The 72,089-nt window shown below is 39.3% G+C and overlaps 2 protein-coding genes across 2 annotated transcripts; one reads left to right on the forward strand and one right to left on the reverse strand.

The window, feature by feature from the left end:
* The first annotated feature begins 11,531 nt into the window (after window positions 1-11,531).
* LOC126249544 (uncharacterized) lies at window positions 11,532-33,818 on the forward strand. Its single transcript, XM_049951208.1, has 2 exons — window positions 11,532-12,106; window positions 33,339-33,818. The coding sequence occupies exons 1-2, from the start codon at window positions 11,563-11,565 to the stop codon at window positions 33,626-33,628; spliced, it is 834 nt and encodes a 277-aa protein (XP_049807165.1). The 5' UTR covers window positions 11,532-11,562; the 3' UTR covers window positions 33,629-33,818.
* Window positions 33,819-50,593: 16,775 nt separating this feature from the next.
* On the reverse strand, window positions 50,594-50,941 carry LOC126249137 (uncharacterized). The gene has a single exon (XM_049950790.1). The coding sequence runs from the start codon at window positions 50,939-50,941 to the stop codon at window positions 50,594-50,596; it is 348 nt and encodes a 115-aa protein (XP_049806747.1).
* Window positions 50,942-72,089: the final 21,148 nt, after the last annotated feature.

The following is a 72,089-nucleotide window of genomic DNA, read 5'->3' on the forward strand; positions in this document are numbered from 1 at the left end:
CCCTACAGCACCTTCCAGAACCTCACTGAGTCTCTTCCTGCACCTCTCGTAGCGGTTCACGTTACAAGAAGTGGTTGTTCAGGTTTCTCATATGTGGTCGCATTAATGTGACTAGACAGTGCAGTTCAGGAGGCAACTCTGAGTTGAGGCGATTGGCACAAATGACTCATCGATGCAGGCTTAGACGACTCATCAGGTTGGGTTAAGGTGAAAGAAGCTACATATTTGCATACTTGTCTTGTGTCAGATTTGAATAAACCGGTAATGAATTTGTAAACTTCGTAGGACATAGGTCGAATCCAAGACTTTGACCTCCACAGGCAACCATCTACCTAGCATGACCCACAATCTGACTGAAAGCTTTAGTCTGTGAGTAAGTCTCTTCTCCTGTTACAAACCCCGCAAAACCTCTCCTGGGTATCTCGTTGGACTACAGCACTTGGGAGAAATGGAATATTGGAGAATGACTAAGTCAAAATAAATGATTTCCAGTCCATTTTACATTACAACGCTCAATCCGATGCATATAAAATGTTTCAATCTGTAACATGCAGTCGACGCTATAGTTGTTCCCACCATATCGTTTCTCAACTCTGCAGAAATTGAATGTAGCAGATGTAAAAATCTGGAGGCCTGAAAGCAGTCAGCATAGGCACTCTCCCACAAAGTATCATTTCGATATGTTTGAGAACTGAAACCCTGCAGTGCGATTCTGAAACGACATAAAGCTGCTTCCTTATGTATCGCAAAGCAGCTCTAAAGTAGACTTGAGAGTCACCATTGAGCTCTGCTACTTAAAAGAAACAACCGAGTTTTCCAGTTCAATCACAAAACTTTCAGTGTTCTCATCTGATGTCAAGTTCCAGCTCATTGTATACGAATATCAGAAAAAGAGCTATTGTATCTAAAGAAGGACCACCGACATGTAAAGAAATGTAATAGAACGGGTCATTGTGGCAATTACTGTTGCTGCTACTTTTGTGTTAGCAGAAGAGCCAACACCGTGTTACGAGTGGAGGCCGAAATGCACTCGTTTTAGCTCACGCAGGCTGGCGTGAGGAGGGAAGAATTATACTGACGTGAGGTCTGGAACATGACAAGCAATGAGAATTCAGAAAGCGGACGTAATTACTTTGATACTTAACTTTACTCCATTAATGATGAACGTCGCTCTTGACGGTACATGATTCACAATATTATCTGTTCAGAATACATTCTTGAAGATAGTAGTTATAGTAACTGAATAGGGAGCCTTGCTAGGTCGTAGCAAATGACGTAGCTGAAGGCAATGCTAAACTGTCGTCTCTGCAAATGAGAGCGTATGTAGACAGTGAACCATCGCTAGCAAAGTCGGCTGTACAACTAGGGCGAGTGCTAGGGAGTCTCTCTAGACTAGACCTGCCGTGTGGCGGTGCTCGGTCTGCAATCACTGATAGTGGCGATACGCGGGTCCGATGTATACTAACGGACCGCGGCCGATTTAAAGGCTACCACCAAGCAAGTGTGGTGTCTGGCGGTGACACCAACCCTAGCATAGTATGCGAAATGCTCTGGTTTCATGGCGTAGAGTCAGGATAACTGCCGACCTATTTCTGGACAAAGAGAAAAGTGCTATAATAAGAAGATGCATAGCAACAATTCAAGTGAACCTACGAGGGTGCTTTGAAAAGTAACTCCTCTAAATTTTGTATTTTCCTCTGGGTATCGGTTGAGGTATTACATGTCACGCTTATTACTCGATCGACTTTCCCGCTTCGCTGACGCAAATTGCAACCCTCTGCTGCTAAAGAGCTCCAAATTGTAGCGTGTAACGTGGCCGTGTGTAACGTAACAACGACGGTACGGAGAGTCCCACAGAAAGCTGATAGCGCGAGTTCTAAGGGTTCGTCCACACATGGAGCAGCCTCTCCTTCAGCATGACAATGCCGGACCACACACGGGTGCTGCGACATCTGCAGCAATCCGGCGCCTATTGTTCCCTGTCATCGATCATCCTTCACACAGTCCCGATTTGGCCCCATCCGATTTTCATCTGTTTCCAAAACTTAAAGAAAACCTTCGAAGTCTTCACTTCGATAGTGATGAAACGATGCTAGCAGAAGTGAGGTTGTGGCTTCGTCTACAAAGTCAAACATTCTACGGTGACTGCATCAATAAACTGGTCTCAAGTTGTGAGAACTGTGTTCATTGGAAAGTGACTGCGTCGAGAAATAAATATGTAGACATGAAGAATAAAAATGTAGATTGTTAATAAAGAATTTTTTATTTAAGAAAGTTTAAGAGATTTCACATAAAAAATTCGAAGGCTTTACTTCTTACAAGGGAAACTTCCCATTGCATGCCGCTCAGATTTAGTGGTAAGATTGCCCAGTGGATAACCTGTCAAAAACTAAACACAGATCAAGCATGAAAACAGGAAGATGTGCAACATGTAGCTAATCCAGCATTGTGGTTATGTGGTCACCATGTTGGACTGCAAAGGGAAAGAGCCACATTCAAACCTCCATTTTTTTTCTTTTTTTTTTTTCAAAACTGTGCACTGCCCGTGGGTCGTTGACGTGTCTGTTCGCTATTTCAAATCTATGTCTGCGTCATGGTGTAACGTTCGGTTGCAACAGCGAGATGTTAGAAAGAGACCTCCAGACGCACAGACCTATTTGTTCTACACAAGTAGCACATGTTATGACTCTTGGATTTCATTTTGGATGTTTTGACTCTTGAATGTTGTAACACAGTTCACAACCGTTTATTTGTTGTTTTCATTTCTGTTCAAAATGGTTCAAATGGCTCTGAGCACTATGCGACTTAACTTCTGAGGTCATCAGTCGCCTAGAACTTAGTACTAATTAAACCTAACTAACCTAAGGACATCACGCACATCCATGCCCGAGGCAGGATTCGAACCTGCGACCGTAGCGGTCGCGCGGTTGCAGACTGTAGTGCCTAGAAAAATTCGGCCACCCCGGCCGGCGGTTGGAATGACAATGATGCGTAAAAACTCGCATAGCGTTTACGAGTGACTGTAGTACAGCTAATAGGACCTGCTGGACTCATATCTAGTTTCCCCTTGTTTTCAGTCGTTCGCAGTACCAGCACAGCAAGGCCGTTTTGGTTAGTGTTAGACTCATATCTGGTAGAATTTTTCACAGAGCATAAATTGATCATAGCTAACAATTGGTTCAAGAATCATTAAAGAAGGTTGTATACATGGAAGAATCCTGGAGATAGTAGAAGGTATCAGATAGATTATATAATGGTTAAGACAGAGATTTAGGAACCAGGTTTTAAATTGTAAGACATTTCCAGGAGCAGATGTGGACTCTGACCACAATCTATTGGTTATGAACTGTAGATTAAAACTGAAGAAACTGCAAAAAGGTGGGAATTTAAGGAGATGGGACCTGGATAAACTGACTAAACCAGAGGTTTTACAGAGTTTCAGGGAGAGCATACGGGAATAATTGACAGGAATGGGGGAAAGAAATACAGTAGAAGAAGAATCGGTAGCTCTGAGGGATGAAGTAGTGAAGGCAGCAGAGGATCAAGTAGGTAAAAAGACGAGGGCTAGTAGAAATCCTTGGGTAACAGAAGAAATATTGAATTTAATTGATGAAAGGAGAAAATATAAAAACGCAGTGAATTAAGCAGGCAAAAAGGAATACAAACGTCTCAAAAATGAGATCGACAGGAAGTGCAAAATGGCTAAGCAGGGATGGCTAGAGGATAAATGTAAGGATGTAGAGGCTTATCTCACTAGGGGTAAGATAGATACTGCCTACAGGAAAATTAAAGAGACATTTGGAGAAAAGAGAGCCACTTGTATGAATGTCAAAAGCTCAGATGGAAACCCAGTTCTAAGCAAAGAAGGGAAAGCAGAAAGGTGGAAGGAGTATATAGAGGGTCTATACAAGGGCGATGTACTTGAGGACAATATTATGGAAATGGAAGAGGATGTAGATGAAGATGAAATGGGAGATACGATACTGCGTGAAGAGTTTGACAGAGCACTGAAAGACCTGAGTCGAAACAAGGCCCCGGGAGTAGACAACATTCCATTAGAACTACTGACGGCCTTGGGAGAACCAGTCATGACAAAACTCTACCATCTGGTGAGCAAGATGTATGAGAGAGGCGAAATACCCTCAGACTTCAGTTCCAATCTCAAAGAAAGCAGGTGTTGACAGATGTGAAAATTACCGAACTATCAGTTTAATAAGTCACAGCTGCAAAATACTAATGAGAATTCTATACAGACGAATGGAAAAACTGGTAGAAGCCGACCTAGGCGAAGATGAGTTTGGATTCCGCAGAAATGTTGGAACACGTGAGGCAATACTGACCCTACGACTTATCTTAGAAGCTAGATTAAGGAAACGCAAACCTACATTTCTGGCATCTGTAGACACAGAGAAAGCTTTTGACAATGTTGAATGGAATACTCTCTTTCAAATTCTAAAGGTAGCAGGGGTAAAATATAGGGAGCGAAAAGCTATTTATAATTTGTACAGAAACCAGATGGCAGTTATAAGAGTCGATGGGCATGAAAGGGAAGCAGCGGTTGGGAAGGGAGTAAGACAGGGTTGTAGCCTGTCCCCGATGTTATTCAATCTGTATATTGAGCAAGCAGTAAAGGAAGCAAAAGAAAAATTCGGAGTAGGTATTAAAGTCCATGGAGAAGAAATAAAAACGTTGAGGTTCGCCGATGACATTGTAATTCTGTCAGAGACAGCAAAGGACTTGGAAGAGCTGTTGAACGAAATGGACAGTGTCTTGAAAGGAGGATATAAGATGAACATCAACAAAAGCAAAACGAGAATAATGGAATGTAGTCGAATTAAGTCGGGTGATTTTGAGGGTATTAGATTAGGAAATGAGACACTTAAAGTAGTAAAGGAGTTTTGCTATTTGGGGAGCAAAGTAACTGATGATGGTCGAAGTAGAGAGGATATAAAATGTAGACTGGCAATGGCAAAGAAAGCGTTTCTGAAGAATAGAAATTTGTTAACATCGGGTATAGATTGAAGTGTGAGGAAGTCGTTTCTGAAAGTATTTGTATGGAGTGTAGCCATGTATGGAAGTGAAACATGGACGATAAATAGTTTGCACAAGAAGAGAATAGAAGCTTTCGAAATGTGGTGCTACAGAAGAATGCTGAAAATTAGATGGGTAGATCACATAACTGATGAGGAGGTATTGAATAGAATTGGGGAGAAGAGGAGTTTGTGGCACAACTTGACAAGAAGAAGGGACCGGTTGGTAGGACATGTTCTGAGGCATCAAGGGATCACAAATTTAGAACTGGAGGGCAGCGTGGAGGGTAAAAATCGTAGAGGGAGACCAAGAGATGAATACACTAAGCAGATTCAGAAGGATGTAGGTTGCAGTAAGTACTGGGAGATGAAGAAGCTTGCACAGGATAGAGTAGCATGGAGAGCTGCATCAAACCAGTCTCAAGACTGAAGACAACAACAACAACGAGGACAAAAACTGTGTAAAAAGCAAAATGACATCGGTTTTTAATTGTTCTGGTGTCAAAAACAGGATAAAAATTAAAATGACATTGGTTTCTAGCTGTCGTGAAACTGGAGAAAGACTTGTTCCAAATGCTGTCCACCGTTTTCTGCCACGAGTTGAAGTCGAAAAACGAAATGTTCACAACAGATCAGTGTGTCTTGGGGGTCATGTGTCATGTTCAGAATGAGTTGCCCAATGCCTGCCTTCAGTTCAACTGCGTTTGTAACTGGAGCACTGAACACAACACGTTTCACAACCAGAAGATACACGGATTATGATCAGGTGATTCTGGACTGCCAGGCTATAGAGAAATGACGGCTGATAATTCTAGCATTTCCAAAATGCCTCTGCGGCAGCCGCTTCACTGGGTGTGTAATATGGAGAGGAGCGCCATCTTGCATAAAAATGATGCTACTTACTTATCCTTGTTGTTGACGGGTTGGAATGACAAAAAATGGTTCAAATGACTCTGAGCACTATGGGACTTAACTTCTGAGGTCATCAGTCCCTTAGAACTTAGAACTACTTAAACCTAACTAACCTAAGGACAGCACACACATCCATGCCCGAGGCAGGATACGAACCTGCGACCATAGCGGTCGCGCGGTTGCAGACTGTAGTGCCTAGAACCATTCGGCCACCCCGGCCGGCGGTTGGAATGACAATGATGCGTAAAAACTCGCATAGCGTTTACCAGTGACGGTACAGCTAATAGGACCTGCTGGACTCATATCCTCGAAAAAAATACGGCCCTACGATAAACGATGCTGTCAACTCACAACATACTGTCGCATTTGCAGAGTGAAGTGATACCGGTTGATGTGAGAGCAGATTTTCCGTTGCTCATATTCTGCAATTCTCCGTATTGACTTATCCTTGGAAATGGAAATGGGCTTCGTCTGTCCACAGAATGTTCCATCAACATGCATTGTTCACTTCCATGCGAACAAGAAATTTCAGACTTGTGGGCAGGTCAGCAGGAAGCAACTCCTGCACGTGGGTGATTTTGTATGGATAGCAACGCAGGATCATTCGTTGGATTTTACGCACCATGCTCGCAGGCTTGTCTAACTTTGAGGCAATGTCCCCTCCAACAATGCCGTGCCCACATCTTCGGCAGCCGTCGGATCAACAACATGACTCCCTCTGCCACATTGCACTTCAAAAGAATCTGTTTTTCCGAATTTCGTAATCATTTCCTCCAGATCCTTAGCAAACACAGATCTTTCTTCATGCCCTTCAGTGTCCAGAATTTATACAGGGCTACTGGTGCACAGTCGCCAATTTTGTAAAACACATTTACTAGCAGTGCACGTTCCTTCATAATGACTGTCATGCTGGGCATCTCAGACGCAAACTGAGAAACAGCCGTGTGCCGGGCGTCTGTTTGCGTGCATATCCCTACGCTTACAGCGACATGTGTACGTCAAATTTTCATTAAATATTTTTTTTCCATGCCGTTTCCCCCTGCGTCATAATATGTTGTTCAGATTTGATGTCATTCTGAGCAGTGGTTCTTTATCACCAGTGTTTTGAAACTGGCATTTTAACTAAGGGCACCCTGTAGTTGTGTGAGTGTGTGTGTGTGTGTGTGTGTGTGTGTGTGGCGTTTATCTTCACCCGCTACTGTAGTCCTGTTTCCTACATATTGTAAATAGAAAAAAAAATGATCAGAACGAAATGATTAAAACGTAAATACTGTATGTACACACTGAAAAAGATACGTAAAATTTGCAGTGAAAAATTTAAAAAAAAAGTGTGAAAAATGTATTGCAGAAATTGTTACTAAACCAGAAGTTAATTTGCTAAGGGGACCAAACAGCGAGGTCTTTGGTCCCATTAGATTAGAGAAGGATGGGGAAGGAAGTCAGCCATGCCCTTTCAAAAGAACCATTCCGGCATTTGCCTGAAGTGATTTAAGGAAATCACGGAAAATCTAAATTAGGATGGCCGGACGCGGGTTTGAACCGTCGTCCTCCGGAAAGCGCGGCCAGTGTGCTATAGGAGGTCATATTGATCAAAACTAGAAGAAAAATCCTTATAATTATATGTCCAGGAATCAATAACTGTTTAGCTATGGGCCATTTTACTTGTGACGAGCAATGTGTAGTATTGGATGATGTTGACTGTCTTTCCATTGGAGTTAATTGGGCATTGGTATAGTAAATTATCACAGTATGCATATGTGGACAGATGGAAAATTCTCAAGCTACCATCAGGATTGCTTCAGTATCAGTATATGGGCAAGAAATGTCAATGACAGACTAATAGAACCATAGAATTTACCGAACAGATTGGTACCTTGAATCACTGATTTCAGCGTGATGAATTACCACCACCATTCGAGAATGTTATCCTTGCACAAATATCACGACTGTGGTTTATGCATGACGGGGCATCACCTCATTTTCTATGGATCATGCAATAGCACCTCACCGCAACGTTTTATGGGCTGTGGATTGATCGAGAAGTCCAGTAGCAGATTCTCCCCGTTCATCGGAAGTGAATCCAATGAATATCTGACTATGGGGGCACTGACGGGCATTGGCGTATTCCCAATCTATCGACAATGTGCCGTTGTTGTTACCGTGTGATCATTGCATGTGTTTCAGTCCAAATTTGAAAGAGCGCGTGGTTCATTGCGAGGAAGGGCTGATACAAGTGTCAGGATTGGTGGTAAGCCGGCAGGAGTGGCCATGCGGTTCTAGGCGCTACAGTCTGGAACCGCGAGGCCGCTACGGTCGCAGGTTCGAATCCTGCCTGGCGCATGGATGTGTGTGATGTCCTTAGGTTAGTTAGGTTTCAGTAGTTCTAAGTTCTAGGGGACTGATGCCCTCATATGTTAAGTCCCACATTGCTCAGAGCCATTTTTTTATGAATAAAAATTACTTGTTTCTTTAAAAAAAAAGATCATGTAAAAACAAAAAATTTTAGCACTGCTCCTATGCGTAATTGAAATTAATGTTTTTGTACCCAGTCTGAAATACACCTGTTATAGCCGAGACCAAACGAATACCGCAATACGAAGTAACGCATAGACGTTTCCTGAAAATTTGTGCCTGTCGTGATTTGCGAAATAACATGCAGTCTGGAAAGGCACCCGGAACTAATTTGCGCGTTAACGCTTCGAGCTGCAGACACAGAGGTGGGTGCCATTTGGCTGTTAACCTGCGTAGCGGCGAGACGTTGCTAATGTCACAAGAACGAATAGTGTAGGTGCAAATTTTTTGAATATCACAGAATTTACACTTCTACTACAAAAATGAAGGTTACAAGGGCTTTCCAAGCCAGTCCCTTGTCCTTGACAATTTAATTAAAAATAGTAACTAGTCAAATAATATGAAATTCACTACAATTTCATGAAAAGGCGCGTGGTTTTTTAATTACATTACTTCTCAAATTTCATATAAAATAAGTAATGTGACCAGTGATGAAAAAAAAATAGATCATAGAGTTAATGTTTGCTGGATCCGGTCTGGTCTACGACCCATCTGCGTAGCTCTGACGCTAACCGCTTTTTCTTCAATCTCATTTTGTTCGTTGCAGTTGTTCGGTGTGGACGTCACGTGACACCCGTTCAAGTTCATCATTGATCCATTCGCTCAGCTTTTTTATTACTGAGGGCAGCTAACCTTCCGACCGAACACGCTAAGCTACCGGTGCCGGCAATTACGTCTTGCAATCAGCAACTTCACACAGATACATCACTTACATAATAGACGCGTAAAACTTCTCTTGCGATTTTCTCGGAATCGCCAGAGTAGTGCACCTTACTACTTGCACATTATGTTGTTTTAATGGGCTACTAAAGGTGTACAAAGTTTGAAGTAAATCCGTGATACCCACGTCGTGACCTCCTCTTCTCAGTTGTTTCCAGCCCAGGCTTCTCTGTCTCATTGATATCCTTCTCCATCATCCCCTAAAATTTGAACAATTAGTACAGAAACATCCTGTATGGTGTATGAGATAATGAAAACCATTTCACAGATTTTTATAATCATTCATCATGAGGTCTACTTAGAATCATTACAATGAGAAAAATGCTACAATCAACCACAATTCCATCGAATGAATTATTTATTTACCCGCAGCTAATTTCGGGTATAAGCTTATTTGCAGGAGGTGGCATACTTTTCTCGGAAATTTACCAGCGTTTTTATAATTGCTATAATATTTTTTATACCGTATACTCGAAATAAACTTAGCACTGCGCAGTTGCTGGGAGCAGACGTAAGCGATCCAGGGTGGGCAAAGCCGACAGGTTAAAAACTATACCGGTATTTTAATTCCGAATAACTGCTATTTTTCGGTATTTATTTGGTCTCGGTTATATGAGTTTTTTAATTTTTTTACTAATAACCGGGTAAAAATTAGCCCTAGCAGCAATGGTAATTTTTTTGCTTTTTAAATAAATTTAAAAAAAAGCAAATAATTTTGATTCGCAATATTTCCATTGATCTAAAATACTGCGTTATTATACAAAATGGGGAAAGGGTTCAGTGATATATCAACAACAATGCCGACGCAAACGAGCAACAAATACGTGGCATAAGAATTGGTACTGTATTGCTGAGACAATAACGTACTTTTTACCGTGTAGCGTGGCGTATTGGAACTATGCTTTTACATGCAGTGTGCGAGACTTTCCCGGTCTGGTCTATATGGTAGTTTCTCGCTGTTGTCAAAAAGTGATTCAAATGGCTCTGAGCACTATGGGACTCAACTGCTGAGGTCATTAGTCCCCTAGAACTTAGAACTAGTTAAACCTAACTAACCTAAGGAAATCACAAACATCCATGCCCGAGGCAGGATTCGAACCTGCGACCGTAGCGGTCTTGCGGTTCCAGACTGCAGCGCCTTTAACCGCACGGCCACTTCGGCCGGCTCGCTGTTGTCGTCGGCCATTAGTTGTATTACAAGAATGGCAATATCCCTAGTCTTGAAGTATTTTAGAGAGTGTGATATCAATGAATTACATTGCCTGATTTGCTTTAAAAGATTAAAACGGGTAAAAGCAACGAATTTGAGACACAATATAGGGACAAAACTTAAAACTTAACAATTCATTCATAATTTACAATAAAAATAGAAAGTAGCCGATCTGTTGCTTACGCCTACATAATATGTCTTTGGCCGGCCGGTGTGGCCGAGCGGTTCTAGGCGCTACAGTATGAAACCGCGCGACAGCTACGGTCGCAGTTTCGAATCCTGCCTCGGGCATGGATGTGTGTGACGTCCTTAGGTTAGTGAGGTTTAAGTAGTTCTAAGTTCTAGGGGACTGATGACCTCATATGTTAAGTCCCACAGTGCTCAGAGCCATTTTTTTATGAATAAAAATTACTTGTTTCTTTAAAAAAAAAGGATCATGTAAAAACAAAAAATTTTAGCACTGCTCCTATGAGTAATTGAAATTAATGTTTTTTTACCCAGTCTGAAAAACACCTGTTATAGCCGAGACCAAACGAATACCGCAAAATACCGGTAATTTTGAGCTAAAATACCGATAACGATTTTACGCGGTCGGTTTTGCCGTCCCTGCTCACAGGCATCTCAGTCTGTCCACTTGCCTTTCCACTGTGGTTGAGCGAAACGTACGAACCGTTACAATGCAGCTCTCATTCGCAAAACGAGCCCAACCTACATCATAATATCCATACCACTTTGCCGCGGAAAGAGTGAACCGGCCTCATTATCTGATAAACGACTCCAGGAATTCTCTCAGTATCATTGTATCAGCTCATAACCATCAGTCGACATACGGGACCTAGTCGATGTACGCGATTAATAGCGTAGTTTCCTCCGTTTAGCTCGCTCCCCACTGTACAGTCGGGGCGTTTTAACCGTTCCGGGAGTTGGTCCGGAAGGACGGCGGCAGTCATCGCCCACGGGCAAGTGAAGTCGGCCGGACGTCGGCGACGGCGACGGGCCGTCGTTTCCCACTTGTTCGGCAGCCCGTGAACCGGTTGCGTGTTCCACATCGCGTCCACAACAGGGTCACGGCAGTCCCCGGAAAAAGAGCCGGGAATCTCGCGCCAGCCTCCGAGCGCGATGGCTGCGCCCGACGTTCGCGCTGCGTCAGCACGCATTGTCCTGCTCGTCGCCGCCTTTGTCCTGGCCGGGGGCGTCTCGGGCGCTCCCCATCCGTCGCACTCCGCTTCGCCGTCGGAGGACGCACCACCCACCGAGGCGGCCCGAGTGTCTGCGACGTCGGCCGGTGACGCCGCAGGCGAGGAAGGAGACGTCGACTGGCGCGAATACGCCGACGCCCTCCGAGGAGTTCTCTGTCCACTGGACGCCAATTTCCTGTCCTGCGTCGAGCGTCGGGTGGTGTGTGAGCTGAAGAGCACCGTTCGAAAACTCAGTAACTTCAGTGACGCTCAGCCGTGGTTGAAATATGTCGAAGAGAACATTTCTGACAAAAGTACCTCGGATGGTGACGGTTGTGATCCCGAGTCACAGGAGCGGGGTGCACTCACGTATGCCAGGGACACGAGCGATTCTGTCGCAAATAAAGACGACCCTGGGATCCCGAGTGATACAGGTGCAAGCTCCCAGGATGTCGCGCACAACTCGTCACAAAGTTATACCACAGGTGAGTTGTAATTTTGAGGTGGTCCTCGTGTACCAGATGTTTCCACGATGGAAACGACGAGAAAGTGATAATGTGTCAATCTCAGATAAGGACGTGTTAAGTTGGAAATTGTTCATATCTGCCATATTGTTCGTGTATAGCAGCTCTGAGCACATTAAACTACAGAGGTTGACAGTCAATACTGACATATCTTGTTTCTTGGCTAGATCCGATTCGATATTTATGTCATTCTCAGTAGCTAGAGGAGAGTAGGAGGTCTGACGAGTTGAATGATCCTCCTACATAGTGATGCCGCCGTCGGATAAGGTGCAATATAGCTAACTGATAATGACGCGAATTTCGAAGCCGGTCTAGCCAACAAGCGATATATGTCTGGGTTTCTAAACTGCGCCTTCTGCAAAACACAATGTATTTCTTTTTCTATTTACCCAAACATTTTTTGACACCTATGGGTCATCTTTTGTGGGTCTTCATTTATTTCTGTAAAATATCATACGTGGTTGGTTTTTCTGCTTTACGCCTAAAATCTATAACATGTGCAATTTACTTCTTTTGTTTTGATTGCTTTCCGGAAACTACTGTACTTGTGAAAGTGGATTTCTGCAGGTCGATGTTTTCTTATCCCTTTTATGGTTTGAAAGCACGCCTTCTGTAAAGCAGTCGTAAAGAGTTTGCTTAATTTTGAAAATACTTTTTCGTGAATGGTGTTTGTCTGTACTTATGTTTTTCGTCCAGTTGTGCACTTTTGGGGTATGTTCTTTTTCAGCAGCAATTATATATGCCATTTTTACACCTTTTTATACGTCAGTCTCGCCTATTTTCGCACGATGTTTACACAAAAACGAGGTTTGAGAAAAAACTTGTGCCGCCTAAACCACTGAGAGACCCAGTATTATTGTGACCGCTTACTTATTCATTGCTTGTTTCTGTTCAGAATGGCGCTAATTTTGAATGTTTGGTATAAACGTTTTGTGGTGGATGTGCTGACATATTTGACTGTGTATGTGTGTGTGTGTGTGTGTGTGTGTGTGTGTGTGTGTGTGCGTGTGTGTGTGTGTGTGTGTGAATCAAGGAGCTTCCAATCCCAGCAAGAGGAATATGTGTGTGCAATGACTGTTAAATTCTACAGTCGAATATGAGTCGGAAGTTACCAAGACAAACGCGTTGTGGTTCAACTCTTCCAGAGGATTGACAGACACAACGGATAAGTGTTTGAATAATGAAGTAGATCAATTTATCACGTACGTACGTTTTGAGTTTGCAGAGTAGGCAAGTGCAACTAACATAAAGATTTACATTGTGGGGAGGTGCGGGGAGATAGGAAATTCCATGGATCCTCTAACGCAATGAAGTTAGCGCGATATCACTTCTGCATAGGTGCTTGGCAACTTCAGTTTGTACAACTGTAGTGAGTGTAGTTCCTTGCGAATATTGTGGAGATGAATAAAAATTGTTAAAGAAAATATATCTACCTGGATATTTATCATCTTCGGCAGATTATAAGTGAAATTGACGTTATCATGTTTCCGCTCCAACTTTCAATTCACAACGGGAGGCCACGACGCTGGTATCATAGATTTGGTTCAAACTTTGTACACCTTTAGCAGGCCATTAAAACAACATAATGTGCAAGTAGAGGTGCACTACTCTGACAATTCGGAGAAAATCGCAAGAAACGTTTAAAGCGTCTATTATTTTGCTAATGAAGTTAGCCGGACGTTAAGGTTCAATGGTGGTTAAGTGATTAGAGTTCGAACTACGTAAGACGAACTTGTTTGAGGCGACGGTTCGACTCTTGCTCAAACTTGATTATTAATCTATTTTTTCATCACTGGTCATATTATTTAATTAATATAACATTTGAGAGGTAATATAATTAAAAAGAACCATTTGTATTTGCATGAAGTTTTAGTGAATTTAATGTTATTAGATTACTTATTGTTTTTAATTAAATCTAATTCCTGGAAAAAACATATTTGTAACTATCGACAATTAAACGAAGTAACGCATAGATGTTTCCTGAAAATTTGTGCCTGTCGTGATTTGCGAAATAACATGCAGTCTGGAAAGGCACCCGGAACTAATTTGCGCGTTAACGCTTCGAGCTGCAGACACAGAGGTGGGTGCCATTTGGCTGTTAACCTGCCTAACGGCGAGACGTTGCTAATGTCGCAAGAACGAATAGTGTAGGTGCAAATTTTTTGAATATCACAGAATTTACACTTCTACTACAAAAATGAAGGTTACAAGGGCTTTCCAAGCCAGTCCCTTGTCCTTGACAATTTAATTAAAAATAGTAAATACTCAAATAATATGAAATTCACTACAATTTCATGAAAAGGCGCGTGGTTTTTTAATTACATTACTTCTCAAATTTCATATAAAATAAGTAATGTGACCAGTGATGAAAAAAAAATAGATCATAGAGTTAATGTTTGCTGGATCCGGTCTGGTCTACGACCCATTTGCGTAGCTCTGACGCTAACCGCTTTTTCTTCAATCTCATTTTGTTCGTTACAGTTGTTCGGTGTGGACGTCACGTGACACCCGTTCAAGTTCATCATTGATCCATTCGCTCAGCTTTTTTATTACTGAGGGCAGCTAACCTTCCGACCGAACACGCTAAGCTACCGGTGCCGGCAATTACGTCTTGCAATCACCAACTTCACACAGATACATCACTTACATAATAGACGCGTAAAACTTCTCTTGCGATTTTCTCGGAATCGCCAGAGTAGTGCACCTTACTACTTGCACATTATGTTGTTTTAATGGGCTACTAAAGGTGTACAAAGTTTGAAGTAAATCCGTGATACCAACGTCTTGACCTCCTCTTGTCAGTTGTTTCCAGCCGAGGCTTCTCTGTCTCATTGATATCCTTCTCCATCATCCCCTAAAATTTGGTGGGTTCAAATGGCTCTGTGCATTGTGGGACTCAACTGCTGTGGTCATCAGTCCCCTAGAACTTAGAACTACTTAAACCTAACTAACCTAAGGACATCACACACACCCATGCCCGAGGCAGGATTCGAACCTGCGACCGTAGCAGCAGCGCGGCTCCGGACTGGAGCGCCTAGAACCGCACGGCCACAGCGACCGGCTCCTAAAATTTGAAAAATTAGTACAGAAACATCCTGTATGGTGTATGAGATAATGAAAACCATTTCACAGATTTTTATAATCATTCATCATGAGGTCTACTTAGAATCATTACAATGAGAAAAATACTACAATCAACCACAATTCCATCGAATGAATTATTTATTTACCCGCAGCTAATTTCGGGTATAAGCTTATTTGCAGGAGGTGGCATACTTTTCTCGGAAATTTACCAGCGTTTTTATAATTGCTATAATATTTTTTATACCGTATACTCGAAATAAACTTAGCACTGCGCAGTTGCTGGGAGCAGACGTAAGCGATCCAGGGTGGGCAAAGCCGACAGGTTAAAAACTATACCGGTATTTTAATTCCGAATAACTGGTATTTTTTTGCCGGCCGCGGTGGTCTCGTGGTTCTAGGCGCGCAGTCCGGAACCGTGCGGCTGCTACGGTCGCAGGTTCGAATCCTGCCTCGGGCATGGATGTGTGTGATGTCCTTAGGTTAGTTAGGTTTAAGTAGTTCTAAGTTCTAGGGGACTGATGACCTTAGCAGTTAAGTCCCATAGTGCTCAGAGCCATTTGAACCATTTTTGAACTGGTATTTTTCGGTATTTATTTGGTCTCGCTTATATGCGTTTTTTTAATTTTTTTTACTAATAACCGGGTAAAAATTAGCCCTAGCAGCAATGGTAATTTTTTTGCTTTTTAAATAAATTAAAAAAAAACAAATAATTTTGATTCGTAATATTTCCATTGATCTAAAATACTGCGTTATTATAGAAAATGGGGAAAGGTTTCAGTGATATATCAACAACAATGCCGACGCAAACGAGCAACAAATACGTGGCATAAGAATTGGTACTGCATTGCTGAGACAATAACGTACTTTTTACCGTGTAGCGTGGCGTATTGGAACTATGCTTTTACATGCAGCGTGCGAGACTTTCCCGGTCTGGTCTATATGGTAGTTTCTCGCTGTTGTCGTCGGCCGTTAGTTGTATTACAAGAATGGCAATATCCCTAGTCTTGAAGTATTTTAGAGAGTGTGATATCAATGAATTACATTGCCTGATTTGCTTTAAAAGATTAAAACGGGTAAAAGCAACGAATTTGAGACACAATATAGAGACAAAACTTAAAACTTAACAATTCATTCAAAATTTACAATAAAAATAGAAAGTAGCCGATCTGTTGCTTACGCCTACATAATATGTCTTTGGCCGGCCGTTGTGGCCGAGCGGTTCTAGGCGCTACAGTATGAAACCGCGCGACAGCTACGGTCGCAGGTTCGAATCCTGCCTCGGGCATGGATGTGTGTGATGTCCTTAGGTTAGTTAGGTTTAAGTAGTTCTAAGTTCTAGGGGACTGATGACCTCAGAAGTTAAGTCCCATAGTGCTCAGAGCCAATATGTCTTTATCTAGTTGTTGCTTTTGAAAACGGACGAATTAACATGAAAAATGGAGTACCTCAGCCTCAATTTTCACCCTTTAGCACTGAATATTCGTAATGCCCAAATAGTGGTATGATATTCGATTACAACACGATTTTGAGTGTAGTTTAAAAAAATAATTAGAGTCAGTCGGAGACAGCCGGTGATTTTTAGTAGTATTCAGCCACTCATCACTTCTCGAGAAAACCAGCGAACGGGGAACGGATTGTTTTCTTTTATTTGGCTATTTAATTTAATATTTTGATTCCATAAATCTTGAAACTGAGGGAGCCAAAATTATTTCAATCTTTTTTCGATTTCTACGTATATTACAAGAAATAATAGGAATAAAAACCCAAAATCGGTTATTTCAAAAGCCGGTCATTCTGAGCGGTTTGAATACTCAGGTTAAACTGGCGTTGAAAAAAGAACCGATATAACCGAAAACCGGCTATTGTAGCGATAACCGCCATCCCTACCGTGTGTACAACAAACGTTATTCTCGCAGGACAATGTATCAGTGTTTCCACGACGTTGTTACCCAGTGGAAAAACTAAATACTACTTCCGGTAACACGGCCACCAGCAGCCTGCCCGAGAAGTACCGAGTTATTTTACACGTATAGTATGGCAACCGTGTACGGTTTGTGACTGCTCATTTGTTGATCTCTAGCATCTACAACCTCATTTCATGTAAGTTTCTTTACAAACTTCTTGGAAGGGGTGAATAATCGTAGCAAGCTTCCAATGGTATGGATTAGTGTAGACCCGAGACTGCACGGATAGCCGATCAACACGGAAAGCCGAAAGACGCGGATAATCCAAAATAAACCAATTCTTTTACCTGTAACTACAATTTACTGTATATCACATATGAAAGGCCACTTCATTACTTACTAATTACTCGGTCTAAACTGAAAATTTAAGAAATTACACTTAAAATATATTTCGTATCACTTTTTTTTCAGTTCACTTTCGGAAAACAGTCGTCTCTTCTTTTATGTTTCTGTTATGCATGACGATGGTTATCATTTTCCGGAGAGGCAAAGCATCACATAGTCAAACGAATTGTGTCCTGCCTATTCTTGCAATCGATAACTCATTACAGTGTCTCGGTGAGCGTCGTTACGTCTTGCCGGCTGTTGTGGCCGAGCGGTTCTAGGCGCTACAGTCTGGAACCGCGCGACCGCTACGGTCGCAGGTTCGAATCCTGCCTCGGGCATGGATGTGTGTGATGTCCTTAGGTTAATTAGGTTTAAGTAGCTCTAAGTTATAGGGGACTGATGGCCTCAGATGTTAAGTCCCATACTGCTCACAGCCATTTGAACCATTACGTCTTCCTCGATCGTCCCGCCGTCGCTTTCTTCCTCTACCGAATTATACTCGCTATGTCCGCGTCTCTTAGCTACTCAATACCCGAGTCATAGAGATCACTGTTTAACCACTCGCGGATGTTTTCATCATCTATATCATCACAAGCAGAAATTTGTATTCTAAACGAAAATATTGGCTATAAATAAAACAGAATACCTCAGACTTCGTTTTTCTACTTTTTCATAAATTGCCGAACTACGCGCTGATAATCCGCAAGCCGCATAATCATCGCCTCACTGTAATTACATACAAGCCAACATCTGGAGTTGGAGAGTTTCTATTCTGTATGAACAAACGCATAAAACAATGTTTCGGAGTCTCGCGTGTGCTGCGTTGAAGAGCGACAGTACTGTTTCTTCTACTCATGTTTCTCATCGCATCCGTTTACTACAACAATAATCAGCATAGCGCATCATTACCACCTTAGGTTTCTCGTTACAGATGTCCAGAGGTACTGTCGCTCGTTCAGTCAGCAGACGCTGAAGAGAAAATACCGGGTGATCAAAAAGTCAGTATAAATTTGAAAACTTAATAAACCACGGAATAATGTAGATAGAGAGCTACAAATTGACACACATGCTTGGAATGACATGGGGTTTTATTAGAACCAAAAAAACAAAGTTCACAAAATGTCCGACAGATGGCGCTGGACAGCAAAACGTCAGTGACTGCGCATGACAATCGTGTATAAAAGGAGCTGTAATGAGAGAGAGAATCAGATGCGCAAGCAATCGCAGCATGTTGACGTTACCTGAAAAGGCGCTTTTAGTGAAGCTGTATTATCAGAATGTGGAATGTGCTAGTTCAGCGTTACGATCCTATCGCCATAGGAAGGGGATTCGAACAGGTAAAGGTCCGTTGACAAATGCAGCTGTGGTGAGAATGATTTCGAAGTTCGAAGCCACGGGTTGTTTAGACGATAGACCCCGTAGTGGCCGACCGAGCACAAGGCGTAATGCTGCTGAGACAGTTCAGGAAGAAATAGAGACTGTAGCGGCTTCGTCTATGCACGGGGAAGTCAGCGCTCGTGCAGTCGCACGTCGCACCGGCATTCCATACACTACTGGTGGTTGGCACTGAGGCGTATCCTCCGATGCTATCCGTACAAAATCCATCCGCATCATGAACTGTTACCTGGCGATTTAGTGAAGCGGAGGGCATTTGCGGTGTGGGCGTCTCAAAAGATGGCGGAAGATGACGATTGGTTGAGTAACGTGTTGTGGACCGACAAAGCTCATTTCACGCTCCGAGGGTCTGTCAATGCCCACAACTGCAGAATTTGGGCTACCGAAAATCCTAGAACTGTCGTGGAAACTCCATTGCACGACGAGAAAGTTACGGTATGGGTTGGATTTACCACATCTACCGTTATCGGGCCTTTTTTCTTCGAGGAAATGCGTGATTCTGGTTTTGTAACTTCTACCGTGACGGGTGAGAGGTACGCCGATATGTTACAGAATCGCATCATCCCCAGCCTGGCTGATAAACACCTGCTGGAACGTACGATGTTTATGCAGGATGGCGCTCCACCCCATATTGCTAGACGCGTGAAAGACCTCTTGCACGCGTCGTTTGGTGATGGTCGTGTGCTCAGCCGCCACTTTCGTCATGCTTGGCCTCCCAGGTCCCCAGACCTCAGTCCGTGCGATTATTGGCTTTGGGATTACCTGAAGTCGCAAGTGTATCGTAATCGACCGTCATCTCTAGGGTTGCTGAAAGACAACATCCAACGCCAATGCCTCACCATAACTCCGGACATGCTTTACAGTGCTGTTCACAACATTATTCCTCGACTACAGCTATTGTTGAGGAATGATGGTGGACCTATTGAGCATTTCCTGTAAAGAACGTCATCTTTGCTTTGTCTTACTTTGTTATGCTAACTATTGCTATTCTGATCAGATGAAGCGCCATCTGTCGGACATTTTTTGAACTTTTGTATTTTTTTGGTTCCCATAAAACCCTATGTCATTCCAAGCATGTGTGTCAATTTGTAGCTCTCTATCTACATTATTCCGTGATTTATTCAGTTTTCAAATTTGTACTGACTTTTTGATCACTCAGTACATTATTTTTGTTTCTGGAGCACAGAAACGCTTCATCTTGGGATATGGGTTCCTGCTCAAACCACATAGCGCCCTCAGTCCTGTCCAATGAGTTTCTATGATAAATGTACTACACCCAGTATATCATAAAATGAGCAAATCATAAGGATTTGCAATTGACGTCATCGTGCGTAATTGCGTGTAACGGAATCCTCATTCTGTGAAATTATGTTCCATTCCTAACTCTTAACATTGCTACTAATATGATTTAGCGTCCTCCAAAAATTTCCTTCGATATCTCCAAAGACAAGTTGCTGTTTCACAGTGTTATGCATAGTTTAGAAAATCCCTTGGTAACAAGATTTGCTGTCTTCATTCATGTTTACCAACGAGGATTATAATATTATTTACGAATCAGTACCTCTGTTTTGGCACCTGTTCCAGTAAGAAAATAATGTTTGTTGTTACTGAATGACTGCTGATAAAAAATTTTCACCAGATTCGCCAGCTGCAAGCAGTACGGTTCAACTAGAGAGCCTGTATAGAGGCTCTCTAGGTTCAACATGCAGTCATCGTTAAAGACACGATCACTGCGGCTGGCCATTAATTTCATTCGCTCAAAGAAAGAGAAGCCGCTTGTGATAGTCAGTAATCACAAACAGATAACGGACAGGAGTTTTTGTTAGCACAGTACTTCTGTTAGTGTCCGTATCAATTACAACAGCTGTTCCTTTCCTAAACGAAATTTACGAGTTATCAATTGTTCAGATGTACAGCACTGAAAATATGGTTCGAGGAACTAATAACGAAATACCTAATCATGAGAGTATTTAGTAATTTCGTAGACTACTCTCTGGTTTATCGACTACCTGTTTCTTACGTGGTAACCTGAATACTGAAAGAAGTAAGGAATAAAATAATTCTTTTTAAATTTAAAAATCGTGACTTACGCTTAACAAAGCATATATTCGAGAGTTGGAGAGACAAGTGCGTGTTTATTGTATTCACGACATGTTCATTTAAGAAACTGAATATTTTGGCAGCAAAAAACGTCGAAATTAAGGCGTGTTAACTGCGTTCAAATCCGCAAGTGTATAAACAAGGTACATAATGTTTAATCTAGCTATGGAAGAGTGACTTACAAGTATTACAATTCACTTTACATTATTGTATATTGCCGGTTTTTCCGTTGCAAAAGACATGAAATGTAACCGATACATCATATTTACATTCTTGTTAATGGATTTCTCCATTGATAGCTTCGTTGTATCAGTGATACAAGCTGGTGTTAAGATATCTTACTTTATATGAAGTTTTCGCTTTCATGGGAAAATAGTCCGTAACACGAAGGCGGTTATGTGCAGTACGGTCAAACTCTTAACCCAACGATCACGTTGGGTATGATGTGTCTAACTTCTTGTAGCACTCCTCCCGTATTGACAAGCGATCTCTTAATGTTACATCTAAGTGTTTCTCATTGCAGCAGTAAGTAGCCTACATTAACGTACTTCTCTTCGATCAGTGGTTGGTTCGTATGCAGATAGTGGTGACTGCGATTGACTTAACAGTGTTGAGCGAGCGAGGTAGCGCAATGGTTAACACACTGGGATCGCGTTCGGGAGCAGAAGTGTTCAAATTCCCGTCTGGCTATCCCGATTAAGCTTTTCTTTAATTCCACTAAATCGCTTAAAGCAAATTCCAGGATGGTGCCTTGGAAGAACCATGGCCGATTTTCTTCCTCATCCTTCCCAAATTCGAGATTCTGTCCCGTTCCTTACAACATCGTGGTCAACGGTACGGTAAACAGTAAATTTCCGTTCTGATTAGTGTCTAATATCTGGCTCTGCAAGCAAACAGAGATATAACAGCAAGTAGTGTATCGACGAATTATTAATATGTGTTACCTACCCGGCCAGTTCTCTAAAAAGAGCTACACGAGACAGAGCTAATCCGTTACGTAAAATGCATAAGTTGTACTCGTGTAACCGCATGGATATTTGCTTCAAAATTGCCTTATTTACGTTCCGTTAGTCCAATATAACTGCTGCGAAACAGTCGTAGCAGAACAAAGCAATTGCTTTCATGTACTTACGTTTTCACAAAGGGGGAAATTCGAGATAATTATTTTACCTCGAATCCTTCCTTACTCGGTTTTCCGCAACTATTTTGCCGTCCTTTTCTCTCAGTTCACGCCTTCTAAGGTTCAAATGGTTCAAATGGCTCTGAGCACTATGGGACTCAACTGCTGAGGTAATTAGTCCCCTAGAACTTAGAACTAGTTAAACCTAACTAACCTAAGGACATCACAAACATCCATGCCCGAGGCAGGATTCGAACCTGCGACCGTAGCGGTCTTGCGGTTCCAGACTGCAGCGCCTTTAACCGCACGGCCACTTCGGCCGGCCGCCTTCTAAGGAACACGGCACCTCACTATCTTGAACTATGTATATAACGTTGATGCCAAAAATCATAATTATAGTAATATAAAAATTAAAACTGCAAAACTATAATAGGAGAATAAGTTTGCCTTAATCTATAAACGAGTTAGTATACCGATGTCGACAATTCAAAGTCTGATTGTTCTGATATTTTTTTCTTGTATTTAACACGACTTAGAACCCCTAAATACCTTTATATATACTGAAGTGTAAGTTCTTACTTCCATCCCGACCTAAACTGTTCACACGAAGGTGGGATAAGTCATAGTCATGCCACGTACTGTAGAACCGGATTTACAAAAGCACTGTTATCTGTAAAACTGCTCACTTTCTTCATATTCATAAGAAACAGCAGTTGCATGTATCTCGTAGAAACCGTCATAAATTACGGAAAAACAAGTGACGTCAATAACAGTTCTAAGAAAACCTGACTTTTTGCGTTTTTAACCTGAAACCCGACATAGTTTATTTAAAAAATGACAAAATGATTGCTGTCGCGCTGTAAAATGAAACAAAATCCCTCCAAACATCAACCAAGACAACACAATGAACTTCGAGATCTATTAATTAGTTTGTGGTTCTACAATACTACTGCAGCCATAGCTCCGTCGAGCAATTTGCAGAGCTTGTAGTGGTCGTGCAGGAAGGAGGAGGGCTGGTCATAGACTGGATTCGTTTAACGGCGCAGCGATGTTGCTCACCATTTGATTTGTTCCTCTATTGACAGTTGTGATGCACCCATTGCTGACCGGAACTGTCACCGTAGAGAATAATTTTTTCTCCATGCTCTCAGCTAAATAACCTGGGGCGACAATCCAAAATGTCATTCCCATGTCTGGGAGCAGCCATCACCCCGTGCGGGCGGAGACCTGTTTGTCGCACAAAGAAGGTAAAAACACCTGCAACCAATAACTGCTCCATTGTAACTATTCCAGATATATGAAAGCATATCCATGGTTATTTCGCTTTGGGAGTGACTCTCTAGCTAAAACTATGGCTCATCATTTCAGAGGTATGACTGCTAGTAAATGTAGGTAACCACTACAGACGCTCTACTTTGTGATTCTGGATAAGAAATGTTTTGGAAATTTGTGGTAAGTTGCTATGGGACCAAACTGCTGAGATCATCAGTCCCTAGGCTTACACACTCCATAATCTAACTTAAACTAACTTACGATAAGGACCACACCCACACCCATGCCCGAGGGGGGACTCGAACCTCTGATGAGGGGGGAGGGGGGGCGGAAACGAACAGTGGCAAGCAAGACTGGATAAGAAGCAACGGTAGTCGTACCATTCTCTCCGGGCATACGTGTCACTTCAGTTAAACAGTCTGTATGAGTCGTGCTTACCCATACATTGCTTCTTACACGTTACAGAAACAGCCCACAGTTAGTTGCGCGGCCACTTTTGTTTCTTCGAGCTCTCACCCTAGCAAAAATTTTTTTCAGTAATAACCAGTTTAACTCGTTTTCACCATCAGATTAAAAAATGCGGATGGACAAACACTGTACCATATTACAGCACCAGCCAGTCATTCTAGAGACTGCACTCTGCTGCATTTCTTCGGACAAATAGGGTTTGGTGCAAATTACCACCATTTTCTCTCACCAAGGCAGTACACAAACACTGAAACACGAAAACCGTGATACTGATGGTGTATACAGTATACTTCGTCGTTGAATTTGTCACGTAGCTAGAACTGACTTATTCCTTCGTGCACTTCAGCGCCTTTCGACTTGTGGTGCTGTGTCTCAAAAATAAATTTTTAGAATAAGTGGCTGTGATGAATGGGTGTAGCGTTGTTGATCGGAAAAGGAGACGATTATCATATCGTTACAGAATATAAACTGTTAGCGATTAAAATTGCAACACCAGGATGGCTAGCACATAATGAAATTTTATGAGGGGCGTTCTATAAGTAACGCAACACATTTTTAAGCCAATTTCGGCTGAAAAAATGCAGAACTTGTTGTGGGACATCGCGGAATATTCCCGCTTCAGCTCCTATAGTTTTATAAAGTTTCGATAGGTGGCAGCACTATACGTAGACTTCAGAATGGCGTCTGTAACGGAGGTGCGTTCCAAGCTCAGAGCTCTCGTTGCATTTCTTTTGGACCAAACCAGCCGCTTGCAGAATGCCTACCGAGACCTGGTAGTGAACAAAAGCACAGTGAGTCGTTAGGCAAGGCGTCTGTCATCGCAACAACTTCGCGCAAACGTTTCCGCCTCCCGCGTGTTGCCCGGCCGCACACAGCTGTGACACCTGCAGTGTCGGAACGTGCGGAGCTCTCATTCGAGGTGATCGACGAATCACAAACACCTCGCTGCTCAACTGGACGTTTCTGTTGGTAGTGGTGACATACTCGTCCACCAGATGGGGTCCTCAAAGGTGTTTGTCTGCTGTGTTCCTCGCCGCCTAACGGAAGACTCCCAGATGTTTGACCTAATGAAGGAGGCACCCTGCTGGAAGCAGTACGTGGATGATGGGGACACTATTGCTACAACAAGACGTTGGCTTCGACTTCGTCCAGTAGAGTGGTACTATGCAGGCATACAAGGCCCTCCCAATAAGGTGGCGTAAGGCCGTCACATTGAACGGCGATCATGTTGAAATATAGGGTTTCATAGCCAAAAGAATGAGGAATAATATTATAATATTATGTACTCCAATCCTGAATAAAACGAACCTGCTTTCAGAAAAAAAGTGTTGTATTACTAACTGAACGTCCTTCGTACTTATCGTGGGTAGTCACTACACACTGAGGTGATGAATGTCATGGTACACCTCCTAATGTCGTGTCGGACCTCCTTTTGATCGGCGTAGTGCAGCAACTCGACATGGCATGGACTCAACTGGTTGTTGGAAATCCCCTAAAGAAATACTGAACCAAGCTGTCTCTATAGCCGTTCATAATTGCGAAAGTGTTGCTGGCGCAGGCTTTTGTGCACAAACTGACCTCCCTCTTATGTCTGATAACTGCTTGATGAGATTGATATCGCGTGATCAGGGTGGCCAAATAATTCGCTCGAATTGACCAGAATGTTCTCCAAACCAGTCGCTAATAGTTGTGGCCCGATGACATGGCGCATTGTCATCCATAAAAATTCCATCGTTTTTTAGGAACGTGAAGTCCATGAATGTCTGCAAATGGTTTCCAAGTACCCGTACGTAAGCATTTTCAGTCAATGATCGGTTCAGTTGGACCAGAAGATCGAGTCGATTCCATGTAAACACAGGCCACACCATTATGGGGCCACCACCGGCCTGCACAGTGCCTTGTTGAGAACTTGGGTCCATGGCTTCGTGGGGTCTGCACCACACTCGAAGCCTACCATCATCTCTTCCCAACAGAAGTCAGGACTTATCTGACCAGGCCATGGTTTTGCTTGCAGTCATCTAGGGTCCAACCGATATGGTCACGAGCTCAGGAGAGGTGCTGCAGGAGATGTCGTTTTGTCAGCAAAGGCACTCGCGTCGATCACCTTCTGCCATAGCCCATAACGCTTCATTTCGCCGGGCTGCCCTGGCGGATACTTTCTCGTACGTCCCACATTGATTTCAGCGGTTATTTCACGCAGTGTTACTTATCTGTTAGCACTGACGACTCTACGAAAACGCCGCTGCTCTCGGTTGTTAGGTGAAGGCCGTCGGCCACTGCGTTATCCGTGATGAGAGGTAATGCCTGCCGGCCGCGGTGGTCTAGCGGTTCTAGGCGCGCAGTCCGGAACCGCGCGACTGCTACGGTCGCAGGTTCGAATCCTGCCTCGGGCATGGATGTGTGTGATGTCCTTAGGTTAGCTAGGTTTAAGTAGTTCTAAGTTCTAGGGGACTGATGACCACAGATGTTAAGTCCCATAGTGCTCAGAACCATTTGAACCATTTTTTTGAGGTAATGCCTGAAATTTGGTATTCACGGTACACTCTTGACACTATGTATCTCGGAATACTGAATTCGCTAACGATTTACGAAATGGAATGTCCCAAGCGTATAGTTCCAATTACCATTCCGCGTTCAAAGTCTGTTAATTCCCGTCGTGCGGCCATAATCACGTTGGAAACCTTTTCATATGAATTCTCTGATTACAAAAGACAGCTCTGTCAATGTCTGCCCTTTTACACCTTGTGTACGCGATACTACCGCCATCTATATGTGTGCAATCGCTACTCCATAACTTTTGTCAGCTCAGTGTATAGCGAAGATTACATGAGGGTTTGGAAGGTGTGAAATTTAAATATTTTAATCATGCTGGGCATCGAGTCGAACTGAGCTTTAATGACAGATACAGGTACGTCATTCCATGCTACTTCAGCTCTATGCCACAGTTCATCAGTCTCAGTGGCTGGCAAGTGGTGGCGTGTCAGTCTCTTTGCAACCCATGACCAGATATTTACAGTGAGTGAGAGATTTGCAGAAGGTGCTTCCCAGGGCAAAAAACGAACAATTTCGGTGTCGAGGCAATTCAGGACAACACAGGCAACAATCGGCCTTCAGTTACCTTATTAAAAGATGACCTCGTGGGGACATCGAAGACGGGGCAGTCTTAACACGTCAGGAAAGAAAGGCTGGTGTTGTGAACCAGATACGATCGTGTTATGTACCCAATGGAAAGTCATATGATCGCGCAAGGTGCTGAGTCCGTATGATTATGACAAATGTAATCTGTTGTTCACTTCGGAGGTTCCACATACAAACAAGTCCACCCTGGTGCTGTATGTAAAACCATAACTAGTCTGAAAGGACAACGTAGTAGAGCCCCAATGTCCAATATTTTCACTGGCTGCACCATTGTCAGCGTGCATCTGTCTGCTGCCATTTATTGGTTCAGTGTACGTGGTGTAGTGTGGGTGTACGATCATGCACAGCCAAGCAAACAATGTGTAGGCCTATGCCCTCTCGCGCGCTAGGCGTGTGTGGCGCCATTGAGATGCCTGGCGTTGAATATTACCCTGGACAACTCATCGATCCCATATGCGTAATCTTTCCTTATAACAGAACTAGCTCAGCACCCGCTCGCATTTGCCTAATAGTTATCAAAAATAACCTTATAAACATACGAGGTGTGGCTAGAAAAAAACTGGACTAGTACTGGTGAAACAATAAAACGAATGCAATAAGGCTGAAAGTCGCGTGGCCTGTCACGTGACTCTCGCTCCGCCTACTGCTCGAGTTTCATCTGCCTCCTGCACTCAGTCTGCCCGTGGCGTCTGTTTTAAGTAGTTGACGTTTTGTCTGTGCGTCGGAAAATGTTGAGTGTACAGAAAGAACAGCGTGTTAACATCAAATTTTGTTTCAAACTAGGAAAATCTGCAAGTGAAACGTTTGTAATGTTACAACAAGTGTACGGCGATGATTGTTTATCGCGAACACAAGTGTTTGAGTGGTTTAAACGATTTAAAGTTGGCCGCGAAGACACCAGTGATGACACTCGCACTGGCAGACCATTGTCAGCAAAAACTGATGCAAACATTGAAAAAATCGGTAAACTTGTTCGACAAGATCGCCGTTTAACAATCAGAGCGGTGTCTGAGTTAACAGGAGTTGACAAGGAAAGTGTCGAACAAGTTTACCGATTTTTTCAATGTTTGCATCAGTTTTTGCTGACAATGGTCTGCCAGTGCGAGTGTCATCACTGGTGTCTTCGCGGCCATCTTTAAATCGTTTAAACAACTCAAACACTTGTGTTCGCGATAAACAATCATCGCCGTACACTTGTTGTAACATTACAAACGTTTCACTTGCAGATTTTCCTAGTTTGAAACAAAATTTGATGTTAACACGCTGTTCTTTCAGTACACTCAACATTTTCCGACGCACAGACAAAACGTCAACTACTTAAAACAGACGCCACGGGCAGACTGAGTGCAGGAGGCAGATGAAACTCGAGCAGTAGGCGGAGCGAGAGTCACGTGACAGGCCACGCGACTTTCAGCCTTATTGCATTCGTTTTATTGTTTCACCAGTACTAGTCCGGTTTTTTTCTAGCCACACCTCGTATATCAGACCTACTGAAAAAGTAATGTGTTAAAGATACGTTTTTTTTCTACGCAGTTCTGATGAAGCCGATTTGCTGTGATGACAGTTAAATAGCTTTCTTTGATTTAATTCAGAAACTGCAACACATTCTAAGCTATTCACGCCAATGAAAGCCATACAAGCAAGGGAATAATTTCAACAAAATGATTTAAAAGTTGGTATTACTCAGGTTCTTAACAGCGTCAGGACTGGAACGTTTTTGTGTGACTACTTACAGGTCGCCATTGGCCTTCCAAAATATTAAAAATACTTCATACCCCCACGTCTAGTCCCCCCCCCCCCCCCTCCTCCTACACAAGCTATCGTATGGGCGCCCTTGCATAGAAGCATAGTCATTTCCAAATGTGTTTCTAATCATAAAGCGAATCTGGCAGGTCGAGTCGGAGGTTTTTGTTAATCTTACCTTTTGAGGTGTTGTGGTGATATTTGAACAGCAACTTTATATCCAACCGAGAATTCAAACACAAATTTTGAGATTTGGCTTAAAAATGTTTTGATGTAATAAAATATTTTCATACAAATTTTCAGCCGGTATTTCGCCCACTTAGGTGTTGATTTTCCAGAAACAATGAAACATTTACTTTTTATTTATAATCGAGAAGCCAAATACAAATTTTCATAGATTTAGCTAAAAAATGCTCTCATAATCAACTCTTTCCATAAAACTTCCTGGCGGAGCGTGAGTCATGCTTGGGTAGCTCAGTTGGTAGAGCACTTGCCGACGAAAGGCAAAGGTCCCGAGTTCGAGTTTCGGTCCAGCACACAGTTTTAATCTGCCAGGAAGTTTCATATCAGCGCACACTCTGCTGTAGAGTGAAAATTTCATTCTCTTTCCATAAAAATTCCATCCCCTATTTCACCCCCTTAGGGATCGAATTTGCAAAAGCACTGAAACACATATTTGTTTGTTCCGAACTGAGAAGTCATATACAAGTTTACTGAGGTGTGTAGCTGGCCATTCAAAATAAATGACAACTATGCTACAGACTGCCTGTCTACACTCTGAAGCTACTGAAACCCAAGATTACGACTCTTAAATACAAAAATGTGCAAGGAATTGAAGAATTAAAGTAAGAAAAAGCACATAAAGCTGAATATGTAACTTGCTTCTCTGCTGATGTGTCACAGGTGGCATCTGGGACCTGGTTGATAAATATGTATATAATTCACATAAGAAGAGTACGACCACTATTTAACTCTGTCCCCATTTTCATGATAGTAGCTTTATTTTCTCCATTAAAATGTAACTTTTTTCGCTTGAAAAAGCTTTGGTACCGCTATTTGTAAAGTGTGTCCCATAGTGACTGATGTTTCATCTTCCTCGGATAACAGTTTAGTTTTTTATCCTTAATCTGGTCTAGGAGAAACAAGAAGAAGAGAAATCAAATTTAATTTGTTTTGGACATAATGATCTTGTTATTTTGATAAATGTATTACTTTATGTGATATGTAACATAATCTCATCAGATGTTTCCCTAATTTCATGAATAACAGACTATTTCAGTACTTAAAAACGGCTACAAGGCTCAATTGTTTTATACAGCACTGCTGCAATAAATGTTGCTTAGTTGAGATTGTTACAGCAGAGGATGAACCTCAGTGCAACAGTAACTTTCAAAGTCTATGCTCACTATGCCAACTTGTGAAAAGTAAACTATTTTGGAGCGTATTTATCGCTGTGGAGCATTTCAGTAATGACATGTCACATGGACTGTCTACCTCAACTTTCAGGTGAGATACAACAGCTCCACTGTTTGACACTTGAAGCAAGGGAAGAAGATGGCTGGTATGACCAGAAAAGCTGTACCAGAAACCATAGTTTGAAATGTGCTCTTCTTATCCAGAAAATATTGTTCAGAATAATGGGAACTTTTTATGTACCATGAAAGAGAACTCCTGGTAAAGACACTAAGATGACAAAAATCATGCAATACTGATAGACACATATATAGTTCATGGTAGTATTGCATGTACAAGGTATAAAAGGGCAGTGCAATGGTGGAGCTGTCATTTGTACTCAGGTGGTTCATGTGGAAAGGTTTCCAATGTGATTATGGGTGCACGACAGGACTCAACAAACTTTGAATGCGGAACAATAGTTGGTGCTAGATGCATGAGACATTCCGTTTTGGAAATCTTTAGGGAATTAAATATTCCACAATTTGCAGTGTCAAGAGTGTGCCAAAAATACCACACTTCAGGCGTTGTCTCGCACCACAAACAATGCAGTTGCCAACGGCTTACACTTAATGACCGAAAACAGTGGCATTTGCATATGGTAGTCTGTTGTGTCTAGGAATCCTGTATACTCAGTTCGCCAGACAAACAATCAAACAATTTATATTAATGAGTTTTATTAGAAAAAGACAATTACAGACACTTAACTCTGGTAATTACACAGATGTGTTGCAAGCAAAGGGCAACATATGAAATAATCAGTCTTTGCAGTGAATGCTGATCTCTGACTAAAGTCTCTCCTGAACTGCTATCAAAGTGCCTAACATTGATGCTGCTATCCAAGTGGGCCCAACCAGTTGGATGTGGTGCTTATGTACTCGTCAACTAGGGGCCACTGCTGTTGCATTGTCATCCTGGAATGGAGGTCAGTGAGTGTGCGATTGGCTGAGTTCTTCTCATAACCTTCTCTTCCCTGCTGTTCCCAACTGGCATGCCAGCACTTGAATTTACCCTGTAATATAGTAATTGGTAATAGGCAAGCAGCACTGTGTGAAATAACCACAGAAATCAATGTGGGACATATGAGAAACATATCCATCAGGACAGTGGAGCAAAATTTTGCATTAATGGGCTGTATCAGCAGTTGACCGATGTGAGTTGCTTTTCAAACAGTGTGATATCGCCTGCATTGCCTCTCCTGGGCTCGTGACCACATCGGTTGGACCCTAGATGACTGGAAAACTATGATCTGATCAGATGAGTCCTGATTTCGGTTGGTAAGAGCTGATGGTAGGGTTCAAATGCGGTGCAGGCCCCATGAAGCCATGGGCCCAATTTACCAACAAGGCACAGTGCAAGCTGGTGGTAGCTCCATAATGGTGCGGGCTGTGTTTGGATGGAATGGGCTGGATCCTCTGGATATTTGGCTACTTGTAGACCATTCAAGTTCCCAAACAAAAATGGAATCTTTGTGAATAGCAATGCACCATATCACTGGGCCGTAACTATTCACGACTGATTTAAAGAACACTCTGGACATTTCAAGTGAATGGTTTGGCCACCCAGATTGCCCACCATATATCCCATCAAACATTTATGGGACATAATCGAGAGGTCAGGTCATGCATGAAATCCAGCAATGGCAACATCTTCAAAATTATGGATGGCTATGGAGCCAGCATGACTCAGTATTTCTGCACAGGCTTCCAGAGACTTTTTGAAACCATGTCACCTCAAGTTACACCAGGCAAAAGGAGATCCAACATGAAATTAGGAAGTATCACATGACTTCTGTCACCTCAATGTATGCAATCATTAATTGCTGACAGGGACTTACAGACAGATGAAATGCATCTGATTTCTTTTGCATGTAGGTCTGTCCTGGAGACCTGTTTTTGCCAAAATCCTCTGGCCATTTCACATGTCTTATAATTATCTTTAAACACCTGACAGTATCAGCAACTACTGAAAGTTAAACTCAAAAGGTGCCATTTCGTATTTTCATATGTTTAGAGAACTTGCCATACTTCATGACTACTTTCCATACCCCATTTATAAAATTTAAAGCCTTTTCTAATTTTTAAAGTTATATTATCTTCATTCTGTATATTCAAATAGGATACAATATGTATAAAAATGGCACAGGAGAAAACTCAGATCTGTGTCGTGTACCATCACATTGCTAGCAACTGCAGAAAAGAATGTTATAGAAGTCTTCTTGTTATAAATCTCAATGTACTTATCACGTGTGTCATGACCATATTCACCTCATATGAACAATTTTCAAAAATAAAACATTCATCCCTTGATGAAAATTTTGTTGTATCACCAAATAACTGTTATATAATTTGTGAGCTTTATACTGAAACAAGAATTAAAAATAACTACAAAATTTATGTATACATGCAGATTGTACATCATTAAAAGTAAGTTTGAAACAACAATAAAAAATACACAAATTTAGTAAACTACATATCAAAAAAATTGATTGACTGTATGTCCTACACATTTTATGGAACATTTAAAATGGGCATGGAATGTAGCTATATGTCACTGTTCAGGTCACAACATATCATTATCACACATCACACCAGACTGATCACCATGATAACACATACATCACAAGAGATAGGCTTGCTCTTCTTTGTCTAGAATTTCACATTGGTTCTTCAGCGATTTTTTAAAAATTGTGTCATCTGGTAAAATTTCCATTATTTAGATTGCATCTTTACATAAAGCAATACTGGCAATACATTGATATTCATAATATGAGCCTACAATTTTCCAAGATTTTTTTCTGAATCTTGATCCTTTTTAAAGGAAAAATCAAAGTAGGTATAAGAATAATTAACCATAATATCTCCTGTCTTAGAAATACTTTCCATATACCCTGAATACAGCATCATGGGAACATCAGTCAGAATATAGATCTGCAATGAAACTGAAGAGATGTTCATCATTAGCACAGAAATATGGAAAAAGACCTCGGGTGTTTTGTTAGAACTATTGGCAATTTTGTATTTGATTGCTTTGAGCCAGTATTAGTAAAAACCTTCCACCAGCTGGTATTCCAGTTTGTCTGCTATATTATGCATAGACAGTGTAAACTAATTAATTTTGTTATTTCCAGAGACAATACCAAGAACATTAAAGATGAGTATGATGATGCCAATGATGTTGCTAGGTCCAATGATGATGCTTGGCTTCCTACCATTTCAACTGGCTAATTTGAAAGGCATGGTGATGATGGCCATGATGCTTAGCAACATGGCACTTATGTCAGCCATAATGACAACAATAAGAAATGTGGTTTTTGGAAGGCGACCTGGACCGCATGTGGTTTACAAAAATTATGGGTATGCAAATGAACAGAAACAGAAGTGGATTCCTCATCAACCAACAGTGTTCCATCATGGGTAACATGAGAACTTTATAGGCAGTCACTGCATCAAATATACTGTTTGAAGTTTATTTGTGTTGTTTTACTATTTTAATGACCTGCAATGAAGGGAATACCAAAAAGTTTACATATTCTTCAGTTCACCATCATCTATTTATTTTCATTGATAATCATATCTGTGAGGAGTGAAATGAATGTTGAACTGATTGACAACCGAGTACAATTTTCAACAATAAATAAATTATTGTATAATTTTATTGTGCTTAGCACAATTGTAAGTTATGTAAAATAAATAAACTGAGACACTGCACTAAATTATACAAACAGTTATTTTGATACCATATTTATCATGTAAATTTCTTGAGGTGAGGAAGGGAAACCTTTTGAAAATAAATAAAAATATTTGTGTGTGTGTGTGTGTGTGTGTGTGTGTGTGTGTGTGTGTGTGTGTGTGTGTGTGTGTGCACATGCCTGCACAAATGTACATGCTCCCACTAACATTTCAGTGTGAACACTACACCCAAAACTTACAATTTCACTGCTAGTAATGGAAAAAAAATTGTTAGACTGTGCATCAGTGTCCCGAGTTAAGAATCAAAACCTTTCTGTACTGTGTCAAGGGTTGAGAGCAAATGACACAATGTTAGGATGCAGCCAGGTAAAAGTCATTGCAAATAGCTGATATTTTGCAGGACCTGAACCCAAGTTAAGCACTGCATATTTTTATCAGCCACCTGATTTGGCTGTAATAGTTGTAGCATAATTCAAAGAAAGTATACCCACCATTTAGTTCCTATAAGAGAGACACAGAGGAAATATGGACGGATTTTAAACTGATTGTGAATCATGCTCTGGAGAAGTGTGTGCTGAGTAAGTGAATTAAATGTGGAAAACACCCACTGTGGTTTAACAACAACATTTAGAAAATGCATAGGGAATGGAGATTGTTGCACTCTTAGTTCTAAAAAGAATGCAGAAATAACAATAGGTAAAATTCAGTACAAACTTGTGTGGCTATGAAAAGATCAATGCACAAAGCATACAACACCAGGGCCCGATGACCTCAGCAGTTTGATCCCATAGGAGCTTACCACCACCATACAACACCTTACAATATCATCCATTAATGAAAGACATTGCTGAGAACCCAAGAAAATTCTGATCCTACATAAAACTGTTAACTGAATCTAAGTCTTCTGTTCAGTCACTCATTAACCAGTCTGGTGTTGAAATAGAAGACAGCAAAAGGAAAGCTGAAATTTTAAATAACTGAGATTCTCCTTTCCTCACATGATATCGTGTGAACCATAGATGAAGAGAAACAGGGAGAATCCATACTCCTAGCTTTCTAGAAAATGTTTGACACAGTGCCCCACTACAGACCATTAACAGAAGTTTGAGTATATGGAACAGGTTCTCAGATATGTGAATGGCTCAATGGTCTTTTAAGTAATAGAATGCAGTACATTGTCCTGGATGGCAAATTTTCATCAGAGACATGGATATCATCAGGAGTGCCCCAGGGAAGTGTGATATGACTGCTTTTGTCCTCTGTTCACATAAGCAATGTCCATTGTGACAGACAGGGCGAGCAGCAGTGTGCAATCCATTCTTGAGTACTGTTAAGAGTATTTTGGGTCCTCCAACAGCTTGAATTAAAGTGAGATATTGAAGCAGTTCAGAGGCATGCCACTAGATTTGCTACTGGTTGGTTCAATTAACACACAAGTGTTACAGAACTGCTCCATGTACTCAGATGGGAAATGGGAATACCTGCAGGGAGGAAGATATTTTTATTTTTTTGAAACACTATTGAGAAAGTTTAGAGACTCTGAATTTGTGGCAGATGGCTTAATGATTTTACTACCACCAACACACATCTTGTGTAAAGACCATGAAGATAAGACAATATAAATTAGGAGTTGGACAGAGGCACACAGACAGTTCATCTTTCCTTACTCCACTTGTCAGTGGAAAAGGAAAGGGAATGACTAGCAGTGATATAAGGTCTCTCCTGCCTACATTATATGGTGGCATGCAGTGTATGGATGTAGATGTAGATGTAGATCATATTGTAGGCATGAACTGCAGTCCATGTTTCTTGTTACCAACACTGAATATTGAAAGAACATTTTGCAGGCACACTTTTCCACTACAGACCTTACACACCTTCTGTTGCCTATACTAATAGATTTCTTCTTCATACAGGTGAGCAATATGAATTCTACATTTTTTCGAAGGTAGACACTATTGTTCACTGGGATATGATATAGTACAACTGCCAACTACACATGATATTTTGAAAAGGAATTTCTCCCTCACTCTAAAGTTGAAGGAAGTGTTATAGAGAGGTTGCATATCACAACAGTGGCTACATTTGTTGACTTTTCCTGTCCACATTGCTATGAACTTTATGAACACTTTATACCTGTGGAAGAGCACAAAGTTCACATATAATTTCTTCACTCTCCATGTTTGATCACTAACAACACTGACAGAGAATTACATAAAACAGGCATACCACATTAAACATAAGAAAGCACTCACAAAAAATTACATCTACTCATATGAGAAGTCAAACAAACAAACCTCTGAGTGATTTTCAATCAAAGGGCTAGGCACAGGTTATGAACAATATGAATAGTAAATAATGAAAAAAAGAAATAATCTCTTGTTCTACATGTGAGAAGATTTCAATATTAAAATCTCCCCTCTTAACTTTGTTTCTTTTGTAGACCTATAATTATCAAAAAGTGCTCCTAATGCAGTCCAAAATTTTGTATCTTCCTCAGTGTGACTTCTGTTAATTGAGTTACATTTTTCATTTGATTAAAAAGTTGAGCAAAATTAAATGACAGGACACATATATAATAGCATCTCTAAAAGTAACTCTCTGAAGGTGGTAGCTTGCAAATTTTTGTTTACCTTCTTTAATTACATTCTGTTTGACTATTAATTGTTAAATTTGATTATGAGTGATAAATTCGGGACTGTATGTGGTTCATGCACAATGGATCATGGTATGAGCTTTGTAGTTGGTAGCTCCATTAGGGTGAATGCAGTAAGGTAATTTAACAGCAACATGTACATTATTGAACCATACCTCTGTTATGATTTGCCACACTTTAATAGTTCTGTAAAACTGATTAATGTGAGGTTGGCAGCAGTAGTGGTGGTAAGTGAGTTTGGGCATGTTGCTTTAGTACTTGCTGGGACTATCAATTGAATGACCTTTAAAAAGCAGAGCCTGCACCAAATTGAGACTGGGATGGAAAGGTTGGCTGAGCTGATTAGTGAAAGCATAGGGATGAGTTTTAGGGAACCACTTAGTCAGATACCTACATTAATGAGTAGCAGAATTAGTTTTTTGTTAGGAGAATCTGTATAACAGCTAGCCTACAATGGCAAATACCAATACACCAAAAAGCTACCTTGTTTTGTAGCAGAAGAAAAATGTCACAATGACAAGTAACAACTGAAAAAATACAGATCTAACAATCCTTAATTGAAATGTGCAGTCAACAAAAAAATACTGGAGCTGCACCACACAATAGGATGCATTTTAAAGTCAGACATGGATTTACCAATGTTACTGATGATAAACACATGGAAATATCAGGAACTTAATAGAGAGTGGTATTTAAAAAAATCATTCTTTGTGTATATTGGTCAACCAGTACTAACAACAGCCACGTATTTGAGTAAATTAAGTCAAGTTCTTGACAAAGTCTTGGCTCCCAAAACTTAGATAATGCTGTATGGGATGGTAAATATAAACATGTATAAATAATGTAGGAGTAAAGGAGACCATCCACCAGCATGCGGCAGAAGTATTGAGTCACTGGCAGACACATAAGATAGAGAATGAAAACTTTGCTAACTTTCAGAAGAAAATACTTGATGAGCTAAAGATTTGTACTCTAGCTTCCAAATGATTTCTTCTGGAAGCTATGAAAGTTTTTGCTCTCTTTCATGTGTGCCTGTCGATAACACAGCAGTTTGAAAAAAAATGTCCTAATTAAATTGTGAAGTGAATGTAAAATGACTTGTTCCACATCATTACAATTTACCATGCAAATTGTCCATGAAACATGACTAGATAAAATTAAAACTAAATTAAAAATTGTAACATGAGAATTCCTAACAGAAAAAACAATGAAACTTTCATTGGTGTTTATGATTTGCCAATATGTAATAAACTAATGCTGAATGTAAAAGGCAGAATAAGACCATGAAATTAAATGTACTTTACAATTTTATAGATTTAGTAAAATATTCAGTGATCTTGGAGATGACAACTGAGTGGCAGTTGAAGTGGAATGAACACACAAACATATTAACAAAAGAAGCGTTCAGCATGTTGTGCCCTAAGAGCCTTGCCAGAAGAATACAGCAACAAGTTCCTTTTTGATATGAAAAGAAAGGGCCACAATTATAACATCTAAAATAATAACTGGTTCATAGTAAAAATCTGTTTAAAAAGTTAGATACAATTTTGAGTGCATCTACTAATAATTTCTGCACATTAATTAAAATATTACTAATTATTATGCAGAGATCTCTATCCATATGCAGGGAACAAGAGCCAGCCTTAATTCACATAGTTTGGAAAAAGCATACTTGTGCCATCAGCTGTACAATTTTATGTTTATTCTCAACTGGTTTTGATTGTTACAGTCATCTTCAAGGAGGAAAACATTGTACATCAATGGATCAGCCATACATTTCCATCATATATGAACCATGTAAATAAAGAACATCTATAATCGTCATAATTCTCTGTCTTAATACAGTCCACACAAACATGCTGTGCCTTGGCACAGTTACTGTAGTTCATATTTGGCAATAGCTCCACACTTGATTATATTTCTCCTTGAAGATGATTGCAACAATCAAAACCAGCAGAGAATGAGCATAAAATTGTACAGCTGATGGCATAAATATACTTTTTCCAAATTATTCAACAGCTGTAGACAATCACCTATGTAAAGCTCTGTTAATTCACATATGTGAAGAAAAAAGTAAAACCTAAACTAGTTTTTTTTTTCTGACATGCAGTTTAATGGTACAATAAATTTCTACCTTCTTTTCTGGTGCCCCTCATACAGCCATTGCTGGGTCACAATGGGTATTATATTTATCAGTTTTATGTGTCTAGTGTAACTGCATGGTTAAGTGTGACATTGTTTTTCAAAGCATTTGTGCACTGTGTAGCGGAGGTGTCATTTGAGAACCAGCCTGGTACATACCTAGGTGGATGTTGAAAACAACTGGATCTAGGCTGATTCGCACACCAGATGCTGTCATTAATCTGTGATCTAATGAGAGAGAACTCTCACTTCAACCGAGCAGAGGCTGAGTGCGCACTGCTTGCCAACAGCACTCAGCAGACTTGCACAATCACCTGTCCAAGTGTTAGCCAAGCATGACAGTGCTTCACTTTGGAGATCTTATGGGAACTGGTGTTACCACTATGGTAGGGCTGTTGACTGCAATCTAATGAAACAATAAATTATCCAAGTCATTTACTGAAATAATCAAAACCAAAATATTTAAAACACCACTTGAACCATATCTCTTAAAAATGCATATTTTATTGTGTATTGTTATTTAGCCACTAAATTGTGGTGGACAAGCAGTCAGAATTTTAATTGCATAATAAAGCCAAGAGTGTAATTCAGGGCTGCTGCATCAATGAGTCAGGAAAAAGTTTCCTCATTGAGCAAAGAGGGCTTTTCCGTCTTCCTGGTGGGATCAAATGATATTGCAAGGAATGAAGAAAAGGTTATTTTAATCTCCTTAGAAAGAAAATTGTATGAACTGAGAGGAAAAAGCGTTATTGTTTTTTCAATGCCACATCATTAGGACTTGAGAGAATTGTCATGTGTAAACAAAGAAATTGAAAGTGCAAAGACAGAGATGCAAAATATTTGCAGGCAGTTTGAAAATGTAGCAGTTCTGAACATCAAAAATATGGGGAAAAGATTCCACATGACACATTGTTTTCATCTAGATAAAATTGGAAAAAATGTTATGGTAAAAAAAAAAATTTAGATGTAGTAAATAAAATCTCAAATGTACAGTGTGGTGATATAGGAGCCATACCTCTCATGGACAAGAAGTGTGTGTTACCTTGAGACTCAAATGTGAAATCTGCTGTCAGCAAAGCTATGCTACACCCCTCCATGACAAATGTGAGATTTTCTTAATGCAAGTGAACACCTCAAATGGAAACAGCTCACAGAAAAGCACAGTAGTTGTGGAAAAACAAATACCAGAAATAAGTGAAACAGCAGCAACATCGTCATCATCATCAGAACAGCAACAGAAACAGCAGTGGCAACAATAACAGTAGCAATAGCAGAACCAACAATGATTGGAGCAACAGAGCAGCACAGCTTAAGGAGGAGCCAAAGGTAAAATATATGTCACTCAATGATAATGTTTTATGGTTTGAAGGCAGGAAGAAATTAAAAATGTAAAAAATCAACCTGGTAACTCTCAGATAAGTCACAGTAACATCTTATTTTCAAACAGTCAGGATCTAAAGAGTAATGTTGAAATACTGGAGGAGTCATTGCCACAAAATAAGTATCCTTTCCTATGTTTTTCTGAACATTGGCTTAAACTAGGAGAAATAGAATACTATGTACCAGAAGGTTAGAAACATGGAAACAGTTTTTGCAGATCTCAGTACTGTAATGGTGGTACTGTTATCTACTGTTTCAAATGAAATAGAGTTCAGAGCACTAGATCTTAGTTGGGCATGTCTAGAGAAACACTTTGAAATTACTGGAATTATAAGTGATATAATGAAACTTATCTTAGTATGTATTTACCATTCTCCTGACTCACATGTAACAACTTTTTTAGATAATTTACACAGTGTACTCTGATACATAACAAAGTGGAAAAAATATGTAACTATGATTAGGGCAGACTTTAATTCAAGCTTTGATGTATCATGTAATAAACCCAGTTGCTGAATATGGTAAGGCAGCACAACATCTTTCATGTAAATTCAGAACCAACAAGACTAAAAGCATGCTTAGATAATACTTTTGTCAGCTGTGCTTGTGATACGTACTCCACCAGTGTCAACGAATTTTATTTCTCAGAACACTCCATCTTAACAGTAGAATTAAGACATTTTACAAAAGGGGTTGCAAGCAAAAGTTATCAAAATGTGGTACCTTAATACTAACAAAAAAACGCTCTCAGAAAATTAACATACCAGCTGAGCATAACTAACTGGAGCAAATTATTTCAGATGTGAGTCCAATGCCCAAATAGTTTATGAAACATTGCACAACTACTTAACAGGTATGTTAAAAAATCACCTTATTCCAAAGAAGTATCATAAAACAAGAAAGGGTAAATTGTGGTACACCAAAGTGTTTGAGAATTTAAAAATATAAGCTACTACTGTTAAAGCACCTTTACAAATTAAATAACTCTAATGAAATTAAGGACCTTAAAATAACCACTAGGAAACTGTATAAGAAAGAGCTACAATTAGGTAAACAAAGATACAACACTAAAGTCATAAAAAATAGTAAAACCCAGTTCAAAACAGCCTGGTCAATAATTAATAGTGTTAAACATGAAAGACAGTTCCAGTGCCAGCAGATAGATTCAACAAATATTTTATGAGCTGTGCTGATGAAATTAAAAAGTTGATCAGTAAATCCAATGTAATATATAAAGATTATTTTAAGAGCACAAACCTAAATCATAATCAGGCCAGACCTTCATTGAAACACTTCAAAGAGGCGTGCCAATATGAAGTTCTTAAAACTGTCAAAAAAATGAAAAATTCTTATAGTACAGATATTTTTAATATGTCAAACAGTCTACTGAAAGAAATGATACATTGTATTACAGCTCCATTAACGTATTCTCTGAACTTGTGTCTCATAGAGCAGATTTTCCTGATCCTCTCAAACCATCCAAGGCAACTCCAGTGTTTAAGAAGGGTAGCAAATCTGATTTGGCAAACTACAGGCCAGTTTCATAAATTCCAGTACTAGTTAAAGTATAATGTATCAGCAGATGTGTAAGAACCTAGAACTAAATTCTATGTTAAGTATATCACAATTTAGTTACAGAAAAAAAAGGTCAACTGTACATGCCATAGAACTCTTAGTGAGAGACATTTTAATAGCATTTGAGGACTGTGCTCACACATAGGTAAACTTATGTGATCTGAGCAAGGCCTCTGACTGTGCTGACCACTCTGTTTTGCTCTCTAAACTTGAGTACTATCGAATATGTGACAAAAGTTTAAACTCATCAATTCATACCTTAATAAAAGGAAGAGAGTGGTGAGTTCAGTAAGTTATCTGTCAGACACACTTGAAGTTCACAGTGAAGCGCCACAGTGATCTAAATTAGGACCACTTCTATTCCATATACATAGAAACAACTTACCTGGAAACATAGACATGTTGTTGTTGTGGTCTTCAGTCCAGAGACTGGTTTGATGCAGCTCTCCATGCTACTCTATCCTGTGCAAGCTTCTTCATCTCCTAGTATGTACTGCAGCCTACAGCCTTCTGAATCTGCTTTATGTATTCATCTCTTGGTCTTCCTCTACAATTTTTACCCTCCACACTGCCCTCCAATACTAAATTGGTGATGCCTTGATGCCTCAGAACATGTCCTACTAACCGATACCTTCCTCTAGCCAAGTTGTGCCACAAACTCCTCTTCTCCCAAATCCTATTCAGTACCTCCTCATTACTTATGTGATCTACCCATCTAATCTTCAGCATTCTTCTGTAGCACCACATTTCAAAAGCTTCTATCCTCTTCTTGTCTAAACTATTTATCGTCCATGTTTCACTTCCATACATGGCTACACTCCATACAAATACTTTCAGAAATGAATTCCTGACACTTAAATCTATACTCGATGTTAACAAATTTCTCTTCTTCAGAAACGTTTTCCTTGCCATTGCCAGTCTACATTTTATATCCTCTCTACTTGGACCATCATCAGTTATTTTACTCCCCATATAGAAAAATTACTTTACTACTTTAAGTGTCTCATTTCCTAATCTAATTTCCATCTGCATCATCTGATTTAATTCGACTACATTCCATTATCCTCATTTTGCTTTTATTGATGTTCATCTTATATCCTCATTTCAAAACACTGTTCACTCCGTTCAACTACTCTTCCAAGTCCTTTACTGTCTCTGACAGAATTACAATGTCATCGGCGAACCTCAAAGTTTTTATTTCTTCTCCATGGATTTTAATACCTACTTCGAATTTGTTTCCTTTGCTGCTTGCTCAATATACAGATTGAATAACATCTGGGAGAGGCTACAACCCTGTCTCACCCCCTTCCTGACCACTGCTTCCCTTTCATGTCCCTCAACTCTTATAACTGCGATCTGGTTTCTGTACAAATTGTAAATAGCCCTTCGCTCCCTGTATTTTACCCCTGTCACCTTCAGAATTTGAAAGAGAGTATTCCAGTCCACATTGTCAAAAATTTTCTCTAAGTCTACAAATGCTAGAAACGTAGGTTTGCCATTTCTTAATCTAGCTCTTAAGATAAGTCGTAGGGTCAGTATTGCCTCATGTGTTCCAGTATTTCTACAGAATCCAAGCTGATCTTCCCTGAGATGGGCTTCTACCAGTTTTTCCATTCATCTGTAAAGAATTCGCCCATTCATCTGTAAAGAATTCGCGTTAGTATTTTGCAGCCGTGACATATTAAACTGATAGTTCGCTAACTTTCACATGTGTCAACACCAGCTTTCTTTGGGATTGGAATTATCATATTTTTCTTGAAGTCTGAGGGTATTTTGCCTGTCTCATACCTTTTGCTCACCAGATGGTAGAGTTTTGTCAGGACTGGCTCTCCCAAGGCTGTCAGTAGTTCTAACGGAATGTTGTGAACTCCCGCGGCCTTGTTTCGACTTAGGTCTTTCAGTGCTCTGTCAAACTCTTCACGCAGTATCATATCTCCCATTTCATCCTCATCTACATCCTCTTCCATTTCCATAATATTGCCATCAAGTACATCACCCTTGTATAGTCCTTCTATATACTCCTTCCACCTTTCTGCTTTCCCTTCTTTGCTTAGAACTGGGTTTCCATCTGAGCTCTTGATGTTCATACAAGTGGTTCTCTTTTCTCCGAAGGTCTCTTTAATTCTCCTGTAGGCAGTATCTATCTTACCCCTAGTGAGATAAGCTTCTACATCCTTACATTTGTCCTCTAGCCGTGCCTGCTTAGCCACTTTGCACTTCCCGTCGATCTCATTTTTGAGACATTTGTATTCCTTTTTACGTACTTCATTTACTGCATTTTTATATTTTCTCCTTTCATCATCTAAATTCAATATTTCTTGTGTCACCTAAGGATTTCTACTAGCCGTCATCTTTTTACCTACTTGATCCTCTGCTGCCTTCACTACTTCATCCCTCAAAGCTATCCATTCTTCTTCTACTGTATTTCTTTCCCCCATTCTTGTCAATTGTTCCTTTATGCTCTCCCTGAAACTCTGTACAACCTCTGGTTTAGTCAGTTTATCCAGGTCCCATCTCCTTAAATTCCCACCTTTTTTTCAGTTTCTTCAGTTTTAATCTACAGTTCATAACCAATAGATTGTGGTCAGAATCCACATCTGCCCCTGGAAATGTCTTACAGTTTAAAACCTGGTTCCTAAATCTCTGTCTTACCATTATATTATCTATCTGAAACCTGGCAGTATCTCCGGGCTTCTTCCATGTACACAACAACATAGACATAAAGGCATATATGTATGCAGATGATACAGCTTTTCTGTCTGTAAATCTTGTTAGCATTATGAATTTGGCAAAAGAATATGCAATATCATGGTTTAATGCCAGTGGTCTACTATTAAATGGGAAAGAAACCCAGAATATGTGGTTCAGTCTATCAAAGACCGTAAAAATAGAAAAAAGAGAATGTAAAATTTTTAGGTATCATACTTTACAATAAACTAATGTGGAACTCTCATGTTGAATACACAGTGGTTAGGCTGTCAAGAGTTATATATCTGCTGAAGAGATTGATGTGCTGTGTGGCATCTGAATATATAAGGACAGCATAATTTGCTTTTTTTCAATCTGTTTTAAGGCATGGGTTAATACTCTGGACAAACAGCAAAAAAATAAGTGAAATTCTGGTGATCCAGTCTGAGTCTTAGTCTGGCACATGGTTTTAATCTACCAGGAAGTTTCACATCAGCACACACTCCACTGCAGAGTGAAAACTTCACTCTGTAAACATACCCCAGGTTGTGGCTAAGGCATGTCTCTGCAATATCCTTTCTTCCAGGAGTGCTCATTCTGTAAGGTTCACAGAAGAGCTTCTGTGAAGTCTGGAAGTTACAAGACGAGGTACTGGCAGCACTCAGGCTTTGAGGATGGGTCATGAGTTATGCTTGGGTAGCTCAGTTGGTAGAGCACTTGCTTGTGAAAGGCAAAGGTCCCAAGTTCAAGTCTTGATCTAGCACACAGTTTTAATCTGCCAGAAAATTTCACATTAGTGCACACTCTGCTGCAGAGTGAGAATTGATTCTGGTTATAACAAATTGCCTAAACATGTCACAAGTATGCCAATCAAAGTATTTAAGGAAAAGTTACACAACTTCTTGTTGACTAACCTATTCTACTCATTAGAAGAATTCTTAGAAATGCCCTTAAGCTTACGAGTGACAGTGTAGCAAGTACATCTGTGGTCACCAAAGGCCAAATTTCTATGAAAATATATAGGCAGTCTAGAACTTTTTTTGATGGTGAAACTTAAAAAGTATCTTTGTGACATGGAGGTTAACATGATGGCAAAAATTAGTTTCATTAAATAGAGATCAGAGGGCTCAGTGTGAACATGTTTCATTGACATTTGAGATGAATGAGAGACAAAGAAAATGAACTGCTAATAGACCTTGATTCTGACATTATTTGTCTCTCAGACATTCAGTTAAATAGAGAAGAAACAGTGATTTTTTTATGGAGGCTATTTAAGTGTCACTCTGAATTTTTTTACATTTTTATTGGTAGCTTTTGATTCTTTTATGTCAAAGAAAGATGGTTGGTTGTAGCACCCATCATTAGAAATTTATGCAAGTTTTAAAATTACTCACCATACCGGGTGTTTATTTATTTATTTTATTTATTTAGTCCTTCAAATCCTATATGTATAGAATATATACAAGGATATTGGACATGGTTAGGTATTTACAAGATAAAATACAGTTTGTATTGCAATCCTAAGGACTAGATATTGAAGTAATTTAGCACAGATTCTTAAATACAACAAACATTACAGGCAACATACAAATTAGAATATTAATAATGCATCTTTATTTTTGTTGTTTGGCTTTTATATATTCTGTCAGACTGTAAAAGCAATGATCAATTAAATATGCCTTTACTTCAGCCTTAAAACTACAGAGTTTACCTATTGATTTAATATGTTTAGGTAGATTATTGAAAATATTTATCCCAGTATGTAGTGTGCCTTTTTGGCACAATGATGTTCTCACCCGTTTCACATGAAGGTCAGATTTTTGCCTTGTATTGTGTGCATGTATATCTTCATTTTTTAATAAGATATCTGGGTGTCTATTGATATATTGTTTGATGAAAACTGATGTTTCATAGATAAAAATGCAAGGAAGAGGAAGAACTGACAGTTTTTTGAATATGGGTCTGCACGATTTCGTATTGTTTACCCCTTCAATAATTCTTAGTATTCTCTTTTGCATCCTGAAAAGTTTAATATTTGTTGTTGTATTGCCCCAGAAGATTATGCTATATTTAATTACAGAATGCACATAGGAGTAGTATACATTTAACAGGCTGGCTTTGCTGCAACAAGTTTTTAAGATCCGTATCATGTAACAGGTTTTGCTTGGTTTTCTTTGCAAATATTCAATATGTACCGCCCATTTTGTGTTGTTCTGGAGCCAGAGTCCCAGAAATTTAGTGCTGTCAACACTTTCAAGAACTCTGTCCCTAAGTTCTATTTCTATGTTTGGGTGGTGTCTTCCTTTTACATTATAGAAGTTCAGTGCTACTGTCTTTTCTTTGTTTATAATTAGCTTGTTGTAGCTGAACCACTGTTCAACACTGTTCATTGTTTGGATAGCGGAGTCTTTTAGTTTTTCTTCTGTTTTACCACTAATAAGGAAGCTTGTATCGTCTGCAAATTGGAGGGTAGTTTGGCAATACTTGTTGTACATAAGATCGTTGACATAGAGGAGAAACAGAATGGGTCCTAATACTGATCCTTGAGGGACACCATATTTCACATTTTCATATCCTGAATAGTAGTAGCTGATTTTGTTATGGTCAGTATATAGCACTTCAACCACCTGTTTGCGACCACATAGGTATGTCTTGAGCCACTCATTGGATATACCTCTAATTCCTAACTGGTCAAGCTTCTGCAGTAGGGCACTATGGTCAATGACATCAAAAGCTTTAGATAAATCAAGACATATGCCTGTCACAAACTCACCTGCATCCAGTTTAGTATAGATTTCATTAAGAAATTCAAATATTGCACTTTCAGTTGAATAGCCTTTCCTGAAGCCATGCTGTGAAGGAGAGAGAATCTTATTTTTATTTAGGAAATCAGACAATCTCTTATGAAAAACTTTTTCTAAAATTTTAGAAAATACAGGCAGTAGGGCTATTGGTCTATAATTTGAAACACATTCTGGATTTCCTTTTTTGAACAGTGGTTTCAGCTTTGCTGTTTTTAAGCATGAAGGGAAGGTTCCTGATGCCAGTGAGCTGTTGCACAAATGTGTCAAGGGTTCAGTTCCTCATTCATGCATATATTGTATCAAGACAGAAACAGAACTGAAATGGAAGAACATCTGTGCAATCCTTCTGTATGATTTTCAGGTGGGCCTGTGTGAAACTCAGTCTTTGGCATATTTGCTGTTTGCTTTTGGTGACTTTTCTCCTTCAAAAGCAAGTGTCTCATGCTATTTTAATTAGTTCAAGCAAGAGAGGAACTCTCTTGTATATGAATATTTAATGTGGTGGATGGTAATGACTATTAACGATGGAAATGTGTTTTGACTATAGCCAGTGTTGAAAGAAAATTCCTGTTGCACCTGTCAACATATTGAAAACACATTGAGAACAATATCAGCATCACTTTATCAGGATCTTCATGATATTATTCACATCAAAAATATATGTAGTCATTAACTACCTGCTAGCTGCAATCATTAGTTTATCTGAATGGTATGTTGTAAATAAAGAAGTGGAAAGTGTAAATAAGGAAGTACAGAAATCATGCATACATCTTCTAAATGTTACATTTGATGATGCAAGTTGTATACAGAGAAGATTCCAAACTGGTCTTCAAAGGTCTTCAAATGAACTGGTTTTGGAAGAGCTACACAATTGTAAAGGCCTTGGTAATCATTATTACAAAACTAAAAAAACAAGGAGGAACTATTGTACCATACCTTTCAAGCACAAGAAGCAAGAACTTCTAGAAGAATCACGTGAAAAATGATGTTTCAGACATCACCTCTCTCATGAACAATGATGTTATTTTTAGAACAATTAAAAACATTCACAGTTCCCAATTTGGCAGTCCAAATGTTTGTAAACCAGACATACGTAAGAAAGACCAACACATGCAAGAGTCAAGTACAACTAATCAGAAGGTCAGTGGCAGGCCTACTCTGACTATAGTAGAGGAAAATCAGAACATGGAGATAAAACATTTATCTAAACCTATTGAGTGGGGTCTCACCACCAATACCAATCATGAAGAGCCTAACAGTCATATGCCTTCCCTACGATAGCTACTGACAATAGGTTCCCAATCTTCTACATAAATGTGCAGCAAGTTTGAAAATATTGAATGATATAGACATCTTCTTACCCACAAATCCCTGTCATATCTTATGTATAAATGGGTACTGCATCACACAAACTGAATCTGCCTTGTACAACCCTGAAGGACATGTGCTAGCGACTACATTCTGTTGGACTAAAACTAGCTGTGGAGAAGTAGGTATTTTTGTAAATAAAGTATTTAACACAGTCACAATACTTATGGCGACTAAAAGTTCAAATGTTTTTTTCAAGATGAAGTTTTTGAAACTAGAGCTGTATCTTTTTCCAGTATTAAGCTAATACTTGTCTCTGTCTGTTGAAAAGATCAACAAAACTTTTCAGCCAGCCGGTGTGGCCGAGAGGTTCTAGGCGCTTCAGTCTGGAACCGCACGACTGCTACAGTCACAGGTTCGAATCCTGCCTCGGGCATGGATGTGTGTGATGTCCTTAGGTTAGTTAGGTTTAAGTAGTTCTAAGTTCTAGGAGACTGATGACCTCAGATGTTATGTCCTATAGTGCTCAGAGCCATTTGAACCATTTGAACAAAACTTTTCCATAGCAGGCCAGATAATTTAGAAAATGACAAGTGTAGGCCACATCATAATTCTGTTGAAAACTTGCAAGCCAGATCAAAAGCTCTGGAAAAAAAGACAAAATCAAAGTTTAGTGTTCTGTGTTAATCACAGGTGAGTGGCAGGTAAATTCCCAATTAAAAAAAAGAACAAATAAGATATTTATTTCCTAAAAACATTATCAAAGCAGGCAACTTAAGGAAGAAGATAGTTACATCAGACGTATTGTGCAAATACCTCTATAACTAAGTAGCAAAACATGGTGGCTAGATTTGTGAAACTCATATTTAGTTTTCAGAATGTCATCAATGTCTGCTTTCTGGTTTTGTTACATCCAATTGAGAGAACTGTTTTCAAATGTTCATCAGTGGATCTCATTTGATGTGCTGACTTAATATACCACATTTTCAATATGTCTGCTTACAGATGTAAGTTGTTCCAAACACTGATGCCATACCAGTGGAAAATTTCTTCAGTTTTGGAAACTCAAAATTAGGTAATCAGTGGTAAAATTCAACTTTTCCTTCCCTGTGCTTCTCTTTCAACAAGTCATTTACTTGCAAATCAATCAGCTCCAACTGTAGTTCAACTGGTACATCATCAAGTTTATGATCAAACAGATTCTAGAATGGAAGAATGTCACTGGCTTTTGTCTTCTTCTTCTTCTTCTTCTTCTTCTTACAGATTATCTACAGCTGGCATTACTTTTCTGCTCTGAGTCACCATCTTCTTCTGCATTGACTTTCCTTAACATTCCTATTCCTTGCTTCCATTGCCTTTTCTGCATCATTTTGCCAGTTGCATCATGGGCAACCCTTTTTCTTTCACTGGACTGGCATCCATCATAGTATCCTATCTGGTTTTCTGTCTTCTTTCATCCTATCCACGTGGCCAAACCACATCAGCCATTTTTGTTCGATGTTGTCCCAGATGTCCCTATACATTTTCATCCTTTTTTGGATTAAGTCATTTCTTGTCCTATCCATCCTAGTACTGTTTGAGCTTCATCTTAAGCAAACCATCTCAGTACCAAACAATTCATCCTTAGTTTTTTCCCTAATGTCCCAGGCATCTGCTCCATACAAACCTACATTCTATGACTGGTTTCATCATTACTTGTGCCCTGTTTATTAAACAATACCCCAGTGTATTTTACCTTTTCAACATCCACAATTACTTCTCCATCTACCTCCAGATAATTTACTTTTTCTGTTCCCACAGCTAATTATTCACACTTCTTCATGTTCATCTTCAGGCCAGCCATATTGCATTCCTCTTTCAGCTTTCTTATCATATTGCTCAGACCATCTTCATCTTCTTCTAGTACAATCTGTTCATCCACAAAACAGAGGCTAAATATTTCTGTCCTCTACTGTCACTCAAAGAACCCAGCATTTCCTATGTCAAGTCTCCAGGGTACTGCCTAGATTCTGATTAAAGTGGGTAACAGCTCACATCCCTGCCACAGACTCTTATTCACATCCCAATCCTTACTCTCCCTGTGTTATTTTCATATAATTTCATAACACCCTTTACCAACTTTGATCCAACTCTGTTTCTTTCAACTTTTTCCATGGTTTGTTGGTGGTACTTCATCATATGCTTTCTCTGGGTCAATGAATGCAAAACCCATCTCCAGTCCAAACTTTGTGCATTTTTCAGATATCAGTTTCAATGTGAAGATGTTGTCCATTACTGACCTACCTGCTTGGAATCCTGCTTGCTTTTCTTGCCATTTGTGACATGTTTCTTTCTCTGCCAGTTTGTTCAGTACCTTCATGTACAGTCTTCCAAAGAAAGCAATCACTCCTAATGCACTATAATTATTTGGGTTGTTATGATACCTTTTCTTCTGCTTCAGTCTTATGTTACATGTTTTCCATTCTGATGGAACACCTCCTCCATTCATACTATTTCAGACAGTCTCTTAGCATCTTCAACAATTTCAGTGAGCCTTATGTCACCAGCTCTGGATATATTGATTCATATCTTCATCTTAAAGCACCTCATAGACTGTTAAAGGACTTTTATATCTGAACACCATAAGTCCTCCTGTAGCATCCTCACCTCACATCTATATGCGAATTCAGGCTGATTTTCCTTCAATAAATCCTTAAAATTCATTGTCCATTAACTATGGTTAATATTATTATGCTCTAAATTGTCACTAGTTGACACTTGCATTGACTTGATTGTTCTCTATGCCTCAGCACTATGAACTCCACCAATCATTCTCTCTACATGCTCACAGCTTACTTTCCAAGCCTTGGTTTTGCTTTTTAACACTTCTTTTTACTTCTCTGTTTAATTTCCTTTGACTGTCATTAACATGATGGAATGTCAAATAAGCTTCTTTTTTCCTTCAAATCATTTCTGATGTTTCCACAGCCCACCAAACTGTTTTCATCTTCTTTTCAGATTCTTCAAGGACTTCTTTGTGCTTCATGTGTGGCCTCCTTTATATGCTCATCTTCCTCTTCTACTGTTCTCTCTGCACTCTCCAATTTTTTTGCCAGTCACTGTTAGTATAAGTGCTTACAACTGTCTTCCCTTGAACTGTCCCAGTTATACCTTATGATCTCAGGCTGGCCAGAATGATGTGTCCTCTTCTGTTCACCATTACTCCTGAAAGAATAGGGGATATAAATTTTACACTCCACCAGTTGATAATAACTTCCAAAAATCTGCCCCTTTTTTAACTCTGATATCGTAAGTTTTTTAATGGCCTTTTGTCTTAGGATAAGATAATAAAAAATTTATTTTAACCCTTTTGTACTGTTATATTATGTAAATTTATGTATAGCCTTGTGAGCAACAAATGCATTTTCTACTCATAATTCCTATTGCTTCAATAAATATTTCAACCTTTTCCCATTCTCATTTCTGTCATCCTGCCCATACATCTCAATAGCCTTACTATTCCTTTCTTCCCCTACTCTGCTATTAAAATATTTTGCCAGTATCAGTTCATGGCCAGTTGGAACAGCTTCTATAGTCTCTATTAGCATCTCTTCAAAATCTTCTCATACTTTTGACAGCGAGTCTTCAATAGGAGTATACACTCCCACTATCACTATATTCATGGCTCTAGTGCTTAGACTGAGCTTCATTGACCTTTCATTAACTGCTTCCCATGAGGTTACATATTTTGACCACCATGTATTTAGAATGATAGATGTGCCTGGTCTTGGCCTACTGTTTCTGTCCACTCCACTAAAATGATGCATGAACTCCATCAGATATACACAACTGATATCTTTCTTTTTTGTTTTGGAAAGCACAGCAACATCAGTGTTGAATTGTCTTATATTCATTGAAACTTCTTGTTGTTTATTCCATTTCAGATGACTTGTACATTCCTGATATTGACCTACAAAGCCCATTTTCACTTCCATTGTCAAAATCCATTAAAATGATCCAATAACGTAGGAGTATTACTGCATATTAAAGCTGGCTGTCTTTTTCCACGCATGGGGAACTGGCCCATTGCACAACCCCCAGTATGGAGGACCACTATTTATCATCTGTGTTTCCTTCCTTTAGGAAGACTGACTACAGCATGCTTCAGGATTCTTCCCACTTTTTGATGAAGAAGATGAGAAAGGAATAACTATGGATAGCAAGAGACTCTGAGTTACTTATTTCACCCAACAGCTCTTTTGCATAATGAAGGGAAAGGGAATGGCAAATTCTTAAAGAACACTTCTATCAAGCTCTTTAGATCTACCCAAAAAGTTTCTTCTAGTCATGAATAACTTTTTTCAGAAAATCAAGGTTGACATCTTTGAGGATTGTAGAACAAAACTCTTTGGAAAAGTGAAAATCCAAAATATTTTTTTCCTTCCAGTTGTGCTTCAAAAAATGAAAGCATTCTCCAAAATCTTTTGATCTTTCTATCTTTCTGTAGAGATCACAGGGAAGGTTATACTTCCCCTGACGTTTCAAGTTCATTCATGTGGTATGTGATGTCAACCAAAATTGACAACCTTGAAAGCCAGATAGGATCTGCCATCTGTGGATCAGCTCTATCTTTTTCAGTGAGGAAAATATCTGTATTTAGTTTTGCAGTTTGTAAAAATGAGACACGGCTTTACCACAGGTGAACCACTTCACTGCTGTGTGCTACGGCAGGCCACAGAGGTCAGAATAAAATTCTTAAAAAAGGCCTATGAATGGTGGTGACTAAGTTCACATCCTCAAATGAAATTAATGACTGGTTTCAGTACACAAGAAGTAACTAAGACTTTATCATAGTGTGTTTGCTGATGTATGATGTAGTTTATGGATAGAGACCCTGGAATTTGCAAATCTTCCAACTGAGTCCTGATCATTGAACAAAGTAAATGGAAGGCACATAGCAGCTAGGAGGTCTCCACGTGCATCAACATCTCATAGTGCTCTGAACATGATACTTGAAATTTAAATTGTATCACAACAACTCGTGTTCCACACATTTTATGAAGCAAATTCGAGTCCTGTGGATGGACTAGGTTAAATGAGATCACAGGCCGGAGCCAACTCATGGGCCATAGTCAGGTGACTCCTGTTCTATTGTAACCCACAATCTGATCTTGCTGTATGTAATGAGCATGTCAAGAAACTAACCTGGAGATGAAATATAACAGCTTCACATTTGTGTTTATTGGAGATATTAATCTTGACATTAGGAGTAAAATTCAAACAGTGGTCTCCTTTTTCAACTGTTTATGAGCTTCCAATTTGTATTGTATTAAAGAACATCCAACAAGACAAGACCATGCTTGGACAATATAATTACCAACCTTGATAAAGATGTATTACAATGTGGTGCAATATATCCAGTGTTATCAGATTGTTTAGCCTTATGGATGACTATTGAAAGTGTTAATTATAGGATGTACAGCAATCCTCCTATGTTAAGAAGTTCAGAATGTTAAAAGCAGATCACATTATACACTGAATGTACAAGTTATCTGAAATTGACTGGGAAAATTGAGTAATTGTGACTACACTAACAGTGCCTCTGATAAGTTTATTGATATTCTCACTAACTTACTGTACTCAATAAATATTGCCCCTAAACAACTAAAAGGATAAAAACTAATTATGCACAAAGCAGACAGTATAAAAAACAGTAGCATGCTCCTTAGCTGATAGAACGCAGAGATGAACTTTTTGCCTTGCACACTATTACAAAAGCTGACAGTCCTATTATAAAGCAGAGATATAGGGCACGAAAAGGCAACCAGCAAAGAGGATAGCCAGTGATATCTTCATTGAAAAGTCTCACAACAAATGCAAAGCAGCCTGGTTCATATGTGGTGTTAAATAACTTCTACATAGATGATGCAAATCATAGAAAGTCTACTACCTCAGAAACATTGTTTTCAAGTGGACTCAGATTAGCTGTCAGAGTGTACACTGAATTGTATTTAAACTAGGTAATCCCTGTAGTGAATATATCTATGATTTCTCAAATTACATCCTAAAACATACAGTATCATTGCTGTTATATATTTTTCTCTGACTTATTTTTTAAACTCCATGTTTCAAGCTCTAAAATTTCCTGATCTTTTGAAATCCGCAATTGTTGTAGTAGTTCATAAAAAGGGAGGCAAAACTATCCTGATAGTTACAGGCCAATATACCTCATATCAACAATATCCAAGGTCATAGAACACTATGTGAAGGAGGAATTATGCAGCTACTTTGAGAACTATGAGTTGATCTCTTTTTTGCTATATGGATTTGGGTGTGGGTGATCCACCACTGAAACTGTAAAATCTCTGGTTATAGATGTTCTGAAATGTTTTGAACCCAGTTCTCTTGCATGTGTTATGCTCCTTGATCTGAGAAAAGTATTTTACATTGTATCACATGATATCTTAATCTATATATATTTAAAAAATATGGTATCAAGGATAATGAACTGTCAGTAATCAAATCATATCTTTTACAAGAAACAAGTTGTCACTGTACATAATTGTAGATCAAATACCTTACCTGGTTACTACAGAAGTGTCATAAGGTTGTGCCCTAGGCACTTTTCTTTTTCAAATATACATGAATAATCTACTAAGTACTTTGTCCTACTAATGAGTAATATATGCTGATGATACAACCCTTATAATAACTATCCCTACTATAGATGAAGGGAAAGGGAAAACACTGACAGTGGTTTATATTTCTGCATGGTGACTGAAACTATATACTTCAGTCTTCACAAACTAAGTGAAAAGGTAAATGAGAGTGACTCTGTCAGACTACTAGAAATTCATGTGGAACCACAACTGAAAAAGGGTTTAGACACATACAGAGCAGGACCCAGTTTCATGAATTTTACAAGACATTAATATTTCTGTTTAAATCTTTTCTTGATCTTATAGTTATGTAACAATGTACACTTATTTTACAAAATTACAAACCTGGAGTAATTCTGTAAATGTATAACAATATTATAACATATTTATTCAAACTTTCATTGCCCCATGTTAAGAAATTGAGTAAGGGTAACTTTTTCGATGAAGGGAGGGTCTGCGTCCATGAATTCAAGGTAGAATAAACATTGCTTATTCCTTTTGGTACTTGGAGCAAGAATCAAACTATATTTAAAAAGCAGTTCAATAGTGACTGTTCTGATTCTGAGAACTTCAAATAACAGGAAGACTGTCATAATATTCTTGTGCTTCCGTCCCACAGAAATTTTTCAAAACCTGCAGATCAAGGTATTTCTCATCAGGGATGGGTAATAGGTCTGAAAATATAAAGTAGGACTTTTTGTAATTTGAAACTATATCATAGGAAAAAAATCAGCAGGGTTTGGAGATTATCTTACAGTCTTACCGGTACAAGAAAACTCAAGCAAATCAAAATCTAGTCCACTGGATCCTTCAGCTGGATGAGCTGATTTTAGAGCAGCAGTCTCTGATGCTCCATAATAAGTCATCCTGAATTATACAGGCCTTGCTTGAGTTCTGTTTATGGTGAGTTCTTTATCTGCACATGTAGGAAAAGGACACTTCTGCTTGTACAAGGGCTTCAGAAATGCTATCCATTGGCGAAAAGTTCCAAATGTAGCTTCAACAACAATAGATGTTGAAGGCTTGACTGAGCTGATATGAACACCTCTATCGAATCTTTGGAAACTCTTGTATGAACTTTCTTGTTTATAAGTCCCATGTTTTTATCACATTCCAAATAAGAATGTCCTCTTATTGGAAAAATTACTTTTACAGTGTCAAATCTTCTCTCTACTGTAACTAAGTTGTGCAGACATTGAATAAATGTGTAGTTCTTACTTTGGCAAGAACATCATTGAGCAGCTTTCACAATTTTTTTTTTTCCAATGCATTTAGTGTACAGGAAAATGTACTCTCTGCATTTGATAAACGGTTTATGTGGAAAGTATAGACAGATAATTGCTCTTTATAATACACAAATTTAGTTGTAATTGTATACAGAGACAGATTCTTTCCAAAATTAATACATGTGGCTTCCTTTTCCGTGGTCTTTTGACTTTCCTTCTAGCACTTTTCTGCAACCCATAAAATATGTTGGCTTGCATTTTGTGATAATCATATAAAGTTTACAAATCCTTCAGTTGACACCCAATATCTTTTAATTCTACTACTTCAGTGCACTTTTGTTTTTCCAGTTCCAGGCATTTCACTTTGGCTGTATATTTGTCACAGGTATTACATGTATCTGTGTTGGGATATCCAAAGGAAATATTGAAATTCATATTAAATGTTTGTCTATGTTTCATAAGATGCCTTAAATGTTGAGTAAGCCACTTTGAATAAACTGAACATTTTATTTATACCTAGTTCCTCAGAGAGGTATAATTTACTTGTATCTTTTAACCCATAATGACTATTTTTACTTGGAAAGGGGGCAATATGCTGCTTAATGGTATTAACTGTTTCATCACATGATTTCCAAGGGTTGTTCCCATGTTTCCCTCTCGTATCAATAGGGGCATTCCCAGTCATTCAAAGACTAGACACTAAATATTGAATCTTACTTTTTGGTATGCTGTGCATTTCCATAAATGCCTTACGACAAACTGCAACTTGTTTCACCCTATCTCCTATTTGTCCTCGAACTCTGTACTTGTTGACTGCATTGTTAAATCTTGCTTCATGTTCATTTTTCCTAGGCATTCTACACTGTATTGGAAGCACAGTAATGAGGCCACATAGATAAGCATTTTGCAAATCTATAAATTGCATCAAGTTGAATTATTTTAAAATACTTTGTCTTGTCTCTTCAGGCACATTGTCAAAGCACTGTAGCCTACAATGGCCATTTCTCCCACCTATGAGACATTAAACTAATCTTTTTTTTACCTTTTTTAGATAAGAGGCCAGGTTTTTTCTTTTCTTCATTAGTTGCAGACTTCCTTCCATACTTTTGCTAAAGGCATCACTTAATGGCTCACGTTCAATATCCATATGTTTGCAAAATAGTATACAGTTTAGTGCACTATATGAAGACCTGCACAGAACAGCTTAATGTACCAACAATGCACATATCAACATCTACATCTACAGCTACAGCTACAGCTACATCTACATCTACATCTACATAGATACTCCGCAAGCCACCATACAGGGCATAGCAGAGGGTACCCTGTACCACTACTTGTCATTTCCTTTCCTGTTCCACTAGCAATTAGAGTGAGGGGAAAATGACTGCCTACATGCCTACATGTGAGCCCTAATCTCTCATATCTTATTTTCATGGTCCTTACACACAATGTATGTTGTTAGCAGTAGAATTGTTTGGCAGTCAGCTTCAAATGCCAGTTCTCTAAATTTTCTCAATAGTGTTTCTCGAAAAGAACATCATCTTCCCTCCAGGGACACCCATTTGAGTTCCAGAAGTATCTCTGTAACACTTACATGTTGTTTTGAACCTTCCAGTAACATATATAGCAGCCTGCCTCTGAACTGATTCAATATATGCCTGGAATCTGACTTGGTATGGATACCAAACACTCAAGCAGTACTCAAGAATAGGTTGCACCAGCATCCTCTATGCAGTATCCTGTACATGTGAACCATTCTTTCCTGAAATTCTCCCAATAAACAAAGTCAACCATTCACCTTCCCTTCCACAGTTTTCACATGCTCATTCCACCTCATATTGCTTTGCAACGTTATGACCAGATATTTAAACGACTTCGCTGTTTCAAGAAGGACACTTGTAATACTGTATATGAACATTAGAGGTCTGATCTTCCTACTCATATGTATTAAATTACATTTTTCCACGTTTAAGGCTAGCTGCCATTCATCACACCAACTGGAAATTTTGTCTGCGTCATCTTGTAACTTCCTACAGACACTCAACTTGAACACCTTACCATACACCATCGCACCATTAGCAAACAACCACAGATTGCTGCCCACTCTGTTTGCCAAATCATTTATGTATATAGAGAACAACAGTGGTACTATAACACTTCTCTGGGGCACTCCTGAAAATACCCTTGTCTCTGATGAGCACTCACCATCAAGGACGACATACTGGGTTCTACTATTCGAGAAGTCTTTGAGCCACTCACTTATTTGTGAACTTATTCCATATGCTCATGCCTTTATTAACAGCCTACAATGGGATACTGAGTTGAATGGTTTCAGGAAATACAGAAAAATGGAATCTACCTGTCTCCCTTCATCCTTAGTTCTCAAGGTATACCACATATTCGTGAACTTATTCCATATGCTCATGCCTTTATTAACATCCTACAATGGGACACTGTGTTGAGTGGTTTCATGAAATACAGAAATATTGGATCTACCTGTTTCCCTTCATCCATAGTTCTCAGTATACCATGTGAGAAAAGGGCAAGCTGGGTTTCACACGAGCAATGTTTTATAAAACCATGTTGATTCATGGACATAAGCTTCTCATTCTCAAGAAAGTTTATTATATTCAAAATGAGAATATTGTCAAGGATTCTGCAGCAAACATAAGTTAGGAATATTGATCTGTAATTTGCGGGTTCCTTATTTTACCCTTCTAATATACTGGAGTCACCTACACTGTTTTCCAGTAACTTGGGACTTTGTGCTGGGCAAGAGAGTCATGATAAATGAAAGCTAAGTAAGGGGCCAATGCTGTAGAGTACTCTTTCTAAAAATTAACTGGGATTCCATCGCCACGTGGAGTGGCCATGCAGTTTGAGGTGTCATGTCATGGATTGCACGACCCCTCCTACTGGAGTTCCAAGTCCTCCCTTGGGCATGGGAGTGTGTATTGTTCTTAGCATAAGTTAGTTTAAGTAGTTTGTAAGTCTAGGAACCGATGACCTCAGCAGTTTGGACCCTTAGGAATTCACACACATTTGAACATTTTGGGATTCCATCTGAACCTGGTGATTTATTTATTTTCAAATCTTTCTGTTCTTTCTCTACACCAGGTATGCTTATTACTGTTGTCCATATGGGAGTTTGTCCAATGGTCAAATGACAGTATGTTTCTATGATTCTCCTGTGTGAATGAATTCTAGAATGTGAAACTTAAAAACTTCAGGTTTCGTTTTTGCCATGTTCAACTGCCACACCAGACTGGTCAACAAGGGACTGAATGGAAGCCTCAGATCAGCTCAGTGATTTTATGTAAGACCAGAATTTTCTTGAGTTCTCTGCCAGATCTATGCTTTGTGCATAGGTCTTTTCACAGACGCATGAATCTGTACTAATCTTTGCTTGTCATCATTTGTGCATTCCCTTTTGAAATTTATCCACTTACTTGGAACATAACTCTCCAAAACACAATTTACAACCTGCTTAACTTTGCCCATAAATCCTCTACACCCATATTACAGGAACTAAGTGATGCCAATTCACTGTCTAAGTGAGATGCTAATAATTGCCAGATGGAGTGGCCGTGTGGTTCTAGGCGCTACAGTCTGGAACCGCGAGACCGCTACGGTTGCAGGTTCGAATCCTGCCTCGGGCATGGATGTATGTGATGTCCTTAGGTTAGTTAGGTTTAAGTAGTTCTAAGTTCTAGGGGACTGGTGACCTCAGAAGTTGAGTCCCATAGTGCTCAGAGCCATTCGAACCATTTGCTAATAATTACTTATCTGATCTATCCAGCAGAAACACTCTCCTAGCTTTCTTGACTGATTTACTAACTTTTGTAATCATAGTTGCTATAATGACATCATGATCGCTAATCCCCATTTCTATACTGACATTGTCAATAAGATCTGGTCTATTTGTAGGTACAAGGTCTAAGATATTTGCATTGCGTGTGGGCTGCTGAGCTAGCCGCTCAAGACAATTTTCAGAAAACATGTTCAAAAGTATTTTGCGTGACAGTCCATCTGTACACTCCACAATGAATCCATAGACATACAAGTCTATACTCAGCAGGGTGAAGTCACCGCCAACTAATATAGCATGATCTGTGTATTTATGCACCATTGACCATAGACATTCTTTGAACGACTCTATAACAGTCACAGCAGAATTGTGCAGCTGGTAAAAACATCCAACAAATGACTTGGTTTCACCTACACCTGTTATACGCAACTGTCACTCTCACTGTCACACTCAACCTTGACCTCAATAGAGACAATATTTTTGTCAACTGCAATGAACACTGCCCCTCCTATGGCCACTAATCTGTCTTTCCGGTATATATTCCATGATGCACTAAATATCTCAGAGCTTTCCATTTCAGGCTTCAGCCATGTATTGGACCCCAGAATAATTTGAGAGGGAGAAATGTCCTGGAGGGAAATAAATTTGGGAACTTTATTATGAATACTTCAACAGGTTACTGATAAAATTGTGACAGTCAAAGTGTCTTTATTCTGAATGCTGTTTGAATTTCCTTGCTGCACATCGACTGGAGAGCATTCATCAGAGTACCTCAGACTGCTGCCGAGCCTAAAAAACCCTCATGTGCACTCCAAAAGTACTCTGCTACCTGAGTAGCTGCTTCCAGTCTTCACCACCTCTGCCAGCTGTCTATAGGAACTGATGATCACCTCAGAAACCAAGTGACAGGCATTGTTGGTGCTGATGTGAGCCACAATATGCAAATGACTGCACCCTGCATGCTTGATAGCCACAGGCAAGGCTGGCTACACATCTCAGGTGAGGTCCTTCACCAGACATACCGAGTGCACATTGGCTTTCTTTCCAGGCCTGAACGCTATCTGCTTAATGGGCTCCATAATGCACCTAACACTGAAGCTCCCAATAACTAGCAAACCTCTCTCCCTGTGTGCCTGCTGAAGCCCTGTGAAGGAGCAGCCACCTGTCCACCCACAGGGTGAATGAGTGAGGCCAAGTAGCCAGTCTCCACATTGGCCCTCCATCTTGAGAGACACAAACGCATTACTGCCCGCCATTCAGCCTGCTGTGAAGGCGGATCCACTATGTTGGGTGTACTAGCAGGTGCCTCGGAAGCAAACCCCATGGCCAAAGCAAGTGACACCTGAGGTGTCCCATGTGATGTACCAGATTCTCCGCCACTGCTGCACCCTGAGGCAGCAGCCTGAAGGTGACTGACCATAGCCAAAATCACATTCAGCTGTTCATGAACTGTGGCCAGCTCCTGCTGTGTCCACACACAGCATGCACACATCCTAGCCATACTAGTAAAACTAACTGAAGAAGTGAACTATAAAAGGAGACAGTTATAGATATGCAACTTGATCAGCCTCCTGATGTGTCAACAATGGATTTCGATGCATTAATGAGCTTTGTAGCTGGCTGTTCACTGAGCAGCTATTGCACTACAGACTGAATGAATTTACACTTACAAAAATGTGAGATTAAACCTCTTACACAAAGAAATATGCATGAAATTTAACAAATATACTGTGAGGAATACTAATAATTACAACAATGTTTGACAACAACTGTTTATCAGGGCTGCAACCTGTATCATTTTTTAAAGACCAGCACTTATTTTCATGTTTCGCATGGTCTGAGCTCTTTCTTTCCTTTTACTGCATTTTTTAAAACCTCATTTATAGTGTGACCCAGCTTGGTTTTGCCTACTTACTACAGTAGGAAATATTGGTTCTGTTCCATACTTTCATACATTGGTGAAAGCTCAGAAAATGAAAAAATGAACTTAGCTCATTCTTTTCCTAGATCCTTCAGTTGTGCATTAATCTATCATGAGTGATTTTCTTGTGATGCAAATTCAAACCATGTGACAGTAACAAAAAGCTTGTTTTCATATTATGTTTCCTTTGCTTTTCACTTAACTTACAGACATAAAACAGCCAGAGACCAACTTACAGAAGTTATATTCACAATTATGGAACACTGAACAGAATTAGTATAGATTTAGAATATACTAGATCATTTAATTTCAAAAATAGTTTTCAGTATACTGGTATAAAGCTATATAATATAGTACCCCTGGCAGAGCAACACCTACCATAAAATTCCTCTAAGGGGTATGTACAGAACCTATTAATCAACAGCTGTGTCTATGAAGTACAAAGAGTATATAATAGTGTGGTATCCTAAATCTGACATTTAATTTAAATGTAATGTCTAAATTTTAATGTAAAATATTATTAGTGTATATATATTGAATATTACACCAGGCACAGTCCAATTACCCTGAATTTGTTGTTCTCATGTTTGGGATGATTTAGTTGCTGTTTGTAAGCTGCTGGAAATTTCCCTGACTACTGTCAAGTGATCGGAAACTGTTGCGAATGAGTGTGTTGGGAGGTAACTCTGGGCTCAAGTACCAGAACTACCCAAGGTACCGGTACCTCAAGTACCGTACACCCCTTTCGATACTGTCTCTTATGCAGGATATACAGGATCTGTCATTACTCTTACAGTTGACTGTGAGGTGTGTCAGTGGTAGGTGTAGGCATCTTGCAATAGTGAGACAGGAACCATGAAAAACTCAGGTTGTTACATTCATCACATAACCAACAAGTTTGAGATGCTGTCTTCCATTGAAACCACAACTGAGCCAATGAGAGTCAGTCCACCTGTTATGATATGTGCTGTGTCCCTGCTAAAGGGAGGAAAACACAGAAGGGTTCAGATCTATTATTTGTCAGAAGTCAAAAAGTATGCAACTTATGTTACCCCTTTTAGAAATGGCAGCAAGGGATGGGAAGGAACAACATGTGCATCCAGTGCATATGCCTGGGAACCTCATTCTATGTGTTGAAGAAATTATACCAGCAGTCATTGAGGGAACAGGATGTAACTAACTTCAGACTGCAGCACATGTTGGGCCAAACAATGCCTGTTGTATTGGCTCTGAGGTCGTACTTGGATCATTCTAGTGGCTGCCAGAGAATACCAGCCTTGCCCATGGAGTTTCAATGAAGCTCACAATCTGCAGCGTTAAGCCCAGAACAGATCATGTCCTCCTGCTTCTAAATCTAGTGGAAAGGTTGAGCCAGAGACTGTGAAGTTTCTGTGAAAAGCTAGGCTGTGAATTCCTAGACACACCATAGAGTTGAAAACTGCAGGGTCCCCCTGATTGGGTCAGATTTTCGCTACACATCAGAGGCTGTATAACACTGTTAGCTGACTGTGTGGGGGATGCATACAAGGATTTTTTTAGATTAGGCAACTGTCCATTGAGTCCAGAAAATGACAACTGTAGGAGATCCAAAAGTATCAGTGTAAAAGCCAATGGAATGCCTCCCTCAGTCATGAGTATTAAGATCATAGTAGTTAATTACTGAAGCATTTGCAACAAAGAACCAGGGACCAGGGTTTGAAGCACTCCTAAAAAGCAATGCAACTATATAGTATTAGGTACAGATAGCTGGTTAAAACATTAAGTTGACACCAGTGAGATTTTTGTCAAAAATTTAAACATATATAAAAAAGACAGGCTAATGGGAAATGGAGATGGCATAGTTGTCACAGTAGACAAGAAACTCAAATCAGCTGAGATAGAAATTGATGCTGAATGTGAGATCATTTGGACAAGACTCAGTATCAGGAACAAGCATAAAATTATAGTTAGATCCTTCTGTCAACCACCAAACTCACCCCCTGATGTAACTAAATGCTTTAGAGAGGACCTCTCTTTGCTTGTATATAAGCTCCCCAATCATACAATAATCACTTCAGGAGACTTGAATCATCCAACAATCAAATGGGGTAATTAAAGTTTCGTTAGTGATAGGCATGACAAGACATCCAATGAAACATTGTAGATGGTTTGGAACCATGCTTATGATGAAAATATGTTATATCTAATGGCAACAAATAGACTTAATCTCTTTAAGGATGTTCACACCAAAACTGGTAGCAGTTACCATGATGCAGTTGTAGGAACAATGATTACCAAAGTACAAAAGGCAATTAAAACACAAACAAAGATTTAGTAAACTAAATAAAGAAGCAGTAGTGTCATATGTCATTAAGGAACTTGAAATTTTTATCTCAAGCCAGGAGCATGCAGATGAACTATGGCTCACATTTAAAAGAATAGCTGACCATGCACTGGATAGATATGTACCCAGTACAGCCATTCATGATGGGAGGGACCCTCCATAATATACAATAACTATAAAGAAACTTCTAAAGAAACAGAGACTATTGCATAATAGCTGTAAAAAAAGTGTAGGGCTATGGATAGATAGATGCTGAATGAAATGCATTTGGCTGTCAGGAGCAAAGTGCATGAAGCCTTCAGTGACTGCTGTAGCAGAATATTATGAAAAGACCTCTCACAAAACCTGGAGAAATTCTAATTGTATGTCAAGGCTGTAAGCAACCCCAAAGTTAGTGTCCGGGCACACATGGATGTGACAGTAACTGAAATTAAAGGTGGCACACCAAGAGCAGAAATGCCTATTCCCATTTTCAAATATTCCTTTATAAAGTAAAACTCCAGAGAATTGCCCCAATTTAATTTTATACCACAGAAAAGTAGAGTGAAATAAGTATTAGTGTCAGTGGCATTGAGAAACAGCTGTAATCATTGAAACTGAACAAGGATCCAGGGCTTGAAGGAATCACTATCAGATTTTATACTGAACTTGTGGCTGAGTTAGCCCACCTTTTAGCTGCAATCTATCATAGATCCCTTGAACAAAAAACCTTGCCAAGTAGTTGGAAGAAAGCACAGGTCACAGCCATCTACAAGAAGAGTAGTAGAAGTGAGCAACAAAGCTAACATCCAATATCCTTCACATCAATTTGTTGTAGAATCTTAGAACTTATTGTGAACTCAAATGTAATGGGGTATGTCAAACAGAATGACCTTCTCCATACCAGCTGGTATGGGTTCCAAAAACATTGATCATATGACACACAACCTGCACTTTTCTCACAGTACTTCTTGATTTCTCAAGAGCAGTTGACTCAGTTCCACATCTATGCTTATTTTTTGGAAACAGTCATATAGGTTATAAAGTAAAATTTGTGACAGGACTGAGGACTTTGAGGGGGAAGTTCGGGTCAGTTACACCAAACAACACTCCCATTTTGCAGTAGTTCATTCATTCACCGAAACACAAGCAAGGCTCACAAAGAACTGAACATGGCGGAAGAGGCTAAAGATAATCTTAGCTTAGTTCAAAGATGGATGCATCGATGTTGGTGTCAATTTCATTGGCGCCACAACTTTTTGTAGAGAGGGTGCAGCAAGGTATGTGGAATGGAGAGTCATTAAAAAACGTAGAAGTAACTTCAGGTGTGCCCTGGAGAGAGTGTTTGGACTCTTGCTGTTCATGTTGTACATTAATGACATTGTGAAAGATGTTAATGCTGACATCTGAAGTAGCTGCACAAATATTCAATTAGATCTTGATAAGATTTCAGAGTGGCACAAATATTGGCAACTTGCCTTAAATGTTCAGAAATGTAATATTTTGCACTTCAGAAAACAAAAAACTGCAGTATACTATGCCTATAATAGTAATGTGTCACAGTCGGTATCAGTAAACTTATACTAATACCTTGTTGTATCACTTTCTAGATATGATATGGAATGATCAGATAGACTCAGTCATGGATAAAGCAGGTGGCAGATTGTGGTTTATTAGTAGAATACTTGTGGGATATAATCAAGAGATCAGTTTGAGCACAAAATCCTGCACTGGCAACATTTTACAATTATGGACAGTTATAGAGGCAGTATGGCTCAATATTTCTGTAGGTGATTTCCAATAGCTCTTTGAGCCCACGCCATGTTAAGCTGCTGCACTCTGCCAGGCAAAAGGAGGTCCAACATGATATTCGGAAGTATCACATGCCATTTGTCACCACAGTGTACTATAACACACTATGTATCACTTCCATATTTATCATGAAGACTAGATTTGATTTATTACATCAGACGTGGATGCAGGGTTGGGGTTGGGTTGTTTGGGGGAAGACACCAAACAGTGAGGTCATTGGTCTCATCGGATTAAGGAAGGACGGGGAAGGAAGTTGGCCGTGCCCTTTCAAAGGAACCATCCCGGCATTTGCCTGGAGCAATTTAGGGAAATCACAGAAAACCTAAATGAGGATGGCCGGACGCAGGATTGAACTGCATGGATGCAGTTCATATATGAGTAGAATAAGAAGAAACACACTAACAACTGATATAGTGGGGTGTATGTGCTGCGATGCACTTCACAGTGGATTGCAAAGTGTAGTTGTAGATGTAGAAAAGCTTTGTTTATAATTTATCTGGTAATGAAACATGGTTGTATTAGTTTAATGCTGAAATAATTGACACTCACATGGGGGACCTTTTCAGAAGAGGTCCATTCATCAAAAGCGAAAGTGTATGAAGGGTGGAGAAAAAGAAGAGTGTGATCACTCATTGTGGCAAGTGACTGTGTCATTACCATAGTTGTGAATGAAGGGGAGATAGCTAACTTTGCATTATTATTGTGGAGATTAGCTGCACATCCCTCTACAGTGCATGACACTGAAACATCCAAACTCAGGTGTATCTGTGATTTTGCTAAGTCATGACAATATATTTGCTCATTGCTTGATTAGAACAACTTTTCTGCTTTTAGGGACTCAGGTACAGATGTTTCCTCATTCACCTCACTGCTGAGATCTAGTTCGGAACAGAATAAGATAACAGATCTATTTAACAATTACTTTGCTTCTGTTGGCTCCAGCATAAACAATCAGCTTAAAAATCATAAATACAAATTCAGAGGAACACCAGTGTCAGGAAGTATATTTTTGATGCCAGCAAGTAAAGAAGAAATAATTAAAATAGTGAGTAGCTTAAAGAATTCCCATGCAGCAGGATATGATGGTCTTAGTCTGGACACTCTTAAGAAATGTATACATAAAATTGCATCACCTTTATCAACAGTTATCAATTCTCATATGGAAGATGGTCTATTTCCAGATGAGTTGAAAATTGCCCGAGTTGTGCCTATTTTTAAAAAAGGAAACAGGAATTTAGTAGAAAACTTTCGACCCATTTCTGTTCTTCCAATAATATCCAAAATCTTTGAGAGAGTAATATACATAAGAATCTGGAACTTCCTGGTACGCAAAAAAGTGATTTCTAAGGGGCAGTATGGGTTTGTCAAGGGGTTATCCACCATTACAGCAGCATCCAACTTAGTCAAAGGTGTCACTCAAGCAATAGATAATAAAGAACATGTATGTGGCGTCTTTCTAGACTTACAAAAAGCATTTGACTGTGTTGATACGACCATATTGCTGGACAAACTGTGGAACTATGGCATTCGAGGCACAGCCCATAATCTGATGAGATCCTACTTGACAAATAGGAAGCAGTTTGTGTCTATTAGCACTACAGAGGGAGCATGCAAATCAAACACCACTGACATAAATTTTGGTATTCCCCAGGGGTCAATATTAGGACCACTTCTTTTTATTATCTATGTAAATGATATTCGGTCCATAACAAACCATGCAACAGCTATCTTATATGCAGATGATACCACATTAATATGCAGCAATCCAAGCTATTCACAGCTCAAAGTGGAATCCAATACTGCAGCAGGCTTAATTCTGCAGTATTTTAATGAAAACAAACTAAAATTAAACACAAATAAATCTGTCTATATTGAATTTGATCTTGGGAGGCAAAAAACTCATGAAAACAAAATCTTAATGGGTGACGAATACATTAAAAAACAATACTCGACCAAATTTCTTGGCCTGACACTAGATGCAGAGTTAAACTGGTCTGCTCATGTGAATGATATTTGCAAAAAGCTATGTACTACCATATATGTCCTAAGAAAACTGACACCTTTTTGTAACATCACCACTCTGAGGCAAATATATTTTGCCCCATCTAAGTTATGGGATAGAGGTTTGGGGTCCAGCAGTAAAGGTAATATGAAAAGTGTACTTACCTTACAAAAGAAGGCACTTAGAATTATGGGAAAGAAATGTGCCAGGGAGTCCTGCAGAAATTTGTTTAAAGAATTTAAAATACTAACTGTTCATAACCTGTATGTGCTGAAGATAATCATTATGGCAGTAAATAGTAACAAAACACTTAATAAAGAAATACACGATCACAACACTAGAGGCAGAGAGAGACCCCATATCATCTCTCATAGAACAACACTTTATGAGAAAAGCCCTCACTATGCAGGCATAAAACTACTGAATTGCTTCCATACTAATATCTCCAAATTGCCCATTACAAAACTAAAAATGAAATTAAAATTATGGCTCCTAAACAATCCTGTATATTCAATAGATGAGTTTCTAGATTTAGTACACTCGTATGATGGAAGACCATCTATCTAAAAATATATGTAATCTCAGATCTTAGACTGTGTCACAAACTGTAAATATTTGAATGTCAGATATGAATACTGTGTTACAAACTGTAGATTCCTTAATCTAAGTATGGCAATAACAATTTTGTTTATGTATAGTACATATATGTAACTCTGTTCTCCCAACTAAATTTAGAACAAGTTGTGTAGATAAAAGTGCCAGCCAATAATATGTAACCCTAGTAATTAAGGCTCTGACTTAACCAGAAGACTGGAACAAAAAAAACCTTTTTTTGTAATCAGTTGTTGTTGGATCAAAATAAATAAATAAATAAATAAATTTCTTCCTAGTTTACGAACTGCATAAACTGTCTGCAAGCATTGATTTGAATCTTTAGAATCAGCTGTCTCTACAAACTTCATAGAGCACTTTTCAGAAGTATGACAGTCTACTATGTATGCTTTAGCAATAGATTTGAACATATGTAACTGCATACAGAGCATTAGGAAGAGTACTTGGAAAAAATGTGAAGGTTCAAATTTTAAAAGATGATAATTAAAACAACAGTCTCAAATTTTCATGGTGTCAGCTGTATTTTAGGGTTTTAGGTGGTATCTATTCAAGAAATTCATCACAGATGGCAGTGGCCATTTATAATGAATGTATTGTTTCATTCAAGAATTTTAATGAATCAAAACACTGCACTGGGCACATTTTTAGAAGCTCTGTCAGAGTATCTGCAGATACCTCAGCTTTTACCTATACGACAAAAGAATTACATTGAATATATTAAAACTGTGTCACTTACAGCCAAAAAAATAATTCACAATCTTGCAATTGATGGCTCTACAACAAACTGGCTACCTATATGAGCAGTTTTGATGTGTTACAGTACTATCTTTGCTACAATTACCAGCTTTGTGGCTAGTGCCTGAGCTACACAGGAGAGAGAGGAAAAGAATTAGGAGTGGGCTTCCAATAAGAACAGGAGGATTTCCTAAACAGAGAACATGTAATTCATGACACGTCATACATAGGACACATTTTCGGATAGTGATCAGGCTGCTAGTAATTTGGAGGAGCCATTACCTTTATTACGAATTCTGTGTCATTCACCACTGATGGCTGGAAGACAGAATCAAGTTTACAGTAATATATAATACATAAAATGAATCCACTATTGCAGTTTAAACTATCATACTACAATGGATTCTGTAAAACAAACATTATAAGATAGTTAATACTAGGACATATTACTGTTGCTATAAGTAAGTCAAATTCATTCACTGGCCATGACCATACTAAAACCACTGCTAAAACTAAGATAAAAGTCAAGAAGCATTACACAACACTGATGCTGTAAACAATGGTTATAAACAACAATTTGCAGCTCTTAAATGTTTCCAGTTTGTGGCCTCACATGTGATGGTTTCATGTTGACCAGTCTGTATTTCCACTTGCAGAGAAAAATTAATTTACAGAATATACTGATCTTGCTTGATCACATGTGTCAGCCTAACTCTGAACATCCTCAGTAGCAATGTTCAAACATCTGGTCATAGGTGGTTGAACATCTTCAGGGCTGTTGTGGAAAAACTGCCCAGTGTCTTACTTAGGTGACAGCATGGAATATCAATGTTGGCCTTATTTTGTGTGTTGTGAATCTCTTATCTCTTGCAGAAGGATCCTTGATTGAAGTTATGGAGGAGTGAGGAAATGATGCATGTTGCCTGGGTCTGAAGCTGAAGGCAGAGACAGAGCCAGTTCTGGAATCCATGCTCAGCCTGCCACCTCTGGAGCCCCATGTGACAGCCTTCCCTTGTTTCCTATCAGTGGCTTGCTGCAGGTGACACTTGCTAGTGAGCCTTACCAGCAGCATCCAACCATGTGAACTATGCTTAACCAGTAATGTAAGTTGTTTCCATAGCTCAAGTCACTTGAACAGACACAGTTTCTAACATGGGAGAAGCAAAAGAAAATTTTACAATTGAGTGTTACTAGTAAATCATTCCCGAAGTTCTCCAAACAGGTGGCCCCTCTCCTGTCCTCAGGAGTGGTGACTCACAGAGTTTACAAAATCCTATGATACACTCTGTTGGAAATGTGTATTGTCCTGATATGGGTCTTAAAAGCTACAGGAGGGTACATCATATAATGAAAGGGTATGCTTTGGAAAGACTTTATTTCATCTATAACTAACATTTCATTTCTAGACATTTAACATTTAAATTACAGTTATATCAGGATTCAAATCCTAAAGTAAGTGTAGCTAAAGTTATGTCAGAAAAAAACCACAAAAACTGGAATATTATACGATTGGTGCTTATTTGTATTCTTTATTGTATAGTTGAATTGAAATTATGTTGCCTCTGATTCAGAAGAGGTTCTGTTATCTATATTAAACAGTAAATAAATATCTAGTCAAAATAATTTTTTCAAGCAGTACAGCAAATGATAATCAAAATATTTTTACTTTCTTTGTGATTCATTTACTCATCAGAAAAAATAGAAACATAGTAGAACACAACTGCAGCAAAGAAATTGTCAGAGGCAAGAGACACTGTGTCTCTTTGGACGTTTGTGATTCTAAAATAACATTACTAGTACACATTATGATAAAGTACCTTCAGTCACATAAGTAATACATCATGAGATAGACTAGGATGTTATACTGACCACTTCTAACAACACTGGTCCAATAAAATTTATTAGCTTTTCTGTCTAGCTCTGGAATGTAAATTATGCCATGATGCTAAAATATCTTCACTCCTGTTGTTATACCAATGTTCCATGAGTTACACATAGAAGAGTTTTAGTAAGAGCTCTTGAAATATGTAGTTAAATGGGATAACACAAGACTTCAAACTTAATGACACAAATAAAGTGAATGTTAGCTTCAGTTATCATGCCCCACACTTCAATCAGAAAACCTATAATATCAAAAGCCCATACAGTAAATACTAGAATAATGTCATAGGTTACCTGACAACCACAACATACAATGATGTTCCTTCTAGTTGGAGTAGGGTGAATATTCACACTATAATTAGATCTCAGTAATCATTTGCAATCATAAACAAAGAAAGAAATAAAGGTTTTTGTCTGCAGACATATCATGCAATTAGCAAATGTATCAAGGAACCTTCATATTGTATACAAAACACAGTGATAAACAGATACACAATTAGATTTTATGTTTAAGTACAGTGTTGGATGGGCCATTTTTGGGTATTTCATATTCATGACAGATACTGGTGAGTTGGGATGAAGGAAAACGCTGCTGAATGTTAACGACTGTCTAAGTAAGAAGCTTCTTAGTATATTCAAATCAGTTAGGTAACAAACATATTTATAGGCAATGAGCCATAACCCAGAAGGAGCGAT

The sequence above is a fragment of the Schistocerca nitens genome, chromosome 3 (genome assembly GCF_023898315.1).
Source record: "Schistocerca nitens isolate TAMUIC-IGC-003100 chromosome 3, iqSchNite1.1, whole genome shotgun sequence".
Taxonomy (NCBI): Eukaryota; Metazoa; Arthropoda; class Insecta; order Orthoptera; family Acrididae; genus Schistocerca; species Schistocerca nitens.

Excerpts from the sequence above, each read along its gene's own strand:
- LOC126249544 (XM_049951208.1), top strand. The coding sequence starts at position 11,563 with ATGGCTGCGCCCGACGTTCGCGCTGCGTCAGCACGCATTGTCCTGCTC. Across the intron at positions 12,107-33,338 it reads GTCACAAAGTTATACCACAG|AGACAATACCAAGAACATTA; the intron begins GTGAGTTGTAAT and ends TGTTATTTCCAG.
- LOC126249137 (XM_049950790.1), bottom strand. The coding sequence starts at position 50,941 with ATGAATGGAGGAGGTGTTCCATCAGAATGGAAAACATGTAACATAAGA.